The sequence below is a fragment of the Leucopleurus acutus genome (assembly GCF_964270905.1).
Source record: "Leucopleurus acutus genome assembly, chromosome: 1".
Lineage (NCBI taxonomy): Eukaryota > Metazoa > Chordata > Mammalia > Artiodactyla > Delphinidae > Leucopleurus > Leucopleurus acutus.
The window spans coordinates 148,574,622-148,646,710 of NC_139142.1; the positions used below are offsets into that span (position 1 = coordinate 148,574,622).

The 72,089-nt window shown below is 36.5% G+C and overlaps 2 protein-coding genes, 1 long non-coding RNA gene and 1 pseudogene across 9 annotated transcripts; 3 read left to right on the forward strand and 1 right to left on the reverse strand.

The window, feature by feature from the left end:
• Window positions 1-5,087: 5,087 nt before the first annotated feature.
• On the reverse strand, window positions 5,088-12,184 carry LOC309969069 (centromere protein K-like; annotated as a pseudogene). Its single transcript has 4 exons — window positions 12,163-12,184; window positions 8,316-8,711; window positions 7,415-7,517; window positions 5,088-5,266 (listed from the first exon to the last, which is right to left on the reverse strand). The product of its transcript is annotated as a centromere protein K-like (transcript).
• Window positions 12,185-22,269: 10,085 nt separating this feature from the next.
• On the forward strand, window positions 22,270-36,068 carry SNURF (SNRPN upstream open reading frame). Of its 5 annotated transcripts, none has more exons than XR_014326308.1 (4): window positions 22,270-22,391; window positions 26,996-27,091; window positions 30,243-30,407; window positions 36,011-36,068. XR_014326308.1 is itself a non-coding variant. In XM_082842264.1 (4 exons), the coding sequence occupies exons 1-3, from the start codon at window positions 22,378-22,380 to the stop codon at window positions 30,349-30,351; spliced, it is 219 nt and encodes a 72-aa protein (XP_082698390.1). In that variant the 5' UTR covers window positions 22,270-22,377; the 3' UTR covers window positions 30,352-30,371; window positions 35,923-36,048. The 5 variants fall into 5 exon arrangements, 2 of the variants coding, with proteins under 2 accessions (XP_082698390.1, XP_082698389.1); XR_014326309.1 differs by having other exon boundaries at window positions 36,000-36,060; XR_014326310.1 differs by having other exon boundaries at window positions 35,923-36,053.
• SNRPN (small nuclear ribonucleoprotein polypeptide N) lies at window positions 35,958-41,818 on the forward strand. Its single transcript, XM_082842253.1, has 7 exons — window positions 35,958-36,068; window positions 37,351-37,502; window positions 39,769-39,880; window positions 40,333-40,485; window positions 40,930-41,068; window positions 41,420-41,545; window positions 41,651-41,818. The coding sequence occupies exons 1-7, from the start codon at window positions 36,066-36,068 to the stop codon at window positions 41,686-41,688; spliced, it is 723 nt and encodes a 240-aa protein (XP_082698379.1). The 5' UTR covers window positions 35,958-36,065; the 3' UTR covers window positions 41,689-41,818.
• Window positions 41,819-54,800: 12,982 nt separating this feature from the next.
• Window positions 54,801-60,279, forward strand: LOC309963749. Of its 2 annotated transcripts, XR_014326312.1 has the most exons (4): window positions 54,801-55,963; window positions 56,576-56,690; window positions 57,243-57,397; window positions 59,104-60,279. It is a non-coding gene; the product is annotated as an uncharacterized lncRNA (long non-coding RNA). The 2 variants fall into 2 exon arrangements; XR_014326311.1 differs by having other exon boundaries at window positions 54,801-56,690.
• The last annotated feature ends 11,810 nt before the right edge of the window (window positions 60,280-72,089 follow it).

The following is a 72,089-nucleotide window of genomic DNA, read 5'->3' on the forward strand; positions in this document are numbered from 1 at the left end:
ATATCTCATACCACTATATATAGATAGATGTGTATATATACATATATACTTATGAATATTTGTGTGTACATAGTAATGTTAAATATATGTATATATGTATGAATGATACCATTATATCTATATCCCACAGTAGATGTGCCCCTTCTATACCTGACTATTGTTTAGGTCACATGAAGTCTGCAGTTTTCACCAACACTGCTGCCATGAATATCTAAGTATGTGTATCCTTAGACCCTAGCACTTAAATGTAAGAGTAGACCAGACACGTTCACTTAGCAATGTGAAAACTGACAAATGATGATTGTTAATAGATACCTATATGTCCAGCAGGAGGTTTTGGTGAGGATTGAGGCCTCTGGTTTAGTTATGGTGATTTTCTGGCTACTTAAATACAAATTCCATTAGTTCCATCTATCTCTTTATTAGACTGTGAAAACAATAATGGCAAAATCCATATGATTATTTTCTTTGTTGACTTAAACAGGATTGTGTGTGTGAAATACTGAAGTTATTCAGGATTGAGGCAGGAAAAGCTAAAATTTCGACCTCTTTTTTCTTTTCATCTATGCCTCCAAGCATATGGTACACATGTTAGTTATTTGTCTATAAAGGGCTCTTGGGGGAAAGACAGTTTCCAGTGTTTTATGTAAATCACAGAAGAAGTATCTGTATGCCTATAGATTTTGTAATTCTTCGATTCTCAAAATTAGCATTGCTAGCTCCCCTTGTGTACCTTCCACACTCTACTGGCTGCACACCCCCTTTCCTCTGCTACCATTTCTGCAAATGTACTCTATGAAGCTTTCAATATTGTACTCTTGGAGTCTTCCTTTCTGTATTAATTTTTCCAAATCATTTAGAAGGACGTTTGATAGAGGAGTGGGGCTAGAAACTGTAATCCATGTGAAAGTAATGGTGCCTCAGCATGATAAACCAAATGTGGCAAAATATTTAAAATTAGTGAATCTGGGTAAAGAGTAAATGAGAATTCTTTTTAATATTCTTGCAATTTCCATGTGTTTAAGATTGTTTCAGAATGAAAGTAAAATAATAACATGGGTATACCCATTTGTTTAAAATTTAAAAAGATAAAATTTATGTAAACTTATATATGGGTAGAATTCCTCCAGGAGTATACACAGACACTGTTAACACAGGTGTTGATGTAAGTCTTGGTGTGGCAGTCTGGTAAAGGAACAGGGATCTAAGTATCATTCAAACTAACATAATTCTGAAAGAAGGGGCTATTCATAATCATTCCAGGATAACGGTTGTAAACTGAGCCTTTACGAGGCAGATAGAGATATATGGTCAACAGAGGTTAAAAGCAGACTTATCACTGTATGTCGTTTTGTGCATTTGATTTTTTAAAAAAATATTTATTTATTTACTTTGACTGTAATGGGTCTTGTTGCGGCATGCGGACTTCTTAGTTGCTCATGCATGAGGGATCTAGTTCCCCAACCAGGGATTGAACCTGGGCCCCCTGCATTGGGAGCATGGAGTCTTACCCACTGGACCACCAGGGAAGTCTCACATTTGATCTTTTTAAACTATGTGAACATATTAACTATTCAAATACATAAAAATAACATAATTAGATAAGGAACCACTTAAATATTCATAAAAATAATAAGCATCAGGAACTGGCAGAATTATTGGAATATCCTTAGAGTTAAGAGAATTAGGTAGATCTGTTCTATGAGTACTCAAAAAGTGTAAATCTAAATATCTATACTTGTTTCAGAACCTAACATTTTCTCACAATAGAAAAACTTTTTATACAAATACTTTTATACTTACATAACTAATACATACATATTCTATGTATTTAAAATTTTTTAAACAAATGGGTGTAAGTGCTCACTTGGGCAACACATGTATTAAATACATGGGTATACTCTAACCGTACTATTTTTATTTTACTTTTATTTGGAAACAACCTTAAAATTATAGAAATTACAAGAATATTATTAAGAACTCTAACTTACCCTTTACCCAGATTCACTAATTTTAAATATTTTGCCACATTTTGTTTGTCATGTCCCTCTTTCCCACTATGTGTAAACTTTTTTGTTTGTTCTGGCCAATTTGAGAGACTGTTGCAGACATCATGCCACGTATGCATATATACTTCCTAAGAACAGGGATGTACATTTAGATACCCACAGTACAGTTATTAATTCAGGAACTTTAACATTTATGCAATTCTTTTATCTAATCTGCAGTCTATATTCCAGTTCCTTCAGCTATCCCAATAATTTTCTTTATAGCATTTTTTTTTTCTGATACAAATCTAGTTCAGGACTATAGATCCAATCAAGCTGCCATGGCTTTTTAAGATTATCTTTAATCTGGAATGGTTCCTTAGCCTTCTTTGATTTTCATGTGGTTATTATTTTTGAAGCATACAAGCCAGGTATTTTATAGAATGCCCTCTGTGTAGGTCTGTCTGAAATGTCTTCAAGACTGTGTCATCTTAGCAAAGAAATATGCCAAGGAATCTTTGAAGGAAGAAATGAATCAGATGATGATAACATGTAACAGTTATTTCATTTACTTCTATTTTAAATTTCTAATACAGTTCCATGTAACTGTTTAGCCCTTTGGATTATTACATACCCACTGACTAATTTTCATTAAATTTTTGCCTTGTAATGATTAAAAAAAAAAAGTTGCCAAGCTTTATTTAGGTTGCAATCATGATGCCTTTTTGGTTTGCAAGAAACAATTTTTTACTATCATAGTCCAAAATGATGTTTTATAACTACATCATTCCTTCAGTATTTTGTAGTTGACATTCTATAAGAAAGGACTTTTCTCCCCCATCCTCCCATCTTGCCCCCCACTCATTTCTTACAATGTGGAAAGGTATTTAGAAGCTAAAGTCTCAGTGCTACTAATAGATTATTGCTTTTAGGTCCTTTCAGATATATAGACATAGCTATGTATATAACTATAACTATATATAGTATATATAACTATATGTAGTTGTATATAAGTATATATAGACATATAAAACTCTGTATGGGGTTGTGTATTTTTTTCAAGTATTTATAATGTGTTCAATCCCAATTCAGTCACACAGGATTTTTCCTTGCCTTCTTCCATTCCCTATTTGTATCACTTCCTTCCACATTGACAACCCTCTCTCCCAAAGTTGTCTTCTCTCCTCCTCTTTCTCCCCTTCCTTTCCTCTTCTCCATTCCCCTTCCCTCCCATTGGTTGTCAGGCTGGACAATGCAGGCATCAAAGATTTAATATCAAACTTTAGAAAATGTCACAGAAAATGAAAACAGGCTTCTGGAAAGTGAGAAGGGCTTGATCCAAGAGGAAGAGGAATAATTGTAGGCACTCAGAGCCTCGAGTGACCTTGGCTCAGGGGCAGCTGCAGGGACCCTGTACCACCCTCGTATTTGTCTGAGCCTTGCGTGGCAGAAGAAGCCTCAGACCCTGGGCTGAGTCCCAGCCAACCTTCCTTGATGCTGCCACACAGTTTCCTATGAAAGTCATATTGACATTTTCTTCCAAGCTATGTCCAACATTTCTTTTTCTGTTGGATAGTGAACACGAGGTCTGGGTTCAAGCAGTGATTCTTCTGTCAGTATCAGACTCTGCAACAGGAGAAAAATCATATTTTTCAAGTAAAGTTAAGTAAACAAATTTCAAGTTTGCCTAAAGAAGAGAATGAAAAACCTACTTCTTTAAGATTGAACTTTGGGGTTCTGAGTAAGGAGGTCTCTGAGTAAATGTTGAATAGGTGATTTATTGGTTTTTAAAGTTTCCTTGGTGGAATGGACAATTATATTGCTTTATGAAAGAGAGGGAAGGATATTTTATGCATAAATATTTTTCTTTTATGGTGCCCATGTCCTTAGTTTAAATTCTTAGAAGATAGATTACTATCTTCATAAATCTATGAATCTATGTCCTGTTATAGCTATACATTATTGGAACTGAGTTTTAACAATTTTAAAAGCTGTTTTGTAATTGAAAGTACATTGCTACAAGCTAATTTTTTAAAATGTATTTTTAGTTATTTTAATTACAATTGCATAGTCTTTGATTACCAGGAACTTCACAATTAGTTTTGCTTCCACTTTTTTGCTTAGTTTTTAAATTAATTAATTAATTTATCTGTCTGTCTATCTATTGGCTGTGCCACGTGGCTTGTGGGATCTTAGTTCCCCGACTGGGGATTGAACCCAGGCCCCTGTGGTGAAAGCACTGAGTCCTAACCACTGGACTGCCAGGGAATTCTCTGTTTTTGTTTTTAAATTAAAGTGTTTTATTTACAGAAAAGTCACAGAAGAGGATTACAGAAAAGTCCAGAAAAGGATTAATACAATTTTATGAACACAATTTTGTTGGTAATAATTAACAGAATCAAGAGTAGTTTAATATATAATATCATTTGGTATATAATACACATTAAAATAGTTTTCGTTTTATGAAAGTTTATAAGTTTATCCATTAGTTTTCATGCTAACTCTATCCATTAGTATTTTATATTCCTTTTTTTAAACAAATCTAAAACTAAGGCAGTATACATGAAACAGATTTGATAAATATTTTAAAATCTTGCTATCTTCTGTATCAGATACTACTTTAATTTTAGAACCATCTTCAAATAAAATAGTCTGTCCATTATAATTCCTAAATGAATGAGTTAAGCATCAAATGGACATCAAAATACGTAAAAAAACTGTCATAAAATTTTAATGGAAAATATTGCATTAGCAATATCATAAATTAACAAAGAATTTTTAAAGAGTATTGCATGAAGTAAGGTACATTAAATGTTTTTTAATGATTAGGTCTAGAATAGTTTTTACTTGCGTTCTTTTTTTTTTTTTTTACTTGCATTCTTGTTCATATAGTTTAAAACACTAAAGCACTGACTTGAATGAAAGAGGACTATATTAAAATGAATAAGATTGCAGCATATGCCATTTTAAGAATAAAAGAAAGATAGACTAAGTGCTTTGATTTTATGTTCTCCATTCAAGTAGTCTTCAGTGTTTCTGTTATCTTTGAATAACAAAAAGGATTCTTTAAGTACTGTGTGGGAAAAAAAGACCACCTTTTTACTCATAGAAGAATTCTAATCTTATTTGGATTGAATCTTCTAGATGTCTCAAGGCAATTCCTTTAAGTAATAGCAGTTCATTATAAGGTGGCCAAAAGTAATCACTAATTTTGACATATGGATCATGTGGGACATCAAAAAATCTATTTATATGAATCTCTAACATTTCATGTAATGCTATCAGTTACGCAGTTGATTTTTTAATGTTTTTCTTTTTTCCTCTATATTTTTGTTATCATTTAAAAATTTCTTTTTAATTAATATATTTTCAAAAAAATTTTTGAAGTGTATTTGCTGTATAAAGCTGTATGTTACAGGTGTACAATATAGTGATGCACAGTTTTTAAATGTTATGCCTTATTTATGGTTATAAAATATTGGCTATATTCCCTGTGTTGTGCAATATATCCTTGTAGCTTATTTTATCAATAATAGTTTGTGCCTCTTAATCTGATACCCCTATATTGCCCCTCTGCCCTTCATTCTCCCCACTGGTAACCACTAGTTTGTTCTCTATAGCTGTGAGTCTGCTGCTTTTTTTGTTGTTGTTATATTCACTAACTTATTGTATTTTTAGGTTCCACATGTAAGTGATATCATACAGTATTTGTCTTTCTCTGACTAATTTCACTTATCATAATACCTTCCAAGTCTATCCATGTTGCTGCAAATGGCAAATTTTTGTTCTTGTCCATGTATATATGGAGCAAAATATATGTTCCATATATACATAAAATGGAATGTTACTCAGCCTCTTTATCCATTCATTTGTTGATGGACACTTAGGTTGCTTCTATATCTTGACTGTTTTAAGTAATGCTGCTATGAACATTGCGGTGCATGTATCTTTTTTAATTAGTGTTTTTTTTTTTATGGATATATACCCTGGAGTGGAATTGCTGGGACATATGTTAGCACTATTTTTAGTTTTTTTTGAGAAACCTCCAAACTGTTTTTCACAGTGGCTGTACCAATTTACATTCATACTGGCATTGTATGAGGGTTCTCTTTTTCAAGTCCTGGCTAACATTTATTATTTGTGGGTTTTTTGTTTTTTGTTTTTTTTTGTATTTTGGCTGCACCACATGGCATGCAGGATGGTTCCCCAACAAGGGATTGAACCCAGACCTCTGCAGTGAAAGTGCCAAATCGTAACCACTAGCCCACCAGGGAACTCCCTTATTTGTGCTATTTTTGATGATAGCCATTCTGACAGATATGAGGTGATACCTCATTGTGCTTTTGACTTGTATTTCCCTAATGATTAGCCACGTTGAGTATCTTTTCACGTGCCTGTTGGCCATCTGTATGTCCTCTTTGGAAAAATGTCTATTCAGGTCTTCTGCCCATTTTTTAATCAGAAGGAGAAATTAAGGAAGCAATCCCATTTACCATCACATCAAAAAGAATAAAATACCTAAAAATAAGCCTACCTAAGGGATCAAAATACCTGTACTTGGAAAACTATAAGACACTGATGAAAGAAATTGAAGACAACACAAACAGATGGAAAGATATACTGTGTGATTGGAGTGGAAGAATCAATATTGTTAAAATGACCATATTACCCAAGGAAATCTACAGATTCAATGAAATCTCTATCAAAATACCATGGGTGGGACTTCCCTGGTGGTCCAGCAGTTAAGACTCCATGCTTTCAATGAAGGGGGCCCAGGTTCGATCCCTGGTCAGGGAACTAGATCCCACATGCCACAATTAAGGGCCTGCATGCTGCAACTAAAATGATCCTGCATGCCACAACTAAGAATCCAGCACGCCACAGTGAAGATTCTTGCTGCTGCAACTAAGGCCTGGCATAGCCAAATAAATAAATTAATAACTATTTTTTAAAAAATGCCGTGGGGGCTTCCCTGGTGGTGCAGTGGTTGAGAGTCCGCCTGCTGTTGCAGGGGACACGGGTTTGTGTCCCTGTCCAGGAAGATCCCACATGCCGTGGAGCAGCTGGGCCTGTGAGCCATGGCCGCTGAGCCTGAGCATCCAGAGCCTATGCTCCACAACGGGAGAGGCCACAAAGGTGAGAGGCCCATGTACCGCAAAAAAAAAAAAAAAAAAGTCATGGATATTTTTCACAGAACTAGAACAAATAATTTTAAAATTTATATGGAAATGAAAAAGGCCCCAAATAGCCAAAACAATCTTGAGAAAGGACACTTTTGGAAGAATCAGGCTCCCTGACTTCAGGCTATACACAAAGCTACGGTAATCAAAATGGTATGGTACTGGCATAATAACAGACACACAGGTCAATGGAACAGAATAGAAAGCCCAGAACTAAACCCAGGTGCTTATGCTCAATTAATCTACAACAAAGGAGGCAAGAATAGACAATGTTTTTCTTTTTCAATTTTCTATCAGTTACAGGAAAATGGTCTTCTCAAAACTCACCCAAGGTAATCAAGAGTTTCTCCTTAAATTCTTTATTTTAAACATCTTTATTGAAGTATAATTGCTTTACAATGTTGTGTTAGTTGCTGCTGTATAATAAAGTGAATCAGCTATATATACACATATATCCCCATATCCTCTCCCTCTTGTGTCTCCCTCCCACCCTTCCTATCCCACCCCTCTAAGTGGTCACAAAGCACTGAGCTGATCTCCCTCTGCTATGCGGCTGCTTCCCACTAGCTATCTGTTTTACATTTGGTAGTGTATATATGTCAATGTTACTCTCTCACTTCATCCCAGCTTACCGTTCCCCCTTCCCGTGTCCTCAAGTCCATTCTCTACGTCTGCATCTTTATTCCTGTCCTGCCCCTAGGTTCATCAGAACCTTTGTTTTTTTAAAGATTCTATATGTATGTGTTAGCATACGGTATCTTTTTTCTCTTTCTGACTTACTTCACTCTGTATGACAGACTCTAGGTCCATCCACCTCACTACAAATATCTCAATTTCATTTCTTTTTATGGCTGAGTAATATTCCATTGTATATATGTGCCACATCTTCTTTACCCATTCATCTGTCAATGGACACTTAGGTTGCTTCCATGTCCTGGCTACTGTAAATAGCGCTGCAGTGAAAATTGTGATACATGACTCATTTTGAATTATGGTTTTCTCAGGGTATATGCCCAGTAGTGGGATTGCTGGGTCATATGATAGTTCTATTTTTAGTTTTTTAAGGAACCTCCATACTGTTCTCCACAGCGGCTCTATCAATTTACATTCCAACCAACAGTGCGAGAGGGTTCCCTTTTCTCCACACCCTTAATTCTTTTATATTAAGCATTTTTGTTTTCAGCTTATTAAATGTTCTCAATTCAGAAAAAAATGTCACTATGTGATGTTTCATTGTTTACTATATTAAGAGATTCCAGTATCTGTTGCTGTTCAGCCAGCCACTATTTTTTCTTTATCTTTTCATTCTTTGACATTACCATTCTAGACAGTACCATTTGTAGATCATGTCTTAATTTTTGGAACTCTTCTTTTCCTAATGTTACCAGAACATCTTCATTCAGTGGGATTAATTTAGGAGTTTCTTTCTGCCATTGACTAATTCCAGTGGTGGTTAAACATTTCACTGACATAATTAATGATAACTGAGCATTTGAATCAGTGAATGTCTCAGTTCCAGCAAGCAATGTTTTATTCTGACATTCTTCCACATCATTTCATATTTCTTCACCTTCTTTGGTAAGTTCTTCTTCAGCATCTCTAGTGTCTTCCACATCTGCAGTACACTCTGTATCTTGCTGATTGAGTGACTCATGCTTATAATTTTCTTAGCCTTATGATAATTTAAAAAGTTTTAGGACCTTGGGCAATCCCTTAAACCAGTGGTCCCCAACATTTTGGCACCAGGGACTGGTTTCATGGAAGAAAGTTTTTCCACAGACCAGAGTGGTGGGGAGGATGGTTCAGGCGGTAATGTGAGAGATGGGGAGCAGCAGATGAAGCTTCGCTGGCTCACCCGCCACTCTTGTCCTGCTGTGTGGCCCAGTTCCTAACACGCCGTGGACCGGTACCAGTCCACAGCCCAGGGATTGGGGACCCCTGCCTTATACTATCTGTGCATGAGTTTCCTTATCACTCTATTCAGAGAATGTGCTAGAGAATAAAGGAGTACTTGAAGGGAAGCCCTCAAGTTAATCAGTTTCCTCAGTTCCCTACCACTTTGTCTTTCCCTCCTAACAGGTGGGTTTTTGGAGCTGTCATTGGTGCAGGAGCTAGATAAGAGTGGCACTTGAGGCCTGGCTGGACTTTGGGCAATTCCCAATTCCAGCACGTGGGAAGTTTTCCCCCACACCACCAAGCAATTCTCTAGGTGTCCCGCAATTGAACTCAATTCTGACATTCAATCCAGTGACGTTCAATCCAGTGATAGCATCAGATTCCACAGGTTAAGGACTCAGTCCCACAAAACTGCCCCCTTCTGCTTCAGATATCAATCACAAGTTTAGGTTGTCACCTGTGTCTCTGATCAACTGGCTAAAAATCAGAGGTTCCTACGATCCCCTCCTTGGGTTCAATTAATTTGCTAGAATGGCTCACAAGACTTAGAAAACCAATTTACTCACTAGATTATCAGTTTATTACAAAGGATATTAAAAGTTAGGAATCAGCAGCGATAGGAACAGATACCTAGAGTAAGGTCCTGAACAAAGGAACTTCTGTCCCCATGGAGTTTGGGTCCAGCACTGTGGCGAATGGAAGTGTTCTAGTTCACAAACCTGGAAGTTTTAGAAACCCCATCCTTTTGTTTTTTTATGGAGTCTTCATTATATAGGCATGGTTGATTAAATCATTGGCCACTGGAGATTGATTTTAATTTCAGCCCCTCTCCCCTCCTCAGAGGTCTGGGGATGGGACTGAAAGTTCCAGCTCTCTTATCAATTGGTTATCTTGGCAACCAAGCCAGCCCTCACCCTTCCCGACCTTCCAAAGCCACCGTATTAACATAACAAAAGATACCTTTTTCAATCTCAGCACCAGAAATTCCAAGGGTTTTAGGAGCTTTGTGCCAGAAAGGGGGACCAAATATATATTTCTTATTCTAAGTTGCAGTATCACAGGTATCCAGCTCCCAAGTGTTGCAGGAAAGAAAGTGGGGCCAGAGAGAATGGTAACATCCCAGGTCACATCCAAGTCCCTGGGATAGCTACCGAGTGTGGGTTCTTGGCTTCACACAGGAAAGAATTCAAGAGCGAGCCATAGTAAATTGAAAGAAGGTTTATTTAGGGAGATACATACTCCATAGAGTGTGGGCCATCTCAGAAGGGGAGAGGCACTAGGATACAGGGTTGTCAGTTTTTACAGGGGTGGGTAATTTCATAGACTAATGAATGGGACGATTATTCCAACTATTTTGGGGAAGGGGCGGGGATTTCTAGGATTTGGGCTACCACCTGCGTTTTGGCCTTTTATAGTCATTGGCCTCAGAACTGTCTTGGTGCCTGTGGGTGTGTCCTTTAGCTGATATATTACAATGAGCATATACTGAGACTCAAGGTCTAGTGGAAGTCAATCATCCACCATCTTTGACCTAGTTGGTTCTAACTAGTTTATGTCATGTCCTCAATGGCTATCATTCTTTTAAAGGTTGTGCCTTGCCCCCTTCCTATCTTACCAGCAGTAAAGGGTCTCTCCTTCAGGGCTGGGGCTCCATATCCTGTGAAATGCCAGGCAGCCCCAGTGGCAAGTTGCAACCATTATGGCACTCTCCTCAGCCCATCACTTACCACCACAGAGCCACTGCTTCTGTTTTTTAGTTTTGCCTGTTGGCCCTCCTCTACTAAGCCCCTGTTTATACTAGCAATGATGCCAGATATACTAAATGGTTTCTAGCTTATTTCAGTCTTCTTTGTTAATTATACTGTGCCTCCCAGCAGTGAGAGTCATTGATTCCGTAATGTTGATTGAATGTTTACTCTTTGTCAGCCCATTTGTGGAATTGTTGACAAAACAGCTATGACTCTTGTGGGGAGCTAGTTTGGAAAAGAGACAGGGCAAACAATCAGACAACTTGCTGTCTACAAGAGGACAATGAGCTAAGTGCCTGGTGTTTAGGAGCCTAGTGGAGGGTGATCAGGAAGAGATTCTTAGGAAAGTCATTAATTGGGTTGGGCTCAGGGGTGAGCCCGTGGTTTGGAAATAGAGGGATTTGATGGAAGTTCACAGACAAGGAAACTGAACACATCAGAGGCATTGCCAAAAAGCAAAAGACCTGCCTCACAAACATATGGAGAGAGAAGGGAGAGCAAAAGTTTGGGATTTAACATGTATATGGGCCCCACAGAGTAGAGGGAACATGGCATTCATTGAAGGATTTTTATCAGTGTTGTTCTCTGGTGAGATAGGGATAAGTCTACAGGATAATTGGAGAAACAGAAAGAATGGGATCATAGAGATACATTTGGGAATGATTCAAACTGTATTCATTTATACTGAGGGTCAGCAAAGTACAACCTGTAGTCAAATCCAGACCTCTGCCTTGTATGTATAAGGCTTGTGAAATAAAATTGGTTTTTATATTTTTAAGTAGTTGAGAAAAATCAGAGTACTATTTCTTCAAATTTCAGTGTCCACAGTAAAGTTTTATTGGAATACAGTCGTGCAAGTTTGTTTACAGATTGTCTATGGCTGCTTTCACACTACAATAGCAAAGTTGAGTAGTTGCTACAGAGACCTATATCTCTTAAGGCTTAAAATATTTACAGCTCTTTACAGAAAAGGATTACTAACCTGTAGTTTACAGAATTAAACTAATTTTGTTGAATGCCCATGTCAAGGCAGGCTATCAGTTATTCATGTATATGTTGTAGGGGATCACAAGTTAAGAATACAAGACCCCTTTCATTTTAGAGCTTCCATTTTGGTGGAAGTTAAATTTTACTTAATAGGTGGGTTTATTTGAAATCTAGATAGAAATACTGGCATATGGAATGTGAATTATGTTATGGCATCTCTGCCTCTGAAAACCTCCTGAGAGACTTCCTGAAGGTAATGCTGTCCAAACTGAGACGAGGATGGAGAGAGGTTAGAGGCCAGAGGCAAGAGTCTGAAATTCGGATGTGAAAGGACCATGGAGGAATGGGGAGTGTTTCTGTTACCAGGTTCGTCGACAGAACCCATGCTGGGGTCCTAGCCTGGCTGAGACCCCTTGTTTCAGCCAGGGAGGTTCTTTTTCTGATCGGATCCATGCAGTCAATAATGAAACTGATGCTGAGACTGGAACAGCAGTGGCCAAAGAATGGAGAAGCAGGAACCTAGTTCACAACTCAACTTCTCAACCCAATTCAGGCAGAGACACCAAATATATAGGAGAGTCGAAATAAAAGGGAGGGTTTTGGAAAGAGTGGGAGGGATATTCATGAGTCATCTGAGACAGATGAGTGGTTTGGACCCAAAACTGATGCAACTCTCCTTTTCAGTCCTTGTGTGGAATTTTCTGGTTGTTGTGGCAATCATCAGCTGTTCTGGCGCTGGTGGGTGTGTCATTTAGCTAATGTGTTACTGTGAGTGTATAATGAGGCTCAAGGTCTACTGGAGGTTGAATCTTCTGCCATCTTGGGCCTAGTTGGTTCCAACCAGTTCTTGTCTTTTTTTTGTCTATGCAGCTTCCTCCTGAAACTTAGATTAAGTGTAATTGGTTTCCATTTGAGAGAGTGGCAGGGGTATGATTCTTGGGCAACAGCCTTGGTAACATTTCTTGTCTTGTTTGTGAAGTGGAAAGCATTTTTGGAACAGGGTAGGGAAGGGAGAGGAGACATTGAAGGATTCCAAGGAGAATGATCCATGCCAAGTCCTCTAGATTGGAGATCGCTTTGCTCTAAACATGTCATTTCTAGCATGCGTGGCCTATTTGGAGTAAACACAATTAAGGGAGGTTCTAAACAGGAGAGCTTTCAGTGCAATGGTATCTGAAAAGTTGCCCTCAAATAAGGTTAGGTATTAGAAAGCTCTTCCTGCTTTTGAGAAAAGTAAACTCTGGGTGTTCACTCTTTGGGACTATGGCAGAGAAGTATTATAAATTGTGTGGCTTATATTCTTTCTCCTTTTTGCACTCTTCCTGCTCCTTCCCACTGAAGATTCCCATGAGTGGCCTCTGAATTGTGTAATTAATGAACCTCTTGCTGAAATATACACTTACTTATATTCCATGATTTTGTGTAAAACTTGTCTTTAAGAATCAGGGACAGCTTAACATGCCCTTTGGCATCAAGATCTGGGAGGCCAAGTTTGGTGTCTTATAAACTTTCAGGGAACCCAGATTCCTGATATCTGGTAAGAAGGGTGGTGCTGAAATGTGAAGGTGTTGGGAATCAGAGTCTCAGTGGAGGGGAGACGGATTTTGATCATAGTGCACGTTTGAACCAACGGACTAATGATGGTTGGGGCCAGGGTAGTGGGGACCAAAGAAATATTTTACTTATTTTAAATTATCAACAGAATTTATTGTTGATACAAATGTTAATTAAATATATTTTACCAATAACTTATAAAGCAATTGATAGAACCAAAACAATTTCCCTCTAAAGGTATAATACTGACTTTTTTTGTTTTTAAAAAATTTGCATCTGGTCTTGCTTTTCATGAATCTAATAATTTGCTTACTCATCATAATGCTAGGCACTATTGTTTTTTATTGTGGTAAAATTCATGTTAAATAAAATTTACCATTTAAATGTACAGCTCAGTGGCATTGTGTGTCACCTTGTTCTGCAATCATCAACCATACATCTCCAGAACTCTTGCAAAACTGAAATGGTACCCACTAAACACAATTCCCCATTACTCCCTATTCCCAGCCCCTAGCAATGACCATTCTGCTTTCTGTCTTTATGAATCTGACTACTCTAGGTATCTCATATAAGTAGAATCATACAATATTTGTTCTTTGCTGTCTGGCATATTTCACTCACATAATGGCCTGACATTTCATCCATGTTGTAGCTATGTGTCAGAATTTTCTTCCTTTCCAAGGTTGAATAATATTCCCTGGTATGTACATACCACATGTACATACCACATATGGTATTTCTGTTTTCTTTTGTTTTTTTCCCCCAGAAATAACATAGAGATGAATCCATAACAGATGCACCATTTTACCTTCCCAAGGGCAAGGCACAAGAGTTCCAGTTTCTCTACATCCTTGCCAACACTTTTTTTTTTTTTTTTTTTTTGCTGTGCGCGGGCCTCTCACTGCTGCGGGCTCTCCCGTTGCGGAGCACAGGCTCCGGACGCGCAGGCTCAGCGGCCATGGCTCACGGGCCCAGCCACTCTGTGGCATGTGGGATCTTCCCGGACCAGGGTACAAACCCGCGTCCCCTGCATCGGCAGGCTGACTCCCAACCACTGTGTCACCAGGGAAGCCCATTTTTATTATTATTATTTTTAATACAATAGTTAATCTAATGGGTGTAAAGTGGTATCTTGTTGTATACTGATTTTTACTGATTGGTATATCTTCTTTGGAGAAATGTCTGTTCAAGTTATTTCCCCATTTCTTAATCAGATTGCTTTGTTGAGTTGTAGGAGTTCTTTATATATTTTGGATATCAGTTTATAAGATTGCAAATATTTTCTTCTGTGGGTTGCTTTTTTCACTCTGTTGATTTGGTACACAGAAGTTTTTAATTTTGATATACTCAAGTTAATCTATTTTTCTTTTGTTTCCTGTGCTTTTGGTGTCATATTCAAGAAATTGTTGTCAAATCTAATATTACAAAGCATTTCTCAATGCTTTCTAAGAGATTTATAGTTTTAGCTTCTAAGTTTAGGTCTTTGATCCATTATGAGTTAATTTTTGTGTATGATGTAAGGTAAGGGCCCAACTTCATTTTTTTTTTGTTTTTGCATGTGGATTTCCAATTTTCCCTGCACCATGTGTTGAAAAGACTGTCCTTTTCCTATTGAATGGACTTTACACCCTTGTTGAAATAATTTGACCTATATGCAAAGGTTTATTTCTTGGCTCTCTATTCCATTGGTCTATATGGTTTGCATTCTTCTTTAAAAGTATTTTTTAGGCTTTACATTTCAAAATCAGCATTCCTAGTACAGCATATAGGAATAAATACAGCGGGAAAGATTTTTTCAAGTTGTATTCAGAAATAATTGCCAGACATCTCTTTATAAGTTTAAGATGTTATAGCATGATGGTTTCATTTACATATATTGTGAAACGAAGATTTAAAAAAATATTTATTTATTTATTTGGCTGCTCTGGGTCTTAGTTGCAGCATGCGGGATATTTGTTGCGGCATGCGGGATCTTAGTTGCGGCATGCGGGATCTAGCTCCCTGATCAGGGATGAACCTAGACCCTCTGCATTGGGAGCATGGAGTGTTAACCACTGGACCACCAGAGAAGTCCCTGAAAGGAAGATTGTTAATTACACTATTCTGACTAGGAATCCCTGACAACTTTTGTGATGTAAGTCAGGTGACTAACATAGAGATCAGCAAACTTTTTCTCTAAAGGGCCAATTTATTGGAGAGACAGAGATTTATTTTAAGAAATTGACTCATGTGATTGTGGAGGCTGGCAAATCCAAAATCTGCAGGGTAAACTAGCAGGTTGGAGACCCAGGGAAGGGTTGATGTTACCGCTTGAGTCCAAAGGCCATCTGCTGGCAGAATTCTGTCTTTCTTAGGGTACCTCAGTCTGCTTTTGCTTAAGACCTTCAGCTGATTTAATGAGACTTATCTACATTATGGAGGATAATCAGCTTTACTCTAAGTCTACTGATTTAAATGTTAATCCCATCTGAAGAATATTTTCACAGCAACATACAGGTAGTGTATGTATACAGGTAGTGTTTGACCAAATATCTGGGTACTGTGTCCTAGTCAATTTGACACATAAAATTACCCACACAGTCAAATAGTAAATATTTTTGGCTTTGTGGACCAAATAGTTTCTGCTGTGTAGGGGAGGAAAAAGCTTTCCTCAGTCTTCCCCCTGGCTAGGTCTGAAAATTAAACTGAAAAAGGCATGCAAATTTATTTATGACTTAAAAAATTTTTTTGGCAGCACCGTGGGGCTTGCAGGATCCTAGTGCCCTGACCCGGGATGGAACCCCGGATCCTCGGCGGTGAAAGCATGGAGTCCTAACTACTGGACTGCCAGGGAATTCCCCATGCAAATTTATTTAATGTGAGTTTTGTGTGACACGGGAGCCTTCATTTCTAAGGAAATTAATACCTGTAGAAACAGACCTTGAGTATTTTTATGCTAGGTTTGATGAGGAATAGGCAGTTGTATAGAAATATGATAAGTCAGAGAGGATGAGGTTAGTGTAGAAAACTGGGGAAAATTTATTAAAACCTGTTTGTTCTGATTCTTCTTGGCATCCTTTTGTCTTTGGAAATAAGGATGATCCTTCCCCCAGGGTATAGGGAGGGCACATTTCACGTGAGGCTTTTATGACTTGTTTCAGAGGAAGAGGGTTGGGAGAAGATCAAAGTGACCTTCCTGCTTCTGCCATTTTCTCAAACACCTTGAGCTTAAAATATTCAATATGCCAAGGTGCTGTATGTTGGGGTAGTATGCCCTTAACCCCATCAGTTGTAACTACTCAACTGTGCAGCTGTAGCCATAGCTAATATGTAAACAAATGTACAAAGCTGCTGGGGGATAATAGAAAAAAATATATATCAGTCTCTGCTCCCAGGTCCTGGCATAGAGCTCCTAAAACCTTTTAAATTTCCTAAGTAATAAGAACACTAGGAGCATCTCTTTTTCTAATATTTGGTCTTTGACCTCATCCTTGTCACAGGGCTCCTAAATCTCTTGTAAGTTCCTACATGATAAGAACACTTGGAGCATCTTCTATTCTAATGAGGTGACTCTGGGTGGGCTCCTGGGTGGCTCCTGGTCATCAGAAAGACAAAGCCATGCTTAGAAGCTTGGAATTGTTCAGCCCCACCCTGCACCTCTCCTTAATAATTGACCATGCCTACGTGAGGAAGCTACCATAAAAATCCCCAAAGTACAGTGTTCCAAGAGCTTCTAGGTTGGTGAACATATCAATGTACTGGGAGGGTAATGCACCCCAGGTTCATGGGACAAAACCTCCTATGCTTGGGACCCTCCCAGACCTCACCGTAAGTATCTCTTCATCAGGCTGTTCAGCTGTATCATTTATCATATCCTCTAATAAACCATCAAATGTAAGTAAAATTTTCCCTAAGTTCTGTGAGTTGCTCTAGCAAATTAATTGAACCTGAAGTGGGAGGAGGTTATAGGAACCTCCAATTTGTAGCCAAGCCAGACAGAAGCATCAACTGGAAAAAAAAAAAAAGCACAACCTAAAAGTTGAGAATTATGTTTTATTCAGCAGATTTTCTGAGGACTTAAGCCCAGAAGACAGCCCCTCAGATAGTTCTGAAGGACTGTTCCCCAGAGGTAAAGGAGGAGCCAGGATATATAGAAATTTTTGCAAAAAACAAACAAACAAAAACTCCCCCAAAACCAGGTAGTGGGAATATTAAAAGATTACTGTTAATTAAAGAAAAACCAGCTATCTCAAGTTAATGAATTTAACACTTTTCTTTGTTTGGGAAGATGCAAGAGTCTGGGCTCATTGAAATCATTCCTTTGATATGCACCTTAACCATCTAGGGGATGGCATCCTGTTTTTCTCCATCCTGAATCCCCTCAGGGTGCACAGTTGGGGGCGGCTGCTGTGGCTGATGGCTTCATGGTGGCAACATCCTTTGTTTACTAATATGGCAGTCTACATTCTCTGTCCACAGAAGTTATGGGTAACCTGGGGACATGTTTCTTGCACTTGGAATCTGATGTGGGATGGGAGCAGTCTTGTGGGACTGAACTGTGGGATCTGACCTGTGGGATCACACTGTATCGAGGTGGTTAGTGTTAGAATTGAGTTAAATTGTAAGACACCCAGCTGGCGTAATGGATAACTGCTTGTTGTAGAGAAAACCCCACACACGTTTGGTGACAAAAGTGTCAGGAGTGAAGTATTGTATGCGAGTCTGGTAATTGTGTAAGGCTAAAGGAGAAACACACAGGAGTTAGGGACCTGGATTTATCCCTACTCAGGGAAAGCCTGGGTTTTTCTTTTTATTTATTTATTTTTGGCTGCATTGGGTCTTTGTTGCTGCGTGCGGGCTTTCTCTAGGTGCGGCGAGCGGGGGCTACTCTTCGTAGCGGTGTGAAGACTTATTGTGGTGGCTTCTCTTGTTGTGGAGCACGGGCTCTAGGCGCGCGGGCTTCAGTAGCTGTGGCACACGGGCTCAGTAGTTGTGGTTCGCGGGTGCTAGAGCGCAGGCTTGGTAGCTGTGGCACAGGGGCTTAGTTGCTCCTCGGCATGTGGGATCTTCCTGTACCAGGGCTTGAACCCGTGTCTCCTGCAGTGCCAGGCGATTTTTTTTTTTTTTTTTTTTTTGCCAGGCGATTCTTAACCACTGTGCCACCAGGGAAGCCCGTGCCTGGGTTTTTCTATTCAGGCATGTTCTGCATGCACTTTATTCCTGGATACTGAAATTTGAACTTCATATAATTTTCATGTGTCACAAAATAGTCTTTCTTTTGATTCCCTCCCAACTGTTTAAAAAATGCATAGGCTGTAGGTGGGATTTGATGTAGTTATCTGACAGTCTAGAGAATTCTTGTCCCAAAGCCTGGAGACACAGTGAGAATGTGTGCAAAATCTGTGGGTGGAAGAGTGTCTTTTTATTGCTTGTGTCCTGTTTGACCATTTTCTAGAGGAGTAGGTACTTTCTTCCTCTGTTCAGCCTCTTCCTGAGTTGGTCCTGGGATTTTCCAAGAAGGCTGCTAATAGGATAATCTTCCTCCTGCAGTTCCCAGGGTCAGGGAGGGATCCTGCACCAAAGATTTCTCTCTCCTATTCAGCTTTCTTGTGAACCAATTGTGCATGTAGTGAAAGACTGCCACCCAGTGCCTTAAGCAAGGAGCCTAAGGGGGCAGTTTTTGGGCTTTTGTGCTGTTTTCTCTTTTCGCCCAGCTCTCTGCTTGGGCTTGAGGTTCATATATGTGGATTTGTCACATCCTTTGTGGAATAAAAATTATAGGGAAGAGAGCCATTACCCCTACGAGACAGTCATTACAGCATACAGTAGTGGTTAAGAGCAGAGGCACAGGAACCAGTGTGCTGGGCTTGACTCTGGGTTCAACCACCTGTGACCTGTGTGACTTTTGAGTGTGGTTCTTCACTGCTCTGGGTCTGTTTCCTAATCTGTAAAAGGGTTGGAGATTGGAGATAACTTATATGGTTGTTATTTGGACTAGCGTTAAAGTACTTCATAATGACTGGGCATCCTTGCACTTTTTTTCTTTGAGGTTCTCTTTTCCTTATTGATTTCTATAAGTTCTTAATGTAGTGGGTAGATAATTAATTCATTATCTAAGTATATAGCAAATGAGTTCTCTTGTCTTTTTTTCTTTTAACTTTGTTTATTGTGTCTTTTGCCAGACAAGTTTCCTTGAACAACTTTTTTCTGTACCCTTTACTTTTTATTTCATACAGTTCATAAATTTGAATTACAGGAAAAAATCTTTTAAATTAGAATTACAGAATTTTTCAGTGGGATGTCTCCCTTCTACTCTTGTCTGTGCGCCTTCTTCTCCTTTATAGGCGGCCATGTTAGGATATTTTTGTATATCATTTTCTGATCAGTTTTATTACCTTAATCAACGTTAATTTCAGAGTAGTTTTATATTTACATAATTATTTTGAAGGTAGTACAGAGAGTTCCCCTGTACCTCATACATATATTCCCCTATTATCAATGTCTTTCTTACATTAGTATCGTACATTTGTTACAATAATGAATCAATATTGGTACATTATTATTAACAGAAGTTCATACTTTATTCATGTCCTCAGTTTCTCCATAATGTCCAGGATCTCATTCAGGATAATACATTTAGTACTTCTGTCTCAAGGCTCTTGGTTGTGACAAGACTCAGAAAGTTTCTCAGCCTCTGTTTTTGATGCCCTTGACAGTTATGGGGATTACTAGTCAGGTATTTTGTAGAATGTCCCTCAATTGGGATTAAAAAAAAAAAAGATTTATAATGCACATACCAGAAAACCTACTTTTTAAAAAATGCACAATTCAGTGCTTTTTAATATATTCCCAATGTTTTACAACCATCCCTACTATCTAATTCCAGAACATTTCATCATTCTGTAAAGAAACATTGTAACCATTAGCAGTCAATCTCCATTTGCCCTTCTCGCATTTCCTGACAATCGCTAATCAGCTTTCTGACTCTATGGATTTGCCTATTTTGAACAATTCATTTAATGGGCTCATAAAAAATATGGCCTTTCACTTAGCATATTCAGGGTTCATCCATTTTGTAGCGTGAATCAATACTTCATTCCTTTTAATGGACAAACGCTATTCCATTGTACATTTATGCCATACCACATATTTTGTTTATCCATTCATCAGTTGATAGACATTTCGGTTGTTTCCACTTTTGACTGTTATAGCATGGTTGCTATGAAAATTCATTTACAAGTTTTTGCACAGATGTATGCATTTATTTTGGGTTATATACTTAGGAGTAGAACTGTGGGGGGTCATAGGGTAACTTTATGGTTAAATTTTTAGGTACTCCCAAACTCTTTTCCTGAACTACACTACTTTACATTCCTATGAGCAGTGTTAGAAGGTTCCAATTTCTCCACATCCTCCTTAACATGTGTTATTGTCTTCTTGATTATAGCCCTCCTAGTGAGTGTGAAGTAGTATCTCAAGGAGCTATTCATTTGCATTTCGCTAAAGACTGATGATGCTGAGCATCTTTTCATGTGCTGATTGGCCATTTGTTTGCCAGTTTTGGGTGAATTATCCAATTCAAATCCTTTGCCCATTAAAATTTTGTTTTGTCTTTTTAGTGTTGAATTGTAAGTCTTCTTTTGTCAGCTAGTATATGATTTGCAAATATTTTACTATTATGCTGGTTGTCTTTTCATTTTCTTAATAGTGATCTTTGAAGCAAAAACTTTAATGTACTTGGGATGAAGTCCAATTTATCTTTTTTTGTGTGTGGTTGCTTGTAAATTTGATGTCATATCTAAGAAAGCATTGCTTAAGTCGAGGTCACACAAATTTACATTTATGTTTCCTCTAAGAGATTAACATTTTACTCTTACATTTAAGTCTTTGATTCATTTTGAGTTAATTTTTGAATACGGTGTAATGTAGTTCAGATCGGTTTTTGCAGACTTCAGCTTCAGTTGTATACAGAATAGTTTTAGTCCAGATTTTATGTTCTTTAAGCTCATATCTTTGAGTGTTTGAACTGGGATGTCTCGACTTTTTTTTTTTTTTACAAAAAGGAATGGTTGGGAGACATCAGGTTCTAGCTGCACAGTCCTTATAGCTGGCTGGGAAGTCTCCTTTTCTGTATATTCATTACCAAATTGCAGGATATGCTCACCAGGCCTATAAACTGATTTAAAATATCCGCTTTCAATAAATGAGTGAGCCAAAATGGCTGCTGTCTCTAGATCGTCTGTAAGGTCAGGGATCCTATCATGCCTTCCCCGGCATCCAAAGGCAGCTTCTGAATACTGTAGAGCAGTCAAGAAATTAGTAGAGTAGTCAGACGTTTCAGAAAAAGCAGGCTAGAAAAGGGTGAAGAAGAGTCAGGAAACTGACAGTCAAGTACATTAGATCTTAGAGTGAAGTTTAATTTTGTTTTACCTTAATAATTTTTAATTGTGAAAGTAATTAATGATCACTGTAAAAATATAAACATGGTGAAAGTTAAAAAACAAAACCAAAAAAAATCTAAACCGTCACAACCAAGAGGAGTTTTAAAGAAACATGACTACTGAACATAATATTTATGTTACCTTTCAACAGGAAAAGGACAATGGGGGAAAACCTAAGGAAATCTGAAAAAGGTACGGACTTTATAAAGTTCACAAAAAATAAATACTCAATTCCCACTCCCCTGGGTGGAAGTACCACTGTAACATTTAGTGCGACTCTGAGAGCCATTAACTGCAGGCTGGTGGTGGCTCCTGGATTCCCCCCACCCCTAAGGCCCCCGTGCTTTGATCACCTGGGGTCCGGAAGATACCATCCCCCAGTTCTTCCTGTCAGGTAGGGCGCCGGGGCACCTGCAGGGCTGCGGCACCGCTACTGCGGCAAACAGACGCGCATGCGTGCCCAAGGCCCGGCGGTGAGGGGGTTGCCGCGCACGCGCAGGCAAAGCCGGCGTATTTCTTGGTGCCGCCCCGGCAAAGGCCGCGTAGAGTGGAGCTGCTGCCGGAGATGCCTAACGGTGTGTTCTGAGGAGCGGCCAGCGGCGCGATGGAGCGGGCCAGGTCAGCCGTGTGGTGTCTTCCCTCAGAGGCAGCATGGGAAACATTTTTGTTTGCATGATATCCCAGGCTTCCAGAACTAGAAATATTTCAGTATTTACTGGGGATCTGGGCCCTCAAGTTCTTTGTCCGGAGGCCGGATAGGGCACCTTCTGGAGGCTTGGGGCTGGGCTGGCCCTCCTCGGGGGTATACTGTCCGCGTCTTGTCAGGTCTTGGCGCGTCTGCACCATCCTGTCGCGTCCCCTCAGACCCTCTCTAGGGTGGCCCTTTGTCCTTGAGGTCCAAGGCCGTGACCGCGGGTGGCGAGGGTACATCGCGGTGGCCACTGTGGTGTGTTAAGTGGGGGAGGGTACAAAGGGTGGGGTCAGTGGGGCTGCAGTACTGGCCAGGGGGCAGCAGGTGCTGTGTCCGCGGAGGCACTGGTGTGTGGCAGTAGTGGGAGGGGGTGGTTGGGGTGGTTCCCGTGGCACTGATATGAAGGGGGTGGCGGGGTGACCGCAGTGGCTGTGGCGGGGATGATTGGAGGGGGCGGCGGGGTGACCGCGGTGCCTGTGGCGGGGGTGATTGGAGGGGGCGGCAGGAGTGTGGCAGGGTGGCCTGTGTTGCCACGGTGTGTGGGGACGGCGGGGTGACAGCGATGATGGGGGCCGCAGGGTGGCGGTGGGGCCGTGACAGGGCTGGGGGTCTCGCGGAGTCGCTCTCTGGGCAGTGGTAGAGGGGGTTGAGGGGGAGGGGCAGGGGCGGGGGCGGGCAGTTGGAGGAGGCCATTCGTTTGAAGAAAAGAAAACGTTCAATTTTCTGTGACTAGTGGTGCTCTTAGAATTTGAATACTGTGGCGAAACTCCTACCCTGCGCCTCAGCTGAAGGGGTGGCTGCAGAAATGTCCGGTCCTTATATACTTAAGTCCTTTATTTTTCTCACATTTGTGGGTTTGGTGTAAGATGAGGGATAATGATGTCCACAGCCTGTTTAGTGCATCTTGCGGGGGACCTGCCAGGTTCTGGGATGTGACATGTAGGGGTGTCTCTCGTTCGCGTAGGTTTTCCCTGCGTTTGGAATGAGAATTTCTAAGGCCAGCCCGGGAGTGCGCGGGGATCGGTGTCGCGTAACTGCCATTGTGCAGCTCCGCGAAGATGGCTGCTGCCGCAGCTGTATGGGTCTGCGCAGGCGCGAGGGGTGTGTGTGTGTGTGTGGGGGGGTGCTGCCCCTCCCCCCAGTGCCGCAGTGTGGGAGGGTCAGCTGTGCCACTTCTGCCTGGCAGGGGTGTCAGCCGCACCCTCTGCAAAGCGACGTGCTAGGTAGAGGAGGCGGGCCTGGGTGGGCGGCTGCCGCGTCCTAATGCCGCAGTAGGGAAGGTGTGGGTTTAGGGTGCGCAGGCGCAGCAGCGACGACACCACTTCCCCCCTGCGGTGGGGCATGCTTCGGGGGAAGGGGTTTGCGCAGTCTTTGCTGTGTGGGGTGGCCAGCCACCTCCTTCACCTGTGTACCCAATCCCTGTTTTCTTCCCTACTGTGCTGCAGTGGGGGTAGGGGGAGGGGAGGAAGGAGACAGGTTTGCTCAGCCACTGCCTGGCGTTCCACCATTTCCTTGCAGTGCCGCAGTGGAGTGGGGAAGGTGGGGAGATCAGAGATTTATACAGGGGGCAATTCGTACATTCTTTGCCTGCCTGGAATGGCAGGGCAGCCGCACTGTGACCCGGGTTTTCTGTTACGCTTAAGGGCCTGGAGGCCAAGAGAGGTGAGGGCATTCCGGGATTTACTGTGCTACTTAAGACAGCCTCCATCACCGGTGCAGGAGCTTTTCCATTTTTGTAGATTCTCCCTAGGTTGTATTGTGAACAGTCTTAATTGTTCGCCACATTCAGGTGGCTTCAGTATCCCTTTAGACAATTCCCGTTCCTATAACCTCTGATTTCAACTTTCCAGGTTATATGATTCCACAACTGCATCTCTTTTAAGTGTCTGTCGTATTTCTTAATCGCTGGATATTCCATTGGTGATGTCATCTTTATAGATACTTTCCTTAAATCAGGGGGTCGCAGCTCCTCCAGAGCTCCTAGGAACTGAGGGCTGAGTTGTGCTTGCTCAAGGAGAACTGGAGAGAGAAAAGTAGAATGTGGGTGTATGTGGGATTAGTGAATTCTTGCCCTTAATCGAATTTTTAAATTAATGGTTTCGTTCCATCATTTTTGAAGTTGGAGCTGCTGTGAATATTTGCTGAGAAAGGATAATTAACAAAGTAACTATTCCTGTATTATGTATTCCACTACTTTGACTTTTGGGGGGATATTTTTAAGGACTTTCTTTGCAGGATTTTGATGTGCTTGCCTTTTTTCTTTTTTTCCTCGTGCATCATAAACAGTACGCCTGGTTGTGTGCTGAGTTAGAATGTAATTAAGGAAAATACAAATTCAGAAGCCTGGGAAGCTTTGTTCTGGAATTATTTTCTAGTAGTTTGAAAAATAGCAGGAGTCTGGTATTTTGCGATACTTATATGATTTGCACCTACTTTTTTCTGCTTGTAGGAAGATAGTGCTTCAAATATGAACTTCTGATCATTTGGCCCTTTGCAAGATGAGTGTGCCTCATTCCTGGTACGCCATTTTGTAGTCATGCCCTCGGGCTCAGGACTTCAATATGGCGGACCCTGTGGAAAGAGGTGAAGTTTGAAGGTCTCTCTCCTGCCTTGTGAATATTTGGTATAGTACCACGGCTTTTTGAGAATGGGGAGGGAGTGTGAACGCTTTCTGAAGTTTAGAGCAAGGACACTTAGTCGAAGGACTGTGTGTTGTTTTCTAAAGCAAGGTACGTTGAGCAAGGGTTGTTGATGGTTAAGGCCGCATCCTTCACTAATAAAGGTTTGGCAGAGAAGTTTATTTTCTGGTTCCTGAATGCTGGGTGGCTCAAAATTCTTGATGATTCTATAGCGTTTTTTTTGGAGGCACTGATCGTCTTATGTTTGTTGGAAGATCACAGACTGGGATTACCTCACATTATCTTTGTGTTTTTTTATTTCTCATTCTTGAGGTCCTAGTCGTTGGGTTTATAATGAGTTTTTTTTGAGGGGAGAGGTGTAAGGCATCCTAAATATTTGATAGAATATTAGGCCGTTAGGAAAAATATTGTGTGATCTCATCACATTTTCTTCAGTGCATTTTCAGATTAGTATTTTTTTAATGAAAGTGATTTTGGAGCAAAAAATTAACATTATGTACATATAACATTTTATTTCCTTAAGTGCTAATTTTCTGAAATGTTCACTTTTGATGAAATCCTATTTATGGATTTCTTTCTCATTAGGTACTTTAGGTGTTGTCATATTGCCTAATCAAAGGTCAAGGAGATTAGCAAAGTATATTCAGTACTTTTACCATTTAAAAATCTGATATGTGATTTCTTAAAAAATGGTCTTTTCTACTGCCTGATTAGAACATTGAAGTTTTTGAAGCAAGAAAACAATTTGGGGTTATTGGTAAGCTATTTTGGTTACTTTGCATAATCTAAACATGAATTCTAAAAGCACAGGTTTAGGGAATTATCTTTTGGTATGTGTCCTTTGAATTCTGCCTTTGATATATTACATTGCATGACTTGTGTAAAATGCCTTTCTCTCCTTTCTGATTTGACATTTTAGAATTTCAATTTCATGAGTGGTTCCTGTAGTTTCTAATCTGGTTGACCCAAGTAGATTTCATGTTCAGATCCTTTGAGCAGACATTTTGTGCGCTGTTCTGAAGATTATAATGTCAGTGGCTGTTTCTTTTTTTTATACAGTTTTAAAATTTCTTATTTTGCAAATCCTAAGAAGCATTTGCACAAGAGGTTGCTTAGACATTTTGAAATTTAAATTTTATTCTTTATTCCACTATACAAAATGATCTATCATAGTAAAATATTTTTCAAACCATTTTTAGAATCAACGTTATTTTTCAGGGATATGTAGGTATGGGTAGTATGCCTGTATATAAATGTATCTCTGTAAGTGTATAGTTTTATATCTGTATGTGTGAATATATGTAGGAATACACAATTTTGCTTAATTTTTAGATAGTTTTTCTCCCAAGTTTTCTGACGTCAAAGGGATGCTAAAGGGAGAAAGTGGTTTTAGGATAGATTTTGACTATTGGTGGATAAAGGTATTCTAAGATTTCAATTTTACTTTTTTTTCTTTTCAGTTTTACTGAGATATAATTGACATACATCACTCTACCGTGTTTTAATTAGATTTAATTAGGTTAATTAGATGGAGTTTAAAAACTCCATCATACTAAATGTAGTTCTAAATATAATCTTTATTTACTTATTTATTTGGCTGCCTTGGGTCTTAGTTGCGGCACATGGGATCTTCATTGCGGCATGCGGCGTCTTTTGTCACAGTGCGCAGGCTCTCTAGTTGTGGCGTGGGCTCAGTAGTTGTGGTGAACAGGCTTAGTTGCCCTGTGGCATGTGGGATCTTAGTTCCCCGACCAGGGATTGAACCCATGTCCCCTGCATTGGAAGGCAAATTCTTAACCACTGGACCACCAGGGAAGTCCCTATAACCTTTAAAGAAATGGTTATTTCAAAAATTGATGAAGTGGATAAAACAAATCCTCTTTCTGCTTCAGGGACCGTTTACACCTGAGACGGACCACAGAACAGCACGTACCAGAGGTAGAAGTCCAAGTCAAACGGAGAAGAACAGCCTCACTGAGCAACCAGGAGTGAGTACAGTCAGCGTTGAGAACCAATTTAGGGCATTTTCAAATTGGAACAAAGTATCCTGTGATCAGGGGCTTGAAATGAATTTAATTAATGAAAGAAGCTTGTGCATGTTATATCGATATAGCAAAAAAGCAGTTAAATTATCCTTAACCATGCCATCCTAACTTAACTCAACTTCTGTTAAAATTTTAGTAATAAGTATTTCCCTTTTTTCCATATATGTGTGGGTGAGTGGTATCTTGATAAAATTCTACATCCTTCAACATATTTATATTAAAATTATTTCTGCTGTATTTATATTGTTACTAAGTCACTTTTTCTGTGCTTGCAAAATGTTCTGTGCTTTGAAGAGATGTTAATTTATGTATTCATGCTTGCTCTGCAATATTTAGAATTTTATTTTTAGTTAGTACATTTACCCAGTTAAAAACTTGTATACATTTTTTCCCTTCATTTATTTAGGATATGCATACGTATTTCTAGAAGGGACATTTCAATTAAAAATATATTAACATTTCTAATGACATGGTATATATTGAGTCTACAGTTACGTGCATTTTGTCATTACCACAAATCTTGACAGTATCTGTGAGTAACATCATTTTTCTTTCCTAAAGCTGTTATTTTTCAAAATTATAAGTATTAGTAATATATGAATATAATTTCTTCTTAAAACACATAATTTTGAGATAAAAAGTGAGTGCCTCCTTCAGTATACCACTACTCCATTCCCCTTCTCTCTCCAGATATAATCCTCAGGTACTTCGATCTCTATTGTTTCAAACTTTTTCCTATGCATTCATGCGTACACACATGGGGTGAGGGGAGGCATCTTTGTGATTTGTTTGTTTACATACATGAGATTTATTCTGTAACAATGTGCCTTGGGGATCTTTCCATGTCAGTGCATATAAATCTACCTTATTTTACAAATTGCAGAGTATGGGTGTTGTAATAACATAGTTACATTTATCATTAGCTTACTGATGGATATTTAGGTTGCTTGCTTTTCTTAGTTATTACAGTGAAGGTAAGAGCAGTCAATCTGAAAATTAATATTGCAGTTGTCCCTTGAATAACAAGGAAGTTGGGGCGCAACCCCCCACATAGGCAAAAATCCCCATATATCTTTTGAGTTCCCCCGAATTTAACTGCTAATCGCCTGCTGTTGACCAGAAGCCTTACTGATAACATAAACAGTTGATTAACACATATTTTTATGTTAAATGTATACCTACATATATTTTATGCATTCATGACATACCTAACGTTTTCTTTTTTCGATATTTTTATCCTCTGTGGTTTGTCTGCAAGTTTTTTCAAATTGTCACAAATCTCCAAAAACTTTTCCAATATATTTATTGGAAAAAAACTCAACATATAAGTAGACCCACGCAATTCAAACCCATGTTCAAGGGTCAGCTGTAGTTATTAATATTTATTTGTATTTTATTTCACTTCAAATGTAAAGCTTTTTACAGAAATTGTTGTAAAAAGTAGATAACATTTTGCGTCTTATTTTTGTTATTTGTTCATTTTGTATGTGGAAAAACTTCAGTATATTTGCACATTTAAAATTATTGGTGAGGCGAAAGATTTCTCCATTTTCCCATGTTTATTTTACTTATTCTTGATAGTTCATTATTCTTTCCTTTGTTACATTTTCGTTTTGGAAATTACTTTGAAAAGGAATATTTAAGAATGAATAGTTTATAGTTTGTCCTTTATAATAGGCATTTGCCTATTTTCTTTTATATAGTAATGTAATTTTTCCCCTTCAGTCTCTTGTAACTTCAGAGTTTTTAAAAGTGCCATTTTTTCCTCCCCAGAGTCTCTAGAAATATCTTGAGGTAGTTTAGAGATTGGTGGAGGTATGGGTGGAGGGGATTTCTTGGGGGAGGATCTTTGTTAGTGGGTGAAGGTTCTATCATATTTGTTATATTTTATTAGAGCCTTTATCCAGTGCAGCATCAATGTGGACCAGTATAACAGATTATCATATCCTAATCTTGTAAAAGACTGCTTTAGGTGTCATTAGTTTGTCAATATCTATGGAAATATTTTGTTGCTTTTGAAGAAGAAATAACTTCATTTTCCTGATGTCTGTTATGTATATTATGTAAAAATACTAGAGGGTGCTGCACTACGGGAAGAAGCTGAGGGGAGTTTTGAGTTAGGAAAATAGTGTAATTTCCCCAGCCACCTTTATCCACTTTGTGAGTGGATTATAGGAACAGGTAAGCAGTATTGATATTCTCTAAGCCCAGCTTTAATCCTGAGTCATCTAGTTAGCATTAACTTTGGTGTGATCCCAGAGGCCCACCATGAATAACAAAGATACTGCTATCACTTGTTAAACTCAAAGGATTAGAGGTTATCTCCAGCCTAATTCTTTATTATATAACAGAATGTTAAAAATGTTATTTAAAAACTACAGAAAATAGCGGAAAACCTTTTATCACAGTCCCATTTTCAAATCCATCTGCTGTTGAATATTTTCTCATATATATATATACTTATCAACAAGGGCAGAATTGGCTGGTGATTTTTTTTTTTTTCCGTGCTTGTATTATTAGCCAGCAACTGTGTAACCTCCTGCATCTCTTATCCTCAGGATCAGATTCACAGCCAGATGACTGATAGGTAGGAATATATTGAGCGTTTTTTTCCAGAATTCTCTGATGACTAACAGATGGTTGTTTACATAGTTTAAGAGCTTAAATAGCCTGGGCCCTGGAAGTTCTTTGTTTCAGGTAATGACTTGTCAGCATGAATGACAGCCTTAATGTCTCACTGGAAATGCCTTAACAAATGCCCACCTCCCTCCTTGGGGGTTAAAGAATTGTTTCCAGATTGGAAAGTAAGTAATGGATATTATACTGATGGTACTTTTCACAGGGCATTTTAAACAAAAAGAGCTTTTTTTTTTTTTTTAAGTTCCTTGCTAGTATCCCCCAAGAGGGTAAGTATCCCTCAGTCCCAGTAACTCTGTGTGGAGTCTCCAGTTTTATACTTTCTTCATAAGGTAATGGCATGCTCTGACCCTAAATGAGGATCTCCTTAAATGTAAGGGTCTCTGTGTTTTCTTTCACATTGTTATCTATATAGGAAAATGTCTTTTCATTTATGTGTATTGTGTTCTTGTCATAGGTGTCACCTGTATCCAAGGCGATCTCAGCAGCAGCAGCAAGTACCTGTGGTGGATTTCCAGGCGGAACTGAGACAGGCATTCTTAGCTGAGACACCAAGAGGTGGTTAAAGAAGTATTGGAACACCCAGGTAGCTGATTCCAAGAGAGAAAACAAAACAAAACAGGTTAGAGCTGATGCAGCCATGATCAAGAATAAAGAACTAATTAAAGGGTAGGGTGTTTGGAGGTCATTTAATTATTTGGGTTATGTCCAAAGAAGTTTTTTTTCTTAAAGGCTTCATACAAATAAACACATAGCAGAAAGTTTAAAAAAGTAAAAGCAGGGTCTTAATGCTTTTACCCTGATGCTTGTCATGTATTACTTTTCAGACATTGTATAGTCCTTGCTTTTTTAGGTAGTTCTTTTTTTTTTTTTTTTTTGTGGTACATGGGCCTCTCAGCGGCCATGGCTCACGGGCCTAGCTGCTCTGTGGCGTGTGGGATCTTCCCGGACCGGGGCACGAACCCATGTCCCCTGCATCGGCAGGTGGACTCTCAACCACTGCGCCACCAGGGAAGCCCTAGGTAGTTTTTTTATTCATATTTAACTTGTACTGATTTTCACCGTAACATATGAAAAATATTTCATTATAAATAGCTGCTGAATATCCTGCTAATATGTATTATAATTTCTTTTTGTGAGAGACTTCATTTTTTTTCTGCTGGTAGTTTGAAATAAAGCTTCAGTGAATTGCTTTGCATAAAACTTTAGATAGGATCATTTCCTTGGATATGCAGATGTAAAAATAAATTGAGTCAAGGAATTTGAAATTAAGGTACATTTTCTGAATTGTATTATGAATTATTACATTAGTCTGTTGTCATGAAAAAATATAGTGCCAGTTACACTTTCATCTTCATTGTTTATGTTAATTATATATAATTTGTTTCTATTGAATTATAAATACATATCACATCCATTAGCAAATGAGAAGCTAAGTATTTCCCATGCTTATTTACTAATTTTTTTGTTTTATCTTTTTCTTACCTTTTTTAACCAATGTGTTTGAATCAGCTGACAATGTAATAAAGCTATTAATCTATGATTTTTCAATGTTACGTAGGTTTATTTACAGTGTGTCTTGTGTTGTTTGCTTAGATTTTTAGGAAAATGCTATTAATTTTGATTTAATACTTTATTTTTCCTTTCCGACTTCTAAAAAATTAAGATCTCAATCCAAAGGGTTTAATATATACTTTTTAGAAACTACTAGAGGAAAGGGGTTTATAGATGAGTTTTCTTCTAGATTTTCTTTATTTCTATTTTGAAATATAACCCCTCAACTCAAATTAATTAGGCCTGTTTATGGCCGTCATTTCAAATTTTAAAGCAAAGGGAAAATCCTCCCCAACTGAATCCTTTACCCAGCATTCGGCAGTAATTGATTGGATTTGATTGCAAGACAGTGGAATTGATTTCGGGGGGCGGGTAGAATCTGATCATTGTCCTCAGCTGTTCCCCAGAGTAAGGGCGTTTTTAAATAAGTAAGTGTGCATAATTGACTATTTTTAACCAAGAATTTTTTGGCTTCTCAGTGCAGTTTACATACTCTTGTAAGTTCCTGAGTAAAGTATTATTTAAATTATACATTATCTGTAAGTAGGACCATCCAGTTTTCTGAGTTTCAAGTGCTCGTTTCATCTAAACAGTACTAGGTACTAGGATTGTTATAGAGCAGGAGTTGGTAAAGTATCTGGCCCATTTATTGCCTGTTTTTGTAAATTTATTGACACACAGCCATGTCTATTTATTTACGTATGACCTGTGGCTGTTATTGGCAGTACAGTGGCAGATGGGAGTATTTGTGACACATTGAATGGCAGGCAAAGCCTACAATATTTATTATCTTTCCCTTTAAAAGAAAAAGTTGGCTAATCTCTCTCTTAGAGAACCACTTTCAAAGATGAACACACTAAGATGGGGCCAGTAGGGAAGTGGTGATAATATACAGTGTGGTGAAGGGAAAGGGGTTGTAGGAGAGTATATGAAGTAAATATTCCACGGTAGAGAACCAGATGAATTTCTGGGATAAGGGTCAGGTCTAAGACTAGTGCTAAAGTCTACTATACATGTAAATGGGTAAAGGCATTTTAACAATTGATACGTTTTCTTTTTCATTATAAAAATCTAAATCGTGAGTGATAGCCAAGAAAAATGGGAAAGTAAACCACAGACTTTAAATACCCATGTTTCAACCGCAGCAGCATGAGGTTGAATTTTCTTTCATTTTGCCCTTTTGCTTTTCTTTTGAAAATGTAGTTAATTGTAATCATGCTTTTAAACTATTCCACTTAAATGTATATCATTAATGTTCCTTCATTTTATTACATAGTCCTCACAGTTATCATTTGTAATGAATAAATGATGGTCCATTCATGATTTACTTTTCATTTGTACCTGTGTTTTTTTTCCCTAGTTTGCTATGCTGTTATGAATATTAGTGCTATATTTTTAAGATATATTTGGTATTTTTAATTTATTAGGGTAAGGATCCAATTTTGGGCTTAGGGTATAAATACTAGTATGATTCTTAAATGTTTTGTTATGTTGCTTTCTAACAGCATCATAAGCAGTGTTGATTTGCCATCAAGAATACTTAACTAGAGTGATAATTTCTCAGTACCACCTTTGTTGTCTTTTTTTTTTCCCTTTGATAAATAAACAGTTTCAAAAAGGGAAACATTGTTTTCCTCTGGTTTAAATGGCATTGCTTTGTGGATTAATAGTTTCCACTTATTTGTGTTTTCTCATGTTAGACTTTTTGCATTTTTTTTTTCTGTGAAGGGTCTGTTATTTAACCAAGAGAATGAACACTAATACATTACCATTATTCTGTGACTTCTCATTTCTTACATGTTGCTTGGCCAAGTCTGACCATCATATCCTTTGATTTAAGGAAGCTTTACATATTTACGTAGTTTAATCATTTCAAACTCCACACTTTTCAAAAGTTTGAGAACTTCCTCCTCTGAGGAATCCCAGGATATTTTTGGTCAGGCTTTCTGGGCCATTTATTTGCTTATGTGCACTTTCATCAGGAGATTTACCGTAACTGCTAATTCCTTAATGCAGTGTGATATTGCTGCTCTTGTCTTCTTCCTCATAAAGCATTTTGTTCTCCTTTACTGTGGAGATACATTTGATCATTCTACAAAGTGATATATCTCCTTTCCCTTACAAGGGTTCATGATTATGGTGTGCTAAATTTAGGGACGAGAGATAAGTGTTCCTAAATTTCAAGTCCCTCTTATTAAGGGAAGCCTTTCCTAACCTCCCTAGTCAGTCAACCCCTATTCTGAGTGAAATGTATATCCTATTATGCAAATTATTTTATACATATTACATCCTCAGTTCTGAGGTCTCCAGTTCTTTAGTCCATGACTCAAATCACCAGATGCATTTTTATACTTGATAACTGGGTAACAAGATAGTGGGTATGGGAGGGGTTTGGAACCTCAAACAGGTTAGATGGACAGACACATGCCTGACTGGCCTTCCTTTTTTGTTCTGATCCAGTATACCAGGAAATCTTGTTTGCATTTGTTGATCTCTTAATAGCTAAACTCTATGAACTAGGGCTGATGACGTATGTGTTTACTGAAAGGCCAAGCGGGGTAAAACATTTGAAACAGGTCGGATTGGGAAATCTCAACTCTAAAATCTGTTTGGCACTTGAAGGTAAAAGCCCTGTCTCTGAATTTTAAACTTTTACTGGAGAGGTTACTACAAATTCCCACCTTAAATGCACATTTGATACTAGTTTCCATTATATTAATCTTTACATCTGAAACCTTTTTGTGATTACATTTCTTTCCTTTAAATGAAGTTTTCAAAAGTTACATCCAGCTACATCTTTTTTTTCCCCTAATAACCACTGTCTTGTGGCTCATTGTCTGGTTGCATGTCTCCATTGTTGGTAAGGGAGTGAGCTCCAGTAGTAGTGTCTTGTTGAACGTTTAGCTGTGTTATTTTTCTTTGAGGGCACCAATGGCAGTGTAAAAAGTAATCTTACTATGAACTTTGACCATTATTTGAAAGTCCAGACAGTTTACTTTTTAAAAACAGCTTTCTTGGTGTATAGTTCCTATACCATAGAATTTATCCAGTTATAAACAAGTGCTTTTTAGTAAATTTACAGAATTTTGCAGTCACTGCCACATATACTCTTAGTATTTTCCATTACCCAAGTAAGATCCCCTCGTACCCATTTAATTCATTCCCCATTTCCACCCCTAGTTCAGATAACCACTTGATTTACTTCCTGTCTCCATAGGTTGATGAAGATCTTAAATCTTAGATATGCTATCATAAAAGTGGAAGTTGCTAGTAATTCAAACATACGAAGTATTCCTGAATTTATCGTCTGCTTTATAGAGAATCCTGTCAGAATTCAGAACATCTGAATTATAGGCCTTAAACTTCTCATGTGAATTTGGATTAGAAACTACATTTATTGGGGGGAGGATTGACTTTCAGGAAAAGCTGCATAAAGGATGCATGGTGGTTTACATGTGGAGAACAAAGCTTGGGAGATATTCTGAGTAATGATCAGTTTATTTTATTAGAAAACCTGATATCCCCCAAGTTCTCATAAAAATGTATTGAACTGCCATCAGATTTTGGTAATTATAGCGAAACATCCCCTCTGCATTTTACCATCCTTACTGAATTATTTATTTTATATCATTATGATCTCTTCTAATCTAGTGTTATATTTCCATGTGTATAATGGTATCCTCACCATTCTTTTACTTTATTGTTTTGATGTTGCCATAGTTCATAACCACTATTTAAATGATTGCATTTTCACATCCTAAAATAGATTTTAAATGTACTTAAGCAGTTTACTGTTTGGAAATTTTCTCTATTGAATATAGAGACATAGTGGAGACAACAATTTGTGTGTTTCCTTTTAAATGAGTATAATTAGCAGTTTGAGACCCTTTACCAGTTTTGGCTAGGTTTGGTTCTCATACCTATTCAAAGCATTTTCTTAAGTATATTGGGGGGAAATGAGAGTATTGTTCTAATGCCTTTTTCTTTGATTACTAAGAAAGTTGACCGTATATCCGTGTAAACATTTAGTAGTTTTATGTCCCCTTTTAACAAAGGACATCTTAAGCAGGTATATGATAATATATTAGCTTCTTGGTGAAGGGAGATTTCCTAGCTTATTTTGAAGGGACTTTGGCTTGGGGAAAGGGAACACTGAGGTAGAAAACATTTAGGTAGTTCAGCCAAGGAGCAAAAGTTTGGACTAACTCAGATGGAGAAACTTAAAGACACCAAAATGTTGAAGTTGAGATGACTTGGTGTTAATTTGTGACCAGAGAATGAAACACTACCTTAAATAAGGATGGAAAGAGAAAATAATACATTTTGGGAATGGAAAATGAAGCTTATTTTTGAAACGTTTAAAAATTTCTGTGTAAAATTAAATTTAACCACCTGTTAACTCTGGGTGTGTACAATGTGGAAGTTAAGGTGATGGAATAGTGAAATTTGGTGTTTACTTGGTGGGTATGAGAGTATGAGGGGATGTTTTTGAATGTCTTTTATAGTGCTTTTCATGCAAAATTGTCTACCTGTTTTAAAACATGGTAGATCGCAGTGCAGCTAGATCATGCTTTCCTCTGCAGGCTCCATCTACTATTCGAAGCTTCCGCCCCAGCTTGCATTGTTTGTAGGAGAACGTGCGTCATACCTTTATCTGTAGCCTCCCCTTAGGTCTTAAGGATCCTGAAACTTGCCTGTGGACATTGGATTTGGTGGAGCAGCAATCATGGTAAGATGTATATTAGGGCAGAGGGGTGAGAAGCTAATGTAAATGCCCAATATAATTTCCAGAGTGTGGGGTGTTTGGGGGTTCTTAATATGGAATTAATCTATAGAGATGACGCTTCATTTCATGGAATAACAACTGGTGAAGACCTATGTCTGTTGTCCTGTTACAGTGGTATAATGGTTTGGGAAACATCTTAAGAGGAATCTTGCATTGTGAGGAAATACAAAAGAGAGTTTTTGGTCATAATTACAGTGGTAAGGGACCGTCCTGCAGATGGGGGACTCTGAGGTCAGATTTCAATAGATAACAAGACTACTTTAAAAATGGAGGGTCCAGCAAAACCACAGCCAGGGGAAAGGCCTTGGCAGAATCAACAGGGAAAGAAAAATGGAGGGGTTTGGGGCTTTGAGGCTTGATTGGTACAAAGGAAGGCTGTCTGTAGAGAGAAATACAGCATCCTAATCCATTTTGTGTTTCTGTTTAAGTTTAGCTAATCAAGAACATATATTCTTAACTGGAAGGATATCCAAAGGGACTGAAAATTAGTTTTTGAGGAACGGGAAGAATGTTAGATTTGACAGTGGTTTGTGGTCTTCAAAAGGGCCACAGTATGTAAATAGATACAGTATTTCTGCATATTAAAGTTTCATTGGAGTGGGCAATTAGGATGAAAATCTTTTAAAAAGGTGCCTTAGTGGGACAAAAATGAAAGAAAAAGAGTTTGAGGAACACTGATCAAAGTTCTGAATTATATGGGATGTGGGGTGTGGTGGAACCAGGACAGAGATCTTTAAAAGGGAACTGAAAAATGATACATCGTATTTGCAGTGGGTCGATGGGAGTTGCAAAGATTTGATGGAGATAGGAGTTTCCCACCATTTGGCTAGGTGTCTAGAGGAAAAGAAATAGCTAACAGCGTAAAGTATTCTGTATGAGGGTGGAGCTTGGGATTAGAATTGGGGAAAGGACAGGGATTAAAATGATGGAATACTAGAAGGGAGAGCTGGGTTTGGGAGTCTCTTGGGGAGGAAATATATTTAGGGTACTGGAAGACTGCATAGGGAGGGATTCTGAGAAGCAGAGCGTTCCATAGGGGAATATAAATGGTCCTGGGTCCAAATTTGGTCTAGTATCTTAAAGGTATGGAGAAAAGAAATGGAGGCATGATATTTTTGTTACGAAAGCCAGGTTTGGATTGGTATAGGAGTGGGGAAGAAACAGGAAAGGGTTAGAAAGTAGCTGCAGACAAGCTGATGACTAACTCTTCTCTTACTCCTTCCAGACTGTGGGAAAGAGCAGCAAGATGCTGCAGCACATTGACTATAGGATGAGATGTATCTTGCAAGATGGCCGGATCTTCATTGGCACCTTTAAGGCCTTTGACAAACATATGAACTTGATCCTCTGTGATTGTGATGAGTTCAGGAAGATCAAGTAAGGCCATTTGGGTTTGGGCAGTGGGATACTGAGAGAGAAGCTGAACAGTAGGGAGGGTAACTGAAGGAGGTAGGGTAAAGGCAGGACTGGTCTCTTGTCTAATATCCTGGCCTCATCTCTGAATTGGATGAATCTCCCAGTATTAAGAGTCAGCTGTATCCATACTACTGTTTTAATTTTGGAAATACAATTATGAACTAAACTGGGAATAAGGCTGTATGGTATGATCAAAATAACAAGTTATATTTATTTAGAAAATTGAGAAATGATCAGTAACATTAATCTGCAACATTCCTTCAGATTGAGGGAATCTTAAGAATAACAATTACTCTTCATGGTTGAGGAGTTGAGATGTGAATAGAATAATTCAGGCTGTGTCTAGCAATTGTTTGGCCAGCCTCTTTGCATGCCCCTTGTTTTGTCTGAATCCTCATGGTCAGTGTTGATTTGGTCTCAATCCCTAATCCCCTTGCTTATTTATCTTTGTGGTTTGCCCATGCTGTTTCTTCAGAAATAATGTCTGTATGTTTGTGCCTTACCATAGGAGGTCACCCTCTTTGCACCTGTGATTGGGGAGCTTTCTTTAACTATAAGAGCATGCCACTTGCTAGATCCCAGGGACATTCTACTTCCATTCAGTTGACTTTTCATTCAGAGTATTTGGGTCAGTGCTTGTAATATCTCCAGATGTTCAAGATGGCTTTGTTTCAGGCTCTTGGCAGAATTTACAAGGCATCACCCTTGACCATTGGCTTTATTTTTTCTGTTTCCACAGTTAACGATATACTGTCCAAAAATTTAATTTGACCACTTCATTTAGGGATTTCAGATATGAAGAGAAGGGTGATGATGACCTTTGCCTGACTGCTATCAGTCTGTTCCTCTCAAATCTGAATAGAATTAGTAACATATTCCTGTCCTTCCCTTTTTATTCATTCTTAGTCGTCTTCCTGCATACAAAGTTGGATTATTTCAGAAATTCTAGGATGGTGAATGCTTCAATGTTAATTTTTTGTTTAAATAATCTGCCTTTTTACTGAAAAGAATTTTTAAAAATACAGTGTTGATGAATACTACAGACATTTGATGAATGCTTTAGGTATATTCTTAATTTCTGTTTCACTCTTTAGTAAGTTACAGGAATAATCTCTCCTAAATAATGCATTACCTGTAGTATGGTATAAGCCTCATGCATGTATGATTTTTGCTGCTGACAGATGAAGAAATTAGAATCACAGAGATTAGAAGAAAGTTTTCAAAAAAATTTCCCATGGTTATATAGTATGTGGTAAGTCCAGGAATAAACAGGTGTCTGTTATTAAAAACTTTTTGGTATGGCGTCATTGCCTCTTGCTGTTCCCATCCTTTATTTCAGTTGTCTGTCGTCAGTATTTACGTATTTAGTTAAAAAATGATTTAAATCCCATCTTAACATGAAAACTTGAGGTTTCAGTTTTGCCTGTCTTTAAAGTCTTAGCCAGTGGCGATCATTTTATAATGTATAGAAATATTGAATTACTGTGTTGTGCATCAGAAACTAACATAGTGTTGTAGGTCAATTATACTTCAAGAACAAACTCATAGAAAAAGAGATCAGATTTGTGGCTACCAAAGTAGGGGATGGGGGAGGGTGAGTTGGATGAAAGTGGTCAAAAGGTACAAACTTCCAGTTTTAAGATAATTAGGTACAAGGGATGTAATGTACAACATGATGAGTATGATTAACACTGTTGTATGTTATATATGAAAGTGGTTATGAGAGTAAATCCTAAGAGTTTTCATCACAAGGAAAAACATTTTTTCTTTTTTATCTATAAGACGTGTTGGATGTCCACTAAACGTATTGTGGTAATCATTTCATGATGTATGTAAGTCATTATGCTGTACACCTTAAACTTACACAGTGCTGTATGTCAATTATATTTCAGTAAAACTGAAAGAAAAAAGTAAAATTCCAAGTTTTGCAATCAGTACTATTAAAAAAACAGTCCTAGCTGCGTTACTTGCATCTGTGTTTCACAAAGAAGAAATTAGTTTTGCTGTAGTATAACACTGAGGGAACATTCTGGAAGATTGAAGTATGATAGGAAAAGAGCCATTCACCCTTATATATCAGTTGAGTCTAGTTTTGTTTGTCATAACTCATTAACTGTTTGAGCATGAGCATCTGAGCATTAATTATTGTCTTCATTGATACTTATCTATAAAAATGTTAGTGAGTGATCCATAACTTCTCATACTAAAATTTTCTTCTGATTTACAGGCCAAAGAATGCTAAGCAGCCAGAGCGTGAAGAAAAGCGGGTTTTGGGTCTGGTGTTGCTGCGTGGGGAGAACTTGGTTTCCATGACTGTGGAGGGACCACCCCCCAAAGATGTAAGGAAGATGTAGGACAGGACAGAACATTAATGTGGAAGGACATCACATTATTTGAAATATTTGCTAAATCATGGTACAGCAGAGGCACAGTATAGTGTGCCTTTGTCAGGTAACACGTGCCTGGCACTTGATGTAAGTTCTTGCTTGTCTATTCTGGGAGATTAAGGGTTTTCTGATGGGTTAGTCTACCTGCTGGCTGCAACCTAGATAAGGGTAGGAGTTGGTGATTTATTTCCTCTTGGTAAGGTTGTGAAAATATATGGACTCACAGTTTGACAAATGTACAATTTAATCTGTAGGATGCCTTCGGTGATGCTATTTTGAATACAGAACTAATATGAGATAGGTAATAATGGGAAAATGGTGGGAAAGGGGTAGCTTTTTAGGAATAAGATTATTGATAACTTTCATAAATTATTTGATTTCAAGCTATAATTTTTTTGTTTCAGACTGGCATTGCTCGGGTACCACTTGCTGGAGCTGCAGGAGGCCCTGGGGTTGGTAGGGCAGCCGGCAGAGGTGTTCCAGCTGGTGTTCCAATTCCCCAGGCTCCTGCTGGATTAGCAGGCCCTGTCCGAGGGGTTGGGGGGCCATCCCAACAGGTGAGGAACCACAAGTTTTTATATTATTGGGAGAAAGTGCCTAGAACCTGAGGCTGAGGAGACTGAAAAAGCTGAGCGTACGTACTATACTATGTAAGCAGCATATACTGTAGAGGGAAGAAAGGTACAGATGTACATTAGGAAGGCAGTAGATTAAAGCCACCATGATAACAGTAACTCATCACTGTTGGTGAGTGAAGAGGAATATGGATGGATAAACCGGAGTTGAGAAAATGCAAAAGGGCTGATTAGGTGAAAAGGGGGCATGTTCAGTTTAAAGGAGAATGTGATAGTGTGCCAAGATTTTTTTAAATGAGAATAAGAGAAGTGCAGAATTGCCTTAATTTTTTGTTTAATAGTCCGTGATCAACTGCTTATTTTCTGTATTTGAATGATGCAAGGAAGTGCCTCACCTTTACTGTCTTTCTAACCATTCCTTCTCAGGTAATGACCCCACAGGGAAGAGGCACTGTCGCAGCTGCTGCAGTTGCTGCTACTGCGAGCATTGCTGGAGCCCCAACTCAGTATCCACCAGGGCGTGGGACTGCACCTACACCTGTTGGTCGAGCAACTCCACCTCCAGGTAAGGAATTGATGGACAAGAACTAAAAGAATTTGATTCTTAGATATAGGTGTGGATCTGTGAAAAAATTGTATCATCTTGAGGAGTGATGATGAAAAATAAGATACTGAATTAAGGCCCAGCCTAACTACCTAACTAGGAACTTGGAATATGTTTTCCACTTTTGGAAACTGATTTTAAATGAAAGGCTATGGACTCTTTTGAATTGGGATGGCCAGCATGGCAGTGGTCAAGGAGAAATTGTTCAACTCTACTTAGTACCAGGCTTATTTCTTTAAATATTATCTTGTGTTTAATGCTCCCATCTTAGCTGATTTATGAGGCCTTTATTTCTGCCATTTTTCTTTCTAGGAATTATGGCTCCTCCACCTGGTATGAGACCACCCATGGGCCCACCAATTGGGCTTCCTCCTACTCGAGGGACGCCAATAGGCATGCCCCCTCCAGGAATGAGACCCCCTCCACCAGGAATAAGAGGTTAGTGGGTATTCATATTCTCAGTGGTGCTATCCAGGCCCCTGAATATTTATATGTTTTTCTATTATTTTATGATCTCATGGAATTTTGCTTTTTCTTTTCAAGGTCCACCTCCCCCAGGAATGCGTCCACCAAGACCCTAGGATACTATTGATCCTTCTTAGTCACTTTTTTTTCCTGCAATGTGTCTTGTGAAATGTGTGGAGTGTTTGTGAGCTTTTGTCTTCTCTGCTGCATTAATATTAGCTAATAAATACATAAATTAAACTGTGAGCTACTGTTGTACGTTTTTTTGCCTTTTCTTCTTATTTTTGAGGTCAGGGTGAAGACTGGGATTTTTCTGGTCTTGAAGTTATTTTGGATTAGGTAAATCCTGTTAACCAACTCCTTTAAATAATTTTCTCTTTAATTCTTATGATAAAATGGTCGTGATACTTTTTTCAGCTTCATAACTTTGACTTTGTGCACTGACTGGTGTCAGGTAATAACCTTTACACGTAAGGATCCAGGGGGTTAAGTGGTTCATGTAAGATTCACACATAGCCCTCTCTACTTTACTATGCCATACATACTTGAAGGAAAGTAGGGATGTGATGAAAGGCCTTGTAAGGTCATCTATAGAAGGAAACTGTGGTGTTGAATTAGACTTTGTTCATTCAATCAAAGCATTTGGAATAGGAGGGTACTCCTTTTGCTTGAAAGTTTACCTCAGTTGATGAGCTTTTTACTGTGCCCTGTGCCTGTGCGGTCAGAGAGATGACACTATCCTGGAGTAATCATCATTCCCTACTAGTGAGTATTTACTTACAAATTTTTAAATGAATGGCAGAGCGTGGGTCTTGGGAGCTGGGGAGACTGCATATTTGAGACAAGTTGTGTTACTTAAAGATAACTTACACTCTGAAATACAGTTGACACTTTTTTCTTTTACTTTTTGGCCGTGCCACGCAGCATGTAGGATCTTAGTTCCCTGACCAGGGATTGAACCAGCGCCCCCTGCATTGAAAGCATGGAGTCTTAACCACTGGACCGCCAGGGACAGTTGACACTCCTAAGTACAAATTATGATTATATCCAGCTGCATCAGTTAGTGATGTATGGGAAGTGTTCAGTGAAGTAGACATTATCTTCCAGTTAAATAGTTAAGGAATGGCCAGATATCTAGATACAGTTAGAATTGGTTAGGGAACAATGAAATCACTTTTAAAAGGAAGAGGTAGGAGGTTTTAAGCTTTACGGCTAAGGTTTCAACTAGACAATAAATGAGTCCTTATTGATTGTAGGAATTAGCTTGTAAAATACCACAGTTAGATATTGGTAGTAATAATAATAATTTAAGACTGGTAGACTGATTGTGTCTTCTCCTTTGATGTTTATCAGCAGAGGTTGTATTTGTGTTTCGTTTTCTAGCTTTTAAATCATAACCTTTCAAGTAATAGTCTCTGGAAGAAAAGGGGCCTTCAAAATGACTACAGTTGCTGGCACCAACTTTATGTGGTCTATCCCAAAGTAGTTTTTAAGATCAATGGCCACTATGAGGTAAGGAACAAAAGAAGCCAAGCCTTCCTTCGTTTAGGAGATTTTTATAATACATATGTGATACTTTTTTCAGAGTTTGTGAATGTTACAAAGGAACTGTGGTTATCAGAGCCCCAGGCATCTGGATCACTGTAGACAAAACCAACCATTCTCTTAGGATAAAATTGACCCTGATATATATGACAGATACAACCTTCAGTTTTTAGAGCAAGAGTATATAAAGAGCCTTATTTTCTGAGCGGTCTCCTCACTGGATCAACTTCAAATAATTTGTGGTACTCTTTTTCTGTTTTTGGAGGGAAAACATTCATCCTTGTATACATCTGCTGGCATGCATGGCCTTTAGATTTTGACATGAGTGGTCACACGGCATATTTGAAGAAGACGTGTTCTCTAATATTCTTAACTAAAGATGGCCTTTTTTGCAAGTGAGAGGTGAGTGATGAGAGCTCTATATTCTGCAAGATGCTTATTTCTAATGGCTGTTTTTGTTTGGTGATAATAGTCTTCTCTGCGTAGAGCTTCCTTGAATTTTTTTTGAGAGATCTTAATTGTGGAAAATATACTAAGAAAACTTGGGACACAGATATGCATGTAATTGCATGTTGGGTATAAGGTAAGTGTGGGTATTTTGTTATGGATTGCTAATTCAAAGCTTCTGCAGAGTTCCTTTGGGGTCATGTACCAGTATACTCAGTTTGCAAACATTCATGGAAGTAAATACTTGATGTCCCTAAGAATTTTTCCTGCATTCCTGCATTTAGATGAATACATGTTTCATCTAAAACATGGTTGGACAACAACTTCCTGATTTCCTGTTCACATTTATTAACTGTGACTCCATAAATACATACACATTGCATAGCAATACATATTTTCAGTGTGGTTTACAGTTTCAATTAGAATTCTGGGACGTTTTAAAACTGAAGTAAGAATTCTGGGATATAATAGTTATACTACCTTAAATAACCTTCATGTTTCTGAGTTATTTGTGGTATTCTGTGCTTATGTGATAGGTAAACTGGACTTGGTGTAAAAGCATGTCAGATGTGACATCGTTCCCTGCCTTCATAGACTCATTGTTACTTAATCATGTAATCCTGTCAAATTTTAAAATCCTGTAATTTTTTCCAACTTCATTGATATCTAAGTGATAAATAACATTGTATAATTTTAAGGTACGCAGCATGATGTCTTGTAATGTGTATATATAGTGAGAAGATTACCACAGTAAGTTTAGATAGCACATCTATTACCTTACATAGTTACCAGTTCTTTTTTTGTGTGTGTGAGAATATTTAAGATCTACCATCTTAGCAGATTTTTAGTATACAATGTAATACTGTTAACTAGTCAACATGCTGTTCATTAGGTCCCTAGAACTTATTCATCTTATAATTGAAAGTTTATTGCCTTTGATCAGCATCTCCCTATTTCCCCCACCCTCTAAGCCCCTGTAAGCAATCACCATTCTATTCTTCAGATTTTTTAGATTCCACATTATAAGTGAGATCAGAAGTCTGTAATTTTTGTAAACAAAACTGATGTTTTGTTTTATAGGTCTTTACTGGTAGAGGTAATTTATGGAATTATGTGAAAATGGTAGTACTTGTCTAGAATTTTCAAAATCTTACAAAGATCAGAAACACTTTATTGTATTAATTTCAAATAAAACTTTTACTGATTACAGCACATAGTCCGTTATAAGCCTCTACTGTATCATGAAATTTTCAGATACATGGTTTTCAGTTTATAATACATTGCCAGATTCTGTTGTACTCATCTTTGCATTCTAATTCCCTTGGGACTGGCCATAAATATAATAATTTTCAGTTATTTGTATTTTCTTAAAATAAAGCAATGCATGTTATCTTTTTTTTTTTGGTCTTGAAACTTTTTCAGTCATATGCAGTGCCAAAGGAAGAGAGAATCTGGTCACTGGATTTTCTGAAATGTCATTGTGGATCCTACCCAGTAGTGTTGCAACAAGGCTAAAAGTCGTATTAGCTGCCTTTAGGACAGAAACAAACCACTCCTTTTGTGGACCAAACCACAAGGTAAAATAACCTTGTTTAAAGAAAAAAGTAGGAATGTATTGCAGAGGCCTTGACTAGGTTTATGATGACACAGGACCTTGTCTGAACATGATGATTTCAAAATTTGAGCTTAAAAGGACACTCTGAAATCCAGTCACTGTGCCTCAACAGACTTTTCAGAGGACATTATTCTTGGCAGAAAATGTTGGCTTGACATGTGAAAACTGAATAGCTAGAAATGGCAGGTGTAGTCATACACTTTGCCAGTTTTTCAAACATCCCTGTTTTTTCTTTTCATAGATTTTTCTGAGCTAATTATTTTCTCTTTTCTTTTTTTTTATATATACATATATGTGTGTGTATATATGTGTGTGTGTGTGTGCCCACACACACTGTTCAAAGCAAAAATGGGAGCTCACCCTTGGATCTCAGAAGGCACACAGGTGGCGAGATGGAAACAAAGACATATAAAAAGGAAGCTGCCACCTCTTGGATCAGACATTGAATGACAGAGCTCTAGGTGTCTAAGCGTTGTCCAGAAAGAATATTTATGGAACACATATGAAACGCAATTAGTGTGGTAAGTGCCCTTACAGGGATGTTGGTGTTTAAGGAATTTTTTTTTTTTTCTTCAGTTGCTTGCAGTTGGTCAGTGCGTTCAGAGCCTATCACAGGGTAAATGTTTAAGAAATATGACATTACTGATTTTTTAAAATGTTATTAGATACTTTACAGTTACTTCTTTTAGTGAAATATCTGAAATTAGAATCTAGGGCTGTCTGATATCTAATTTCATACTCTTAATACTCCGTAGTCTCAGTAGTCAGTTTGACCCTTATCTGGGAATAGCTATTTAGTGTATTACCAGGATGTGTTTCAGAAAAGCTAAATACTTTGTCATGAAGTTTACAATGTATTTATAGGGATACATTTTAGTCACTTTTGTTGGAAAGTGGAAATAAAGTGCTGTTTCAGTTTAGTTACACGGTGAAGGCCTACTAGAAGAGCAGTATTTGAAATCCAGTTATGTTTGTTCTAGATGTGAATGTTAATATACAGCTTCAGGTGTTCACATGGCCAGTCCATCTTTGCCAGCAGTGAATAGGAGCAGTTAGTACAGGGGAGCTGCTGGGTTTTTGCTACAGGATTCTTCATTCAACTTCGCAAATGGTAGATGAAGAAACCTTGTTTCTATAAGACTTCTGCCCTTCAGTCATAAAAATGACCAATAAACAAAAATTTCTAGGAAGCCGTAGATGTTTTAACAAATATTTCTAAGAGTAGATATGATCTCAGTGAATAGTGTGTTGATTTCCTAGATGTGGTAACTTCTACCTATTACTTATACTTTTAGGGTAAGGTTTATCCAGTTTATATTCTGTTTTAGTCACTGAACTATGCATAACTTGAATTACTTTGCATTTAGGCATATATATTTTATTTTACGCATCCACTTCTGGGTCATTTTAAGTGGACCATAAACTGGCAATACCAATAGATTTCCACGTGTCCTGTTTTCTGGGGAAATTTCATCAAATATGTTATAGCTTAGCAGTAAATAAATACTCTGGCCATATTGGTTATTGAAATCTAGTACTGTTTTCTAATGATGGTTCTCTGTAGTGTTAGTGTTATAATGAACTGTCCACTTTACTTATGAAATCTGAAAATTAGTCACTTTAGTTGGGATTCCTCTAGGTTTGTAAGTGGTAAAGAATATAAAATATGAGTCAAAACAGAGTCACTCCCCATGCTATAGCAACTGAAGAATGAACCTAGACTTGAAACAAGGAGACTTCATTTCCATGGCTTGGACTGAATAAAATAAGAAATCACAGAGGATTTTTAAAAATTGTGATATGATTACTATGAGAATAAGTTATTGCAGTGATACCAATTTTTCTTTTGTAGGATGGCAGAAAATTCAGGCATTTTTCTAATTATCTTTTGCATAATGTGTAACCCCCTCTCTAGAGAACTTGGCTAGACACTGGATTTGAATTTTAGGGTGTTTTCTCGACTAAAAGAGTGAATTATGGCCCTAAGTGATGTCAAAGTAACAATACAAATATTCCACCTCCTAAGATCGCTTAAGTCACAACGAAGAAGAAACTTTTATAAAAGCCTTGAGTTACTGAATAATAGTTTTGTTTGTCTAAGATTATAACATGACAAGTTTTGGAAAAATGATTACAAGAATGTGCATAGATAGGAGAATGAAACATTAATGGTTCACTAGAGGAGTTGGTGTCATTATGACTGTTCTTTTTCCAAGGCCTGTCATAAAAGTTGGCATCTAGTAGGTTTTTGATGGATAGTAAGTTTTGTTACATTGTTGTCTTAATTACTGGTAGAATCAACACGTGAATGAACAAAAGATACAAGAAATTTGCCTTATAGTATAGGCAAAATTTGGCTTCCCGTTTAACCTTTATTTTCTGATTTTTTTTTTTTTTTTTTTTTGTAAGTGTTGAGTCAAGAAACAAGGAAGTTTATTGTGCCACAGCCTGGAAGCAGGGAATTGGGTGGTACTTTCTCCCCCGCCCCACTGCCTACACTGTGTGGCTTATGGGATCTTAGTTTCCAGACCAGGGATTGAAACCAGGCCCTCAGTAGTGAAAGTGTGGAGTCCTAATCACTGGGCCGCCAGGGAATTCCCTGAATGGTACTGCCTTCAACTCACTTATGTGAGAGTGCCAAATTTTGATTTGGGACTTTGCTGGAAAGAGAAATTGTTGTCTCTTCTTACAAGACACCTTTCCCTGTTTAGTGTAGCTCACTGGAGAATAAATCTTCATGTACAGAAAGAAAAGGCATGTCTTTATTTGAATTTATTTCTAGAGCATACCTCTTAGAAATCAAGAGGGCATAGTTGTTGAGGCATATACAACAGAGTTTACTTATTAGTGGCTAACAGAGTACTTGACCACATAAAAGTATGTGAAAATTCATCTGTGATATTATTTAGGTTGGCAAAATATATTGATTATTTATTCTCTTGGTTTTTATAATGCACCTTAAACATTGTACTACAACTCATTGTAAAAGAAAAGACTGAATACTTGTTTTTGAAATGACAAACACATGTACAGATAATTCAAAGAAAGTAATGGCAAATAAATGGGAAATATCTCAAATTAATTCATAAATCCTTTTAAAATCATCGTGTAATATATATTTCACTATCAATTTTACAGAGATTTGAAACATGATGTCAACTAGAAGGTGATTGGCTATCATTCATGGACATGAATGGAGCCTAAGAAAGATGGACAAAGGATTTCATCCAGAAACTTAGAATCTTTTTTGCACAATAGATACTCCAATATATATGGCTGTTTTGGAGCTACCTTTCATATTGAAACTTCTAACTTGTTCCCTTACTTCTAGCTTCAGATTCTCTAATTGATCTGTCTGCCATAGCAGTCTTTGGGAAAGATGACGAAACCACATCATGTCCTTCATAAATCTGCAGTTGACATGTTTTAAAAGTGTTAGAAATAAGCAATAATCAGAGAAGAGGACAAAGATTATATAAACTGATAATATTTAGAGCATCTTTTGCCACTGTCAAAACTGGAAATTTTCCAGTTCTAGTGGCTGAACATTTGGATTCATAAAATTCAGACACTCCTTTCCTCTTACCCTTTGGTCCATAAGAATCTCAAGAAATTTGCACAGCAAGATACAATGTGATTGCAACCCAGGATAATTTTAGGGTAGTTTTGCAAACCGTTTTTCTGTTAACATAGATGAACAGATTTTTCTGGAGTATCCTGAGCAATTGTACTTACGGACTGCTACGGAAGTCTACACCTCATACCAATTTAAGGGGTTTTTGGCCAGGGCTCTCCTGTAGAGACATTTTCTAGATCTTTTAATCTGTATTGATTTGCCTGATCCAACAGCATCAGGACAGCATCTCTCATTCCAGGTTTCTCCCCAAGATTCAAGTGTGTGAAGGGTATCTACTGAATTGAAAATTATTTCAGCTGGGTAAAACTTGAAGTATTGGCTAGTCTGTACAAACTCAAGTGAACATAAGCTAACCCTGTAAGAATATGTGGATAGGAAGGGAAGGACAACAGATCTTGAGTTTAGCTGGAAGCTTCACCAGCTCTAAAATTACAGACAAAATAGAAATTTATACTGGCCTGTACTTCATCTTGGCTCTTGTATATTTGCATTTCATTGGCAGTCTTTGGATTGGTGGGGTGGAATATTTTCCTTGCCATGGAATATCAACTTGCCTTCGAAAGTTACCAGTAAAAAGCCCCTATATATGTGGCATTTGTATGCATACGTGATAAACCTTATTTTCCCCCACGGCATTTTAAAACAACTTGAAATCTAATCCCATTAACTAATTAACTGGATATATGTTCCTTATGAATTTATTTAAATACTTAGAAAAATTGTGTTTGGGTAATGGTATTGAAATTAAAATACTCAGTGAATGATGAATATGTGTGAACTGTTCATTGAATGTTAGGAGATGAAGAGAATGAAATTCAACATGTAATAGTTTATTGTATTTTATTCTTTCTTTGCTTAATCTTTTGGAATCTAATACTCAAGTACAGAGGCCTACATTTATAAACAAATCTATTATTTTTAGATACTTTTTAAGATGAATGTTGTAATAATACAGCTTGTTTCCTAAGGAAGTTTCTAAAAACATTTTTGGTAAAATTGTCTTCTGGAAAAGACTTAAGAAAGGGATTCTGAGGACATTTTGTAAGCTATACACAATTCTGTATTATTTATGGATGGCAGAAAAGAGGACATGGGAATGTTTAATACATCGATCATAAAAGCAAAAGAAAGCACTAATTACTATTTATATGCATTTTGAGAATACTGTGTATGAAATAACCAAATATAATTGCTTTGTGATATTTCTTAATGTATTGCAAATGCTAACAAAGAGTTTGCTAATATATGTAGAAGAATTTTTAATACATGATTATAGAAATAAGGATTGTTAGAATAACTCTGAATGATGTACGTTTGAAATCATTTGATTGGATTATTGTGGTGGGTTTTTTTGGGGAGGGGGATTGTTCTGTATACAGTTGTTACCTAAGAAATTTTATTAAGGGTGCTCTATCTGGTTGTAGATGTTATCCTATAAATGATTTTTATGTTACAATTTGTATGGTATGAGATTGCCTTATCATGATGGAATTTTTGCACAGGAGAAGAGCCTCTATGAACACTTGTATGATTAGGGTTCAGTGGGTGTTTTTTTATTGCTTTGTATATAATAGAAAGACTACTGTGCTGTACCATCCTATCAGGCATAGAGGTGGGTGGCATTTTGGGCACTTCAGTTACTAGAATATAACGTTGGTTACTGAGGAATTTCTAGACCGCTTTGTATTAGGTAAATAAAAGCTGAATTTAGGAGATAGAGAATTTAGGGGGTTTTGGAGGGTTGTGTGTTTATATGCATATGCACAGAGACAGTTCTTAAACAGCATCCGGGCTTTACTCCATGCTCAGATATGTTGGGCATCTACATATATTTTATGAATATTCTAATATTAAACACAGGTAGAATTTTTTTCGTTTTGCCAGTGGAATTGCCTATCAGTATTCATTTCTGGTAGAAATTGTTAAACGCTTTGTTACAAACAGTGTTATAATGTTTTCTTGTTTAGCCGCTAATTTTCTTTTTCTTTTTTTAACCTCTAATTTTCTACATGTATAAACATCATTGTAAATATACCAACCTAATAAGATAGAAATATTTTTGTTTGCCAAAAAAAAATGTTCCATTTAGCCTCTCATTGTGTTCATTGGATCACTAGACTCAATTTTTAGGTTGTGAGAAATACATTGTGTAGTATTTAATATAAATATATCATTGTTTTATGACAGGATTCATCATGGTGAAAACGTCACTGGACTGCCTTTATTTATAGTTTTCAGATATATTTGTGTACAAATAGAACACAGCTCTTTGTATATCTTAAAGAAAGCTCCACATGTGGTAAAATAGCATAGGTTAAAAATGTTTTCATTTGTGAGTAGAATTTGACTTTTAATGAAAATAGTGAATTGTTGTTTTAAAGTGCTTATTTCTAGTTGTATAGGCAATTTGTAAATTTTTATGGATGATGTTAGTGATGGTATATCACCTGAGTTCATTAAATAGTGGGCTGACCAAAGGAATGTTTTTGTATTATGTGAATATAATAGACACCATTATTGCATGTTTTTAGGCATATGAGCTATAATTTTTGCATATTTTGTAAAATATTAACTATATAGAGTGAAAATTCTCGCTGTCAGCTTATCTTAGTGAATAATTTGGCAGCTAAAGGGGTGTTTTTATAGATGGTTGTTAATAAAATAGTTAGAATGTATAATAGTTTTGCTTTAAACTTTTAGTCCTCGATTTATAGGGATTTCTTAACATATACATATGTATACGTATACACACACATGAATACATGCACGTATGTCTTTTATAAAACTAGTGATATTAAAAGTCATAGAATGGAATTATTTTTTGGCCTAAACAATTACCATTTGGCCTTGAGGGCAGATGATATAGGAAGTTTTAGTTTATAAACTATTTAGTTGCTGGAGGATATTGTGAGGCTGCTAGATATGTGGTAAACAAATGTTGGTTGTTTTTTTTTTAAATAGCATCTGCCTAGGATTTGCTGAGTAGGCATATATTTTGTGAGTACCAAACTGATAGACAAAGGTGAAAACACTGTTTTGGTAAATTGAATTGCTAAACCATGTCTATTTGGGATATATTTGGTTGCTCCGGATTGTATTATTACTTTCTTTTCTGTATTGAAGATACGTGTTATTTCATGAAATAATTTTGGATATATAATTTCTGTCAATTTTGGAAATACCTTTTCACTTAAATGTTAAAGTTGTAATCATTGATCATAGATAGAGTGAGCATCTTCATGAATTAGGCTTGACTTTTGAAGGTTGTTTTTATGTTCTTGAGGTTTTGTAATTAGACATTCTTCGTTTAAAGTGTAGAAATCATTGTCATTCATATTTTTAAATACGTAAACTTGTACAGTTTTTCTTATGCTCCAATCAAATTTTTGAGTTTTAAATGTTGGGACAGAGCAGGGAAGCATTTGACTGCTGTGTGTTGAACAGACAAGCTCTTCTATAACAACTTTCTAGGTATTTAGAACTCCCTCTCCATACACACACATACACACAATTAATATATTAATGTTGAACTAATGGTGAAAAATATCTATTACCAATAGAAGTGTTACATGACCCCTATGTGTTTATACTTGGTCTTTATGGGAGGGGGGGGAATTATTAGGTAATTGTGTGCATGTGATCAGATGTTTGTTTTTTATACCGTATAATTCAATAGATGTGCAGAAATTTCTGTCATAGTTTTGAACATATATTTACCTAAAATTAATAGCACATAAGCTTTTTTATTCTTGTAGAATGAAATGGTATTTAGCTGAGTGACATTTAGACTTCTGTGTATGTAATTACATTACAAACACATGTTCTTTCTAGATATAGACATTTCTGACATACATATAATTTTACCTCTTTGTGGGACATGTAGGTATAACTTATTTTCCCAGATGTGCTGAGATTCATGATGAAATTCACTTTTCTAAAGAACATTTTATAGAAATGTTTCTGTGTTCATTTGTTACATGGCAGTAACCAAGACAATTTTGTAAATAAGGGACAAGAGAAATAATTTAGTTTTAAACATCTGGTATTTCTGGATGTACTGAGAGTCTCAAAAAGTATAATTTTGTAAAAACTTTCATTGTAAATGTGTTAGTATTGATACTGTTGTGTTTTAAAATCAACATGGCAATGAAGTTGACAAACAGGCTCTTGGAGCTATGCAAAATTTATCATATCAGTTTGGTTGTTAAGAGGAAATGTTGACAAGATTATGCATTTACCCTGTTCTCATATAGAAGAAGAATTTGCCATTGTATCAAGTATGTATATTTAAAACTTACACCATGTAAATTCACTTGATATTTCTGGATGTACCGAGATTCCTGATATAGTTCATTTATATTATTATCTTTTATTAAGACTTTATTAAGGGCAGTTTTAAGGTCACAGAAAAATTGAGGGGAAGGCACAAAGATTTCCCATATGTCCCCTGCCCCGACACGTGCATAATCCCTCCCCCATTATCAACCCAGCATGTGTATAATCCACCCCTATTATCACATTCCCCCATGAGAGTGGTACATTTGTTATAATTCATGAGCCCATATTGACACATCATAAGTCACCCAATGTCAGTAGTTTATATTATGGTTAACTCGTGGTGTTGTACATTCTGTGGGTTTAGGCAAGCATATAATGACATGTATTCATTGTCATCATATTTTAATGGCCCTAGAAATCCTCTTTGCTCCAACTACTCATCCCTTCCCTTGTATTTCTGTTTTTTACTTTGTTTTCTTTTTTTCCCCCTTAATATTCAAATTAATAAATGACTTGGTCAGATTTTATACTACCTCCTGGAACTATACACAGTTCTGTATGTGTTCCTTTGGTTGCATGACAATATTCAAGACAACTTTGTAAATAGGCAGATACCGGTTTTTAATTTTTATCATCTAGAATTTCTAGATGTATAGAGTCTCACAAAGTATAATTTTGTAAATAATTCACTGTAAAGTTTCATTGTTTTCTTATGTCTCAGCAGTGAAATTGATGGAACTGTGGATTTCTTGAGCTATATACATATTTCGGGATCTGTTGAGTTATGGGAAAGCAAAAGTTAAAAGGGTATTTTTTAACTTTTGCATTCTCATCTAAAAGAAAATTTTACATTTTAATCATTGTTTAGTGCTTGGATTTTTATACATTAAAAAAGCCAAGTCATTATTTGTAGTTGTGTTGCTGATAGAGCATTACATATTTTAATCAGGAGATTTTATTCTCTTTGAATTATACAGTTTTGTGTTTAATTGGACTTCATGACAACATTCAAGACAACCTTGTAAATAACAGTAAATTTATCATTTAAAAATTAGTTTTTCTAGATGCATGGAATTTCACGAAGTACAAATTTGTAAATATCTCATTGTAAAGTATCATGAGGTGGCTTCTATAAATGGTTTAGCAGTGTAATAGGTAACTAGCAATTGGCCTTTTAGGGCTTTGTAACATTTTGGTGTTTATGTAGTGGGTTTTGGGGGATAGGGGTACACAGATTGTCTCCATATCTTCAGATTTTTAGGTTCTCATGTTATAAGAAAAGATTAGATTGTATACTTTTAACAAGCAAAGAAAAATGCCCATGGGATTTATTTTCATCTTTAGGAAGAAAAAGGAAGACATGAGAAGGGAATTGTCGTTTTAAACCGCAGGTATATTCATAGTTATATAACATTGCTGAAGTAATGGTTATTTTGCTATGCTATGTAAACCTACTGTTTGCAAATTTATATATGTATATGCATGCATATTATAAATGTATATACATGTACATATGTAAAATTAGTTTTAGGGGTATAGATATAGTGTTCTTTCTCATTTATTAGAGTATTGCTTTACTTTTTTTTTAATGGAAATAGTATTTCAATTGTAAGCTTAAACGTGTAGAAGCCCACTTCATGTTATATCTAAATGAATGTTAATTTTTATATAAAATGTTTAAGCATTTTATATAATGCTTAAAAATGTTTAAGCATTTTATATAAAATACTGTGGATTTTTTTTAATGTTTACATATATACATCTGTATGAGAACAGAATTTCCATGATTATGAATATTTTTCTGAGCTTTTGAAAATTTTCTGGAGAGCAGTTAATTTGTATGTTATAATCAGTAACCAATGTCAAAAGTATTCTCAGTTGCCTATAATGTAAATAATGGAAATTTCTTAGAATCCTATCCATTATTATCAAAGTGTAATCGGTACACCTTTTTGAACAACAGTTTGGCAATGACAATCGAAATTTGAGTGTGTAAAATTGTTGAAATGATATAATCTGTTGACGGAATTTTATATATTCCTACTCAAATCCATAAAGAAGAAAGTATGTTATAGATCAAGTATAACAAATAATTTGAATGTATGAAATACACATCATTAAAATAACGATTCTAATGATAGCTAATTCATATGGATATTATTCAAACACTGAAAAAGTATTCTGATATTGAAGGGTGTTTTAAGTTGATTTTTTAAATTGTCATTTTTGTACAAATATCAACTAAGTGTGTGTGCTGAGGTGTGTCCATATGCCTCCGGTTTTTCTATTTGAAATATTAATGGTTACTGTTCCTTGGGAATGGGATTATTCAGACATGATAATGGAGTTAAGTAATGCTTACTCATTAGTGTTACTACAATAGTGATTATTTTAGCATTCTTTTTGAAATTTTTATACATGTGTAAGTTAAATACTAAAACATTGTTTATATATTTGTGTATTGCTACATGAAAATCTAAAATGCAAATGTGAATTATTGAATAGAAAATTGTCTGGAAAAACATGGCAAAATTTTAACATTACTGTGTAAAAAGATCAGAAAAGAAGGGACTGCTGCCACTTTCTGCCTTTAAAATTTTAAAGGTATTTCAGAAGCAACATTTAAACAGCAGAGGAAATTTTAAAGATACAACCAATTTGTGCCTGTCTTCATCGTTACCTATTGACATCTCGGGAGTGTTGGGCTGTTGTGTCCAACTTTGTATTCCCAGTGACTGTTATGAATAGTTTTTGAGTGATCGTGAAGAGCGTGTGACTTAGATACTTGTGCTAGTGCGGCAAAGAGTTTTACACAGTGAAACAGAGTATTGGACTATCCACGGAAAGAAGGGAGAAGATGGCATTTGAGGTAGGTGCTAAACAATTATATTTGGGGGCTTCCCTGGTGGCGCAGTGGTTGAGAGTCTGCCTGCCGATGCAGGGGACACGGGTTCATGCCCCGGTCCGGGAAGATCCCACATGCCGCGGAGCGGCTAGGCCCGTGAGCCATGGCCGCTGAGCCTGTGCGTCCGGAGCCTGTGCTCCACAACGGGAGAGGCCACAACAGTGAGAGGCCCGCGTACAGCAAGAAACAAAAACAATTATATTTGGGTTGACAAACACAAAGGGTAATTTTATAAGGCAGTGCCATATTTGTGGCATATTGTAAGGGGGAGGAATCTCTTGGGATAAACTCGAATTACTCTTAGTAATGGGCATAATTGGAGAACGGATTGTTTTCTTTTACGGTAGTTGAGTCTCTCAGAAGGATTTCAAATAGGTCTTTATGGCTTTTTAGATTATTCAGAATTGGCATGAAAAATGTTTCAGTAGTCTCAATGTTTGTGCTAAAGGTACTCTGAAAAGGTGAAAAAGTAAAAACAAAAAAAGTCTCTTTGGGCAGTCATATTTGCTAGTTTAATTATTTCCATTCACTATTCCTGTCAGTTCTAAAGTCAAATATTGTATACTTGCTTCTCAGGTGAACATGAGGAAAGAAAGACATAACATGCAGATAACCTGAGGATGTCTGACATCATCAGGAACATTATTCCTGTGAAGTTCCTTAATTTATAAATCTGAACTGTAAACCACAGGTAAGAAGGTTCTGGATCAAGAAATGCTGTATTAGGATGAGATTTTGGCTAGGTTCAAGAAAATAACACTGGGGGCAGACTTTGTTCTTGAGTACCTTTGAGTTACAAACATTCCTGAGAATAAATAAACCAGTTATTTTAAAATACAGTTTTATAAAGATGGAATCCATGAATAATGTAGGTACTTAAGCCTTCCTTCAATTAATTTACTTATGACGAAAGATGGCAACTAATATTATAAAGGAAATGATCAATATTTTAATATAAATTAGAGAATAGACCAACTATTTTTGCATGTGTAGTTTTGTGGTATGAAAAAGAGAAGTTCATGGCAACCTAAAAAAGATACTAATATAGAAGAGTAGTAGTAATAAAGTCATGTTGAAGTTGGAGAGTTGAATCAGCTATAGGATTGATTAATGAGGAACTGTTACTAAGCCTTAACTGAAATTGTAACAAAGTTCGACATGAGCCTCCATTTACCTGCTACTTCAGTGTTTGGTCAGAATGCTATGTATTTTACCTTATAATGTTTCTTGTTTTTCCCTATAGGGAGATGATAGTTCCAAGAAAAGACACTTTTGCCATCTTTGTTTTTAATCTCAATAATTGGTACCATGAGACCTGTTGCAGTATTCCTCTTTTCAAGTGTTCATCACTCCCATCCATCCCTGGGCCTAGGAGAACCCCTTGGCGATAATGATTGTGTAAGGACACTTTGAGTGCTCATTTGATTCAGGGAGGGGCACTTTGGTTAGACAGGAATTGATTATTCTGCTTTTCTTAAGCTTGATGGGATTTTTGGTGGCAGCTAGTGGATATTGTTCAGGGTAATGTATGAGTAACAAATTATCCTAAAACTTAGTTATGGATAATACATTATTGTGTTATTTCCATGAATACTGTGAGTGAAAATTTCTGACAGTGCTAGAATGTCTGTGGGATCAATTGGGAAGGCCCAGTCGAATAATTGAGAGTGATTCAGACCACTGGAGTCTTTGGATACTTTTTCACTCACGTCTGGCACTGGTTTTAGATGACTTGGAAGGTTGGGCTTATCTGAGGCTTTAAACTAGAGTACCTTCGCACAGCCAGGTTCCCATATGAATCATAAAAATAAATGTAAGAAGAGAGCCTTGTGAAAGTGGCGTGGCCTTTCTGAACTAGTTTCAGAAGTCATGTAGCATCTTTTATGCCATATTCTGTTGGCTAATGGTGCCATATGGCCAACCAAAGTTCCATAGCATGGTGGGATAGTGCCAAGGTGACTGCAGACCAAGACAGCTTGTAAAACCAGATGAAAGAAGGCACAGTAGGTAAGAGCTACAAATGTGGTGCTTCAGTAGTTTTTGTTTTGTTTTCTTTTTGGGGGGTGGTCCTTGATTTTCAGAATTTCACTTCTCTCACACTCAGAATCCCTTGCAGATAATTTGCAACAAACGTCTTATTCATTGCCTGGCATAAAATAAAGTCTTACTGAATTGTTTTGTGATTTGGGGAGTAAATTAGGCAAAAGATAAGAAGTTAAAAGTTCATGGTTTTTGGATTAAGTCAGTTTGGGGAATGCAAAAGGGAAAAGGCCCAGGTGCAATATGTTGATACCGAAAGGTACAATCTTAGAACTACAAAAGCTATGGAACTGTTAAAAAAAGAATGAGTGGGGACAATTGTTGATGAAATCAATAACGTTATAACACATACTGAATCCGTGCTCTTAACACACCAGGAGTTTTTCCCTTCATTTTTTACTATACCCCACAGGAAGGTTAATAATTCATGGGATGTGCTGTGAAGAGTGAATGCTGACAAATTCCTTGGACATTCTTTCTCAGAGACCCTCATTGCCTACCTCCTGTCCATGGGATAACCTTGAAAGTGGAAGTTTTAATCAGAAAATGTTTATTTTTTTCCTCAGGATAAATCATAGCTAAATAGAAGATTAATGGTTTTTTGGGAGGTACCTACTCAGGAATTTTGATGGACCCTGGAATAATGAATGGGTCAGGAGCCAAATCTTTTCCTAAGTTCCGTTTTAGTCTCTATATCTTTAATATAGTTACTGTTTTTCTTGTCAAATGGACTAAGCTCCTTGGTTATTTTCATTGCAGTATTTAAGCATTGTTATATTTCTTGTACAGAAATGTATGTAGATTGCATGATACCATGAATGAGTGATCTGGAGATAGAAGAAACCATACATAGTAAAAAAGAAATACAGACAACATGAAGAGAAAGTTTGAAGGATCAGTCCATTTAGCAAGATGTAAGAAGAACTCCCAATATCCGGCTTTCTCATTGTTAGAAAATTCCAAAATGAATTTTGATCCACCTGTTATTCATAATAGAATAGCTGTTGCATCATGAAGTATGCTACTAAACTGTTCCCATTTTTTTCCCCAATGTGTCCTCTCAGGTGATGACTGAATAGGAAAAACTGATGCCATTGCTTCTGCCACCATCTTCAGTAAAACCAAAGACAGTCTTCATAATGTATAGAGATTCCTCATTGATGTGTTGCAATGGACACTTCCTGTAGATCACAAAAACAGGCTGAGAAGGCTGAAGTTTCAAAGTGACCTAAAGGGTGATATTGGAGAGAACTGTAACCAGGCATGTTGACTGTTTTCATTGTTGCCATTGGACTAAATCTCAGGAGCTTGAATGATGGAGGCATTATTACACAGAGAAGCTCAGGATGGTATAATTTCAAGGCTTCATTACAGTGCTCCCATAAGTATTAGGTGCACATTTTTAAAATTTTCATTTATCACAGGGAAATTGAAAATTGACTCATAAAAAATCATCTTTTTCAAGATTTCAAAGGACATGGAAATTTGTGAAGTATAATATTTTACTTCTTAAATGCCTTTTTTCCTCTTCTAATTCTGCCACCTCTGTCTGTGTTATCTACTATTAATGAAATTTTGTGCACATCCTTTTGGGTGTATTGATAAATTAATATGCAAGTTATTTTTTAGGTGGTCTATATACTAGCTACAGATTTTCTACACAGTAAACATGATTTATATATAATTGTAAATTTATCCAACTAATTTGTTGAAATAATTCCAGTGAATTGGAACTGCTAGGACTAAGGGTATCCAAAATTTATAGTTTTGAGTCCAAACTAGTTTTCCCTACTATACAGACAGGACCTCATCAATCTTGTTCCCCAGTGTTTATGTGGGTATATTTCCTAAAACTGTACAAATGTTACATTTTTAATCTTTGGTAATATGGTATTACAAAGAAATTGCTTTTCTTCTGTTACTGTTCAGCTCTGTCATCTTCATATATGCTTAATCCTTACTAGTCATTTGTGTTATTTCATTTTCTTCTGTTTTTTTTTTTCCATTCCATTGATATATCAATGTCTTTGTTACTGGTTTCTAAGAACTCATTTTTTATTAAGGATGTTAACCATTTGTCATGCAGTGCAAATGAAGTACCATATTTTATTGCTATCAATTTACTATGGTGTTTTGTATTTTGGTTGTGTATTAAAATATAATCATGTACTTTATGCCTTTTGAGTTTTGTGTTTTTCTTAAAAAAACACGTTTGTATTAGTATCATTTCTTGGTCTGTATTTTCTTTTTTGCATCAAATATTTTGTCATGTTATTTCTCTTTCCATTAATCATTACTGTAGTTTTAAAGCATTACATATTCAAATTACTCACCTTAACCTAAGTAGTTACCACTTATTTTTAATTCTACCATAATCATATAGAAATTCTGACATATAATTGACTGCATTTCTATTTATTGGTTTGCCTTACCTTCTATTGATACTTTAAAATTACTGTTGAGTCTTATCTATTCCATTGAGTTCTATCTCATTTCTTTTCTCTTTCAGAATATTCCCTGTCTGTACTTGCATTTTTTTCTCTCAATTGACGCTTAAAATTACTTTGCAAGTTGGAAAAAATAATGCAGTTTTTATTTCATTTGCAACAAATTTAATAGATTAATTAGGAGAGAATAGATCTCTTTAAAATTGAGTCTTCCTATCAAACAGCAAGGTATGTCTTTCTATTTTTTTATCAAATTGTTATGTTGGGATACTGCTAGTTTAGTTTTTTTAAGTTCATTCCCAAACATTTCATAGTTTTCTTAATGTAATGATGGGGGTTGTACACCTAGCTTATTTTCATATTGATATAGGAAAGCCATTTGTATACTTTTTAAATGCAGTTTCATCGAAATTCCAAAATTATGTTCTTTTTTCACAATTTGTAAGGACTTAATGGGTCATTTCAGGAATTTTCCTCTCTTTAATTAAGGATTTTTCACCAGATTTGGTAACAGGTTTAATAAAATGTCTTGTGTTTTACAGTTGATAAATTTGCCATTATAATTATTGATTAGGCTAAAAATTGAATTTTTCTAAAAATGAACATTTTTTATCAAGTGAATATGTGAACTAAATTTTGTTTTTCTGTTACATTCTCCCCTGTTATAGTCATTATAATTTTAATTGCACTTTCTGAAAAGATAATTCTAAAAAAAGAGCTTTATTCTGTTTTTGTTGGAATTTTATATTTGGTTTATTGGCTATATCAAAACTGTTTTGACTTTTTTTCATGAAGTAGACTGAAAACAAATACTAGTATTATTTCATTTTTAATTCTATTTTGATATAACCTTATACCTACAAAAATGTAGCAAAAGTAGTACATAGGTTTCTTTTGTTGTTGTTCATTTGGGTTTTTAATATTTCCCAGCTTCTTATATTAACATTACCTATGCAGGATACAATTATCTAAAACAGGAGACTTCTATTGATGTACTACTATTAACTGATTGTTTTATACATCCAAAGTGAGATCCAACATTACATATAGTTGTCAAAGTCTCCTTTTCATAATTTTGACACTTGAAGAATCTACAAATATTTTAACCATGAATGTCTCTCAGTATAGGTTTGTTTGATTTTTTTCTTTGAGTTTGAGGTTATATACTTTTGGCAAGAATACTACAGAAATGTTGTAGTTCTCAGTTCATCACTAGGGGTCACATAATGTTGATAGTGCCTTATGACTAGCAATGTTACTTTGTTTACTTAGTGTTGTAATTAATAAGTATCTTTTGGGAAAGATACTGCAAGTACTGTTTCTTATCATACTTGCATATGCTAAATTTTAGCATTTATTGAGGTTTCCTGTCAAATCATGATTTTAAAAAAATTCTGTCAATCCTACATTTTATTAATTGGAGTGGTCCAATTATTTGGAACTGTCCATTCTTCTCCATTCAATTTTTCAGTTATTCATTTCAATGTAGGCTCATGGATATTTTCTTTATCCTATGGATAAAGATGGATATCCACTACATTACTCAGTTTTTTAAAAAAAATTTTAAGTTATCCCACATTTGGCCTCTGTGTCTTTTTAACATGTCCCTATCCTTTCTCGAGCACTTACTTTCTGGCCATGTAACAGTGTCCAGGTTCATTTTGTTCTTATCTTGCTCTAGCCATTTCTCCTAGGATCCCTGGTTCCTTATGGGAAATAGTATTTGGGAAGCAAGATATGTATCAAAAGTTCAGTTTTATGGCTGAATAATATTCTATTCTATGTATATACCACATTTTATATGTTGATGAACACTTGGGTGTTTCCAGTTTTGGACTTTGAATAATATGGCTAGTGGCTATCCACATTGAAGAGGGACACTATGAACATTGGTGTACAAATGTCTGAGTCTCTATTTTCATATCCTTTGGGTATATACTTAGGAGTAAAATTGCTAGGAGTGATGGTAATTCCATGTTTAGCGTTTTGAGGAACTATCTTAGTTTTTGTTATGAAAAGTTTCAAAGACAAATGAGAGCATAGTAAACTTTCATGTATGTAGGAACTAGATATTTTGCCATATTTTGAAAATTAAGATATACAGTAATATTTCAGTCCTGAATTTGTATATGTACAGATCACATTTTTAAATAACTACAATGTTATATCCCTAGTTTTATTAACTAGAACCCCTTAATATATTTTAAAATAAATCCTTATGTAAATTTGTTAGTTGTTCCAAAGATATCTATGATAGTTGAAAGAAATCTGAATCCAAGCTGGGACCATACATTTTTATCTAGGCCATTTTTATCTTAGTTTTGGCAAATTTATTAATTATCAATATTCAACCTCGTTATTTTGATATGACATTTCCCTTGCTTTTTTATGTGTGTGTTAAAAACGTTTAAGATTTGGTCTTTTGTAATTTATTTCATTTGGGAGGAATTTAGTATTCATGTTTGTTATATTCTTATATACACTATATTTTAGTGTATTGAATGCATTTTGGTGAGCTAATTGGTTTAGGTTATTTCTACCTTGAGATTTTCTCTGTCTCTATCTCATATATTCTCTTTCCCACATACATATACTTGTATATATTTATAGACTATGTAAATACCTTTATAAATTATATATATACACACATATAGATCATAACAGAAGTACAGCCCATATTTGTAGCTGTGTTAGGGGTGCTAGGAAAGATGCATATTCTCCAGTGTAGAGTTCTATAAGTGATTGTTACCATGGTTAACTGTAAACTTGATAGAGATCTGTGTCTCTATCATTCTATTCTATATCTCTATCATTCTATTAGAGATCATTTTAGTCTTACTAAATTGACTTGCTATTGATTTCCTGACCTTAATTTTCTTTTTGTTTCATTTCAAGTAGAATATTTGATCATGCTTTCAATCTTCCATGAGCTCTTAGCTCATGGAATGTCTTAAAATATGTCCCAAATAGAATCTGATAATGCATCTTCCATTTTCCCATCTTCTCATTCAAGAAATAACAACTGAGATCTAGTTTTCTTTTATTTCTTCTGAATGTATTTTGTTACCTCAAGATTTGGGGACACCAGTCCTTTTAAGACATACCATCATGCTGCCTCTTGAAAAATATAAAATGTAATCATTCCATATAGTATATCACGGCAGGATACCTAGTCCCACCTATGAAATATTTCTTGATAAAAATTCTCATTTAAACTTCTGTATGTGTTTTTAAAATAGTTGTAGTGTTCAACTCAGCAGTTGAAGAATTACGCATTCCGTCTCCTTTGCTGTGTTAATCTATGGTTCTGCAGCATCCCTTGGTTTTTAATTTTTTTCATGTCATTTCCCTTTGGAGGAAATCAGGCTATTTTCCTTTTAAAACTTGCATTTCTATATTCTGGACATGGTAGATGGCATGCTACCTATGATGGTATTTGATATTTTCCTCAATTTTATATGGTATTTAGATTTTAAGTGCCTTATCAGACTGGTTTTATTCATTCTTTAATCATTTATTTTAGGACTGTTTCCAAATGCATCACATCATAATTCATTATAAGGACATTATCACATCATAATGTTTGTATATCTTTCTACGATGTCAAGAATCACTCAGTATTTAATTTTGGCATCAGCTTTTCACTTAAAAAATCATGGCCTTTATTCATTATTTCATTAATAGTTACACATTTGCTCTAAATAAGTGATAAGAAATTTCTTAATTTAAATAGGAACTTTCTACAACTGTTAAAATTCTTAATTCAAATGGAAACACAGGATGAATCCTTGATTCTTTCCATTTAATTATCAGTTATAGGATAATGAATTTGATGTCCTATCAGTCTCCAAAGATGATTAATATAAATTCATGTACTATAGTCTAAAGACAGAACTGCATAAACTTGAGTATTTAACAGTTGTATTGCTAATATAATAATGTTAGTATGGCAGTTAGGAAACCCATGTGTACATATAGACAAAGGATAATTCTAACTATTAAAATTCTTATTCAATTTATGGAATTCACTTGTACAGCTTGTAGTTAGGATATTTTTTCTCAGCCTTTATAAAACTTATTTTTATTCTATTCATATATGTATAGCAAATAATGCTTGGTTTTTATTTACCTTTTAAATGCTTTTTATTTACCTTTTTGTGTTCCTTTCTCTACAAAATGTTTTGTTATGTTTCCATTTGGTTACCTTTACTTACTTTCACTATCTCATTTTGGAAAGATGCACAATGTTTTTTCTTCATTTAGCTCATATACTTTAAAATAGTCTTAAATATATATTTAACTTTCAAAGAATTTGTGAATGTGTTATTTTTGACATTTTTTCGCTTGAAGGTTGAAGACAGTAACATGTTCTGTCTTACTGTTCATGGGGATAAGGAGATGATTTTCACTGATCCTGTATATAGACAGATATGTGAGGTCTCCATGTGTGCCAGAGATACATGAACTTAAAAAAGTTATCAGTAACTCACTTCCAAGTGTATAGTTACAGAGCAAGGACAATGCAACTGCAATAAAAACTGCGTAATGTAAGGTGTTGAATGTAAGACATAGTAATCACTGTTCCTTAGAAATTTAAAAATTGCACTTGGAAGGTACTGTGAGCACCCTTGGTCTTGGGGTTGGAGAATATTTAAGTAAGTCTTGAGAGATACTCACTTGTCCTTTGTTCTTCCTGGCCCTATCTAGGCCTCTGACACATTGTTCCACTCCTGTTATCCTGCTTAATTATTTCTAAGATAGGCAATGTGAGAAATACCCTCCAGGGTTGCTGCACAGCTTTCTCTACTCCGAGAGAGAAAGTATAACTCACTCTAAAATGTAGCATAAAAAAATAAATAAAATGTAATGTGCCAGTGTTGTTTATTTTGCAAGTGTTTAGATACTTTCCTTGTGTCTTCCTTGATTTCTCATTTGAATCCATTGTCAGAGAACACACTCTGATTTCAATTACTTTAAATTTGGTTAGATTTGCTTGTTTTGTGGCTTGAGCTGTGGTCTGTCTTGGTAGATGTTCCTTGGGAACATCTGCCACGGTTTCATGGAGCACACTATGGATGTCTACTAGATCTTGTTGGTTGATTATGTTGTTCAGCTTTGTATATCCTTGCTGATTTTCAGGATAGTAGCCTATCAATTGCTCAGAGTGGGCTGTGGAAGTCTCCAACTATAATTGTGGATATGTACTAGCATTTCTATACTTGTTTGTTACAAGAATCAGTTCATATTGCACACATGCTACATCATGCTCTTCTCACCCAACAATGCCTTGTGAATCTCTTCCAGTCAACCATAATAAAACTAATTCACTGTTTAAAGAAATGTAGCATGCCTGAAATGTATCATGGGCAGAAGACTTTAATAGGTTGCATATGATTCTGCTTCATCTCTTAACCTGTGTTGATTATAGAATCAAGTGTTGAAGCAGAGGAGAATATGCCACAAAAGGAGAATATCCTGGAACAATAAGCAGTAACATGGAGTAGAGGTCTTTTCATGCATGAAAAGTAATTGTTTTGTTAATCCAGTGAGACTTTGAAGTTGCTTTGACTTTGACTAATATAGATGGATAAAATGCAGACAAGAATTCAAGGATTGATGGATGAATGCATAGAATGGAGAGTTGGATTGATGGTTTAAAACTTGGTTGTAGGAGTGGATAGATTGAAGGAAGGATGTAATAAGATTTTCTACATAATCAAGCTTATGTGGATTTAAGAATTAGTGGGTGAAATAATGCAAGGTTGGATATTTGGAAAGAAAGAAGGCTGGGAGAGATGGATGCTTTACGGAATTTAGGGTACAGTAATGCATGAATGAATGCAAAATTGCCTGAATGTAAGACCAAATGGAAACTAGAATATATATGAGTGGATGGCTGGATGCAAGAATCAGTTAATATTTTGGAAACAAACAGTTGTGTATATGGATTGACGGACTCAATATTCAGTGAAGCTGTAGATAGATACCTAGACATCAGAATTTGAGTGGATTCTAGAATGGAATGTTAGATGCATGGATCATATGCGTGTTTAGATTGTCAGATGCAAGAATGTCTGGCTAGAATAATGGATGAGAATGTAGGGATCAATGCATATAGATAGATTGATTGCATGAGTGGATAGAGGTATCATTGATGGTTTCAGGGTGGCCTGCTAAGTGGATTGATGCATGGATGGATTGATTCAAGTAGGGATGGTACAATAATTTCATCATTGGGAAAACAGACATACAATAATAAAATCACATATTTAACGTTGAATGAATTGATGGATGTACTGTTGAGGAATATAGGCTAATTTATTGTTATTTTTAATTTAATTTAATATATTTTTGGCTGCGTTGGGTCTTTGTTGCTGCACGCAGGCTTTTCTTTGGTTGCAGTGAGGCAGTGAGTGGGGGCTACTTTTCGTTGTGGTGCACGGGCTTCCCATTGTGGTGGCTTCTCTTGTTGCGGAGCATGGGCTCTAGGCACAGGCTTCATTAGTTGTGGCACACAGGCTTAGCTCCATGGCATGTGGGATCTTCCTGGACCAGGGCTCGAACCCGTGTCCCCTGCTTAACCACTGCGCTACCAGGGAAACCCTGTTATTTTTAGAATTAGAGAAGTTTAGTGATTGTATTCAAACAGTTGTGATAGTAAATAAGAAAAAAAAAGAAACCAAAATCCAACTGTAGTGAGTTCACAAGAGTATTTTATCTAATGATGATTTTTTATATTTTAGTAAGTTGGATACTTTTAGGTAATTGATCAAAGAGCCAACTTTACCTTCTGTATATTATGTTGGTCATGATATGTGTCACAATTTTCCCATATTTCCCACCGTTTTAACTGAGGTGTTATCAACTTAAGAAGTGAGACCTTTTCATGGGTCACTGCCTGACATTTCTGTAATCGATCCAAATATTTGTACTTGTTTATCATTTCTATGGATTTTATTCTTCAAAAGTGCTGGTAAGGATTGGTAATGCCAGTGTATTCTTTGTTCCTTTTTTGATCAGTTTAACGTGAAATCCAATTTATAGTATTTTAAACTCTAAAAACATGAATTCCATAAAACATATAAGATTGTCAAATTGTGATGTGATTGCCAATTGGATGCTATAGAAGAGATAAAAAGGCTCTTACATTTTGATGTAGTATTGGTACATAGATCATATAGATTTTGATTTACTACTCTTATCTCCTCTCACCAGAGAATTTGATATTATCTAGACAGAGGCTATAATCTCTGTCTGTACATTCAGTAAGTTTTACTTTTATTTAAGTATTAAATGTTTTGGAATAAATGCATTAATGGTAGCTGGATAGAGGGAGACAAGGAAGGACATCAGGCAGGTAGGAAAATGTGAAAGGGGTATAAAAAGACATCAGAAAGCAAAACAATTAGAAAGTAGAATTTGCTGCAGATAATGTGGGTCTTAATGATAGAGGTTGAGTTTTATTCCCAGATGTATGAATTGTGGTATTACTAACATTGTCAATGGGTAGGTAAGGTGGGTGGACAGGAGGAGTTAAGGAATATTCCAATATTAGTGTGATGGAAGGAGGTTCTTAACACCCTTTCACTTGATGAGTGAATGAAGATTCTTCAAATATTTTTAAGCTTTTCTTTTTCCTCTCCCTCCTTTTCTCCCTCCTTCCCTTCCGTCCTTCTTTTCTTTCTTTCTTCCTTCCCTTTTTTTCTTTCTTTCATAAGCATCTTTCATACGCAAGGGACCAAAGAGATTTGGGCTGTAGGTAAGAGCATTAAGGCCTATATTCTTATTTTTAAGATAGCCTTTTAGTTATATTGATGATGAATTGATTCTTGAGTTACTTGACACTATATTTCTTTTTCATCAAACCTGTTATGTGGCCTATGTGATCCTTTGAGTTTAACCCCAGATTTTTGAGTGGTCTCTTGTTAGTGAAAGACACTCAAGTCACGAGTTGAAATACAAAGAGTTTTCGTCCAGTTATGACCATCAGAAGTTGCACTAGCACGAAGAATGCGGATATTGTGATAATGGGTTTTGATATTGGAAAGATTTCTATGAAATACTATGGAATTTACAGACCACGTTATTACCTTCTGCTTGTGCCATTGTCTTTTTATTTTATTTTTAACCCTGAACTGGTCTATAAATTAGCACTAAGAAGTTACTTAGGAAATGGTGTTTCAAAGAATGTATGTGTGATTGAATGGCATGGAAATAATTTTGAATACAAGATGGGTACTGAGATCACAGTAAATGGGCTGAGGAAGGAAAATTATGGTTTCATCATTTTTGTACATAAACCTGGTTTTTGTAGCCTGGAGATATTTAGCGTCAGGATCATGGGAGTTGTTTTCTATCGAGTACCAGTAAAATCTTGACTCAAAGGTGATATCCACCTGTCACGAGGCATAGCTATGTGATAACCTGTTGTTTATTTTCATTTGCAGTCTCTCCCTCTGTACTCTTCCAGGTGGTGAACATGTGGACAAGAGGATCATAGATATCTTCTGCAGTGGTTCCATCCACAGCATCACCCAAATGCTGTCATTATTTCCCCCTTTCGGAAGCTTATTGCATCTTTGTATCCCAAAGGGCACAACTTTCATATGTGTCCTCAGGAATAGAAGTGACATGCTTTTGAAAAGTAATTGCCTGGAATGTTGTTAGTATTTCTCTGTGCTCTGAGTATATCTTGTGTTTTTCTTTATTGTTGTATTTACCTCATTACATTTTTTTATCCATGTTTTACTTTACAAATGTGAGATTTGTGTCTGATAAATGTAATTAATGCAACTCCATGGACACCTTGGTCGTGCCCCAGATAATAATCAGGCTTTCTCACGAGCCCAGTGCCTCCCATGTGCCAGTTCTTGTATCATTTGTAAGATACTTTGTTCCTCATTTGAATCATGAGCCCACAGTTTTTAGAGTGGTTCCAAACAAGAACCTCTTAAAACATTTGCAATACCTGCAACAGGTCATCTTCAGTTTTCCTTTTTATTGAACCTACTAGTTCTCATTCTAGAACAGGATCTGAGTCTGACTGTAGTTGTCATCTTCCCCATACACGAATTTAAGATCTGGATGCCATCAGAACTCTGTTTGTATAAAGGAGAGCCAGACCCTTGCCTTGACATTTTGAGCCATGATGATACAATCTTGTAGAAAAATGTTGCCATAATTTTCTTGGCTACACTGGCATTTTCTTCTTTGGGATTGGAGTAAAAAACTCATGAGGTTTTCCTTTAATCCACATTACTCTTGATTTTCACTTGTTTTCTGTTTAACCTAAGTGGGCTTAATATAGATGGCTGTGTTTACTGGAAGTTTTGTCTACTTCTGGAATGTCAGATGCACTGTCATCAGGGAACTACTAACTGCATTGCCTAACCTGTCTCACTAGACAAGCCTGATACCTAGTGCATTGAAATGGGGCCACCAAGAATGAAGGGTTATTAAACAACCTAAAGCAAATTGTAGTCATTCATCCTTCATCTTCCATTCCTACTTTCCAGGGGTGAGAAGAGTTAACTATTTGTGATATAGTGGTCAATAATTTGTCTAAGCTTATATAAGTTGAATTTATTTTATAAATGTGCCATCATTATGGTATTTGTTGTTTAGCAACTTTATTTTTTTCTTTAATATTTTGCAGACATTTTCCAAACCAATAAATATAGCTTATCTGCAGACTTTCCATTGGCTGGTTTATCTATTTCTCTGTTTGGAAATGCAGGTTAACTATTTGTTTATGTTGCTGCATATAATACTGTAATGTATGTAATTTTATGTATATAAAATTGGTCTTCTAATTCTATGATAGATTTTTAGATGTGGCATTGTTGGATCATCAATTCTGCATACTTTAATTTTAGTAGATATTGTGAAATTGCTCCTGAAATGTTTTCTAGGCCAGCACACTTATATGGAGTAATGGCAATGCTAATTTTCATAAAAACTTGTACATGATGGATGTTATCAGTCCTTTAAGATTTTAGCCAATCTAATAGGTGAAAATAGTAATGGCATATATATGGAGTAATGGCAGTGCTAATTTTCATAAAAACTTGTACATGATGGATGTTATCAATCCTTTAAGACTTTAGCCAATCTAATAGGTGAAAATGGTATTTTTAACTTAAGTATAAACAGTCCGTGGCCATGGATAAAAAGGCCAAATAGTGATGGATTATTTATTTTTTAAAAAAGCAATAGTCCGTGTTTCCTATAATCAAAAGAATTGTCAGAGGTAGAAACCATAGACCTCTTCTAAATGCAGTGCTTCTTGGGGGTTCACAAACTTCCTCAGCATATCTTATACCAGTGTTTATTATTTTTGACTGTTTATTTTTGAAATTATTTTAGATTTAGAGTTGCAAGGATTATATAGAGAACCCCCGTATACTCGTCACCCAGATTTTTCTGCATTCCTGTGTTCTTTCTCTTTTCCTCCCTTCCTCCCTCGTCTCTCCCTCCCTCTTTCTTTCATTCTCTCCCTGCCCAATTATTGTTCTTATTTTAAGAATTAATTGTAACTTCCAGATATGTGTCTATAAACCAAAATACTTCAGCATTCACTTTCTAAGAGCCTGAGCATCCTTTTAAATTAACTTGTTACAGTTTTCAAAACTATGAAATTTATCAATAGTACAAATATATTACACTGATATACAGTACATAGATGTCACCAGTTCTAGTAATGTTCTTTCTGTAATTTTTCCCCCTTTCGGACCCAGAAGAGGATCCTGCTTTGCATTCAAGTGTTACAATTCTTTAGTCCCATTTAATGTGGAACAGTTTCTCATTCATCCTTTGTCTTTGATGATGTTGGTATTCTTGAAAAATAATAGCTCATAGTTTAAGATTCCTCAAATTATTAATTTTCTCATATTTCCTCATGAATAGGTTTAAGTTAATGTATTGGCAAGAATACTTCAAATTGATATGTCTCTACCTCAGTGATTCACATCATATGGCAAGTGATATCACTTTGTCCTATTATTGGTGACATAACTGTGATTGTTTGGTTCAATTGGTATAAAGTTAACATTCCTTTGTAATTAATAAATATTCTGTAGGGAAATCATTTGAAAGTATGTAAATACCCTATTTGTCAACAGACTTTTACACCATAGTTTTAGCAGTCACAGGTGATTTTTAGCAGAATCAATGGTGATTTTTCAAACTCTCTGTTACTGGTTTATGTAATGTATATTAGCTGCTGTTCTGCTTTAAGGAGGAGTTTGTATATCATGGCTTGTGAGAAATGGTCAACAAAATATTTTCTAACTGAAAATACTGTGTGAAAGAATGAGATGGTGACCCACAGTACAAAAAAGAGAAAGGGTTATCTAAAAGGTTTAATGAAGTTTATGCCTAAACTAGGGAGTGGAATGTGAGGGGCACGTAGAACTCTTTAAGAGGTAGTTGGTAGAGGGAGAAGGGTGTGTTTTTAGTAGTAAGTCCCAACTAGGGAATGCAACAATACCATCATTATTGGCAAGATGTTCAACAGTTTTCTTGGACTGTTATTATTTTGTTATTGCTTTATTAGGTTTTCATAATCCTTTATAGTGTCTGAGATTGATGGTGAATGAACTCCA

What these genes read in the sequence shown, in the direction of transcription:
- SNRPN (XM_082842253.1), top strand. An exon ending in AGGGACCACCCCCCAAAGAT is followed by an intron (nt 39,881 to 40,332) that starts GTAAGGAAGATG and finishes TTTTTGTTTCAG; the next exon opens with ACTGGCATTGCTCGGGTACC. An exon ending in CCCTCCACCAGGAATAAGAG is followed by an intron (nt 41,546 to 41,650) that starts GTTAGTGGGTAT and finishes TTTCTTTTCAAG; the next exon opens with GTCCACCTCCCCCAGGAATG.
- SNURF (XM_082842264.1), top strand. An exon ending in GCCTCACTGAGCAACCAGGA is followed by an intron (nt 27,092 to 30,242) that starts GTGAGTACAGTC and finishes TTCTTGTCATAG; the next exon opens with GTGTCACCTGTATCCAAGGC.